Source organism: Natator depressus, chromosome 9 (genome assembly GCF_965152275.1).
Source record: "Natator depressus isolate rNatDep1 chromosome 9, rNatDep2.hap1, whole genome shotgun sequence".
NCBI classification, from domain to species: Eukaryota; Metazoa; Chordata; order Testudines; family Cheloniidae; genus Natator; species Natator depressus.
Genome location: NC_134242.1, coordinates 67,630,810 through 67,696,674, shown reverse-complemented (window position 1 = coordinate 67,696,674; position 65,865 = coordinate 67,630,810). Strand labels below are relative to the sequence as shown.

Sequence of the window (65,865 nt, the reverse complement as noted above, 5' to 3'; positions counted from 1 at the left end):
TGGAAAAATGAAAATGTTCACAAAAACATTTGTTTTCTTAAACAAAAAATCAGCTTTTCAACTAAATAATAAAAAATAAAGTAGAAAATGTTAACAAAAATGAACAAATTTTTTGGTCAACCTTTTTTGCAGGAAAAAAAAATCCTGAGCAAGTCTGCTTCGGAATCCTGTCAGGATAAGCGTCAGGTTACTATTATGGTAGCGACCCTGCAAATGAAATGTTGTACAGTTACTATGGGCATTGCTATATTCATTACCGCATCAAGGCCATGAAAATGTGCCCAGACTGAACTAACTGCAAAATATGGGACAAGCAGTCAACTCGCAATCCTTGAAGATACTGGAAATGGAGCCGTTTTGTCTATCAAAGTAGGTCAGGCTTCTCATCACTTGAGAAGACAACAATAAGGGTAAGAGATGTCAGAAGTAGGTATATTGTTGGATGTTTGTATCTTATATGTACAGTACTTAGCATGTAGAATCAGAAGTGGACCTAATATTAGATTTTGTTTTAGACCAAATGAATCATCCTTCTGCTTTCCCTGGAATATATATACACAGGAACCATATTGAACTAAACCCAAATAAAATGATTTGGATGAGAATGAAAACAACAACAAAAGGTTTCATCACCACGAAGGGGATCTTATCACTCCACAATGTCCACCCTAGCCCAGGTTCTCTGGTACTATTCCCATTTGGCCCCGATATACACAGTTGGTGAAGTTTCATTCAATGCAGAAGACCTACTACCTGATCATAAAACCAAAAATGGATCCTTAATCCTCAATATACAGACTGAACAAGCTTTCTTTTAGTACCAATGAAAAACTTCAATGATCCCAAAAAAGGATTGCATAATAGCAGAATGCGCTCTTATTCTGATTTGGGCTTTTGTGTGTTACCAAAGTACAAACAGCATCCCAAAAACTTGCTGGCTTTGTTTCCATGTTTGAAGCCCAAACGATGAGTGTTTCCTTCAGATTTCTGTGCAGAAGCCCATAAAGCAGTACCATTAACCTTGTAATGGTTGGAGAGAGGATCAACAAATTTCCTGAAACTTTTTATATGTAAAGTGTGTTGGATATTTGCTTCTTTTCCAAATTTACCAAACTGTGGAGTACTGAATATACCATCCAGCAATATTAATTCTCTTTGCTGACTTCCAGTTCTTAAACAATTATTCTCTTGGTGACCATAGCAGCTTTAAGTAGGAACACTTCATGTGCTTTATTGGCTGCCAGAAGGCTACACAAATCCCGAAGCAGAAAAATTCTAGGATCTAATAGGAGATGCGTGCGTAATATTTGATTGAAATGTCTGTTTATTTCCTCCCTTCTGTTTCATTACTAATGCAAAAAAATAATCTGTGTTTGTTGACTGCAGGCCAAAATTAGTAAGGAAGATTTATTTCAAACTTTTGAGAGGATATTCCAGATAAGAGAAGCTAATATGAGTTTTTAAACATTTAGTATCTTCCCTTCAAGACTAGGGATCACATTCTCATTTAATATTATGCACAGAGCTAGCATTAAATTCAGCATGTTCTGTTCTAACCCTTAAGGGACTGGGAATCTGGAGACTTATTAGGGCTTGTCTGCATAACATTAGTTTGAGGTAATCTGGGGTGTGAATCTGCACCATGCAAGGCTGCTGCGCTCTAACTCTCCATGTGGACCCTGCTGATGTGCATTAACAATTAAGTACTGCACTTTGATCTACTCCTGTTTCAAAAAGGGTTAGATGAAAGTGCATTAATGACTGTTAATGTGCATCAGCAGGCTCCACATGGACAATTAAAGCCCAGCAGGCTAGCATGGCCTAGATTCACACCCAGCTTGCTGTGAACAAAATGTTCATGTAGACAAGCCCTTAGAGGATCTATCCCTGACTGTCATATATATGCACTATAACTTTAGGCAAGCCGCTCAGTCTCCCTGTGCTTCATTTCCCTCACTTGTGAAGTGGTAAGTTATACACATTGATAAAGTGCTTTGAGATCCTCAGTTGAGAAATATTATTCAATGAAAGCTGTTTACATACATCCAAGTAAAGAATCAGATCACTAGTTCCCACTTTCCTTAAAAGTCTAGGGAAATTTAGCAATTTTATACAGATAAAACTACACAATGTCTTTGTTTTAGTTAAAGGAGGGGCAAAGTCTACAAGAGAGTTCTTGCAAATGTAAGATAAAAAAAGTTTTTGCCCCTGCTACTGATTTATATCTGTCTAACAATCATCCTGTGGTATATGTGATAAACAAGATACCCTTTTATGAGGTAATAGTACCACACAAATAAAGTTTGAAATCCTACTCTGGTGATCTGACCAAGCAATCAATGGAAGTCCATTGATTATGGACTTATGATGACATAATGAATATGGCAGCTTCATCAGTGATTATTTTATGTATGGGCAGCCTTCCTCAGGCCGTTGTTTTATAGTCCTGATGTTGATACATAGGAACTGGAGTCAGTCATAAAAGTACTGTCTGGTGCCTAAAAGAAATATACATTTGCAAGTTATATATCAGACAGAGGGAAATGCCTCGAACTAATGTTTGCCATGAAATAGTAAAGGATTTGATGTTATAAGGGAAGATTAGCATCAATGAGAGGGCATTATTTTTAAAATAAAGCTTTCCAATGTGTAAATGAGTTTGCTAAGATAAGAATTAGGATTAGCAAAAAAGAAGATTTAAACTAATAAAGGAAGCAATGGATCTATTACAAATGTAGTCTTTAGCAACCATTCCTTTACCATTGTGTAATGGGCATAAGCTTTCTGTCAAGTATTTGTGATAGGTTTAGGTGATGACCCCAGATCCCTTTGAACTTTAGTAGCACTTCTGAGATAAACAGAATTAATTTTCAGAGTACTCTCTTGTAACAGGTTTCAGAGTAACAGCTGTGTTAGTCTGTATTCGCAAAAAGAAAAGGAGTACTTGTGGCACCTTAGAGACTAACCAATTTATTTGAGCATGAGCTTTTGTGAGCTACAGCTCACTTCATCGGATGTAGCTCACGAAAGCTTATGCTCAGATAAATTGGTTAGTCTCTAAGGTGCCACAAGTACTCCTTTTCTCTTGTAACAAAAGTACTTTTCACACTTCACCCTCCAAAACACTTCATATGGATGATTTAGTGACTACATAGGCCAACTTGTCAATATAAAAGCTAACCCTCACACAAAGCTAACCTTCATCAAGGGAGAAAAAGATGGCCAGGATACAAAAGTGATACCCCTGTTTTAAACCAACACCTGCCAATGAGCAGGAGCATGTTGTAAGGTGGCTGTCGGGCAAGTTCACGGCTGGTGCAACAATGCAGCTATGTCTGAAGCAGAACTCCCTCAACCAAAGCACTAACACATAGGAATGTGCTTATGTCCACCTTTGTACAGCACAGGACATAATACATTGGACCATAATGGGGAGCATAGCACCTGCCGTTCTAAGCCTATTTTTCTGTATGTTCACTGATTTTTTTTTCATGACAGAGCAACATATCAGAACGGCACTCACGTAGGAGCAAGTCTTCCCCAAGGCCAAACAGCAAACATGTGAGACAGACACTCTTCACAGTCACTAACCTACCTGGTTTCACTTGCCTTGCCCACCCACATGCCTGACTGGCTCTCCTATTATGATTGTGGGGACAGTCTCTTTAAGAATAAGCTACCGGGGCACTGTGAAACTCCTGTTAGGAACATCCCATTTGAACTGGACACAGAATGAAGCAAATCTCTTTCAAGCACCTAACCACTGAGTCATCACTGAACACTTCATGGCTACACCATGGCAGGTAGACCCCTGAACTCACAGAAAAACTTCCTCATTCCAATGGAACTGCTACGCAACAGGAAATGTGGCACACAGAGCTTGAAATACTTGACAAGGATGCACATCGACATTGCCTAATGCCTTCCATGCAGAGAAGGAGTGGGCAACTTGAAGCTGTTTAAATCACCTGCAAACAAAAGCTGGCAGGTCAAAAGTTAATATGCAGAAGTAGAGTTATTCCAATGACCCAGACACATGTGACTGTGGTGAAACACTAACCATGGAAGTGATATTGTTATTAAGTTTTGGTTTGGGAAGAGAGATGTGGTATTGGAGACTGTGCTTTGAAGGGCTGAGCCCCCAGACAGAGAGAGAGAGAGAGAGTGTTGTGAAGCTCTTGTTCTTATGCACAGCTAGTTGGAACTAGACAGAGAATAAAACAGATCTCTTTTTAGCACAAAGGGTTCACTAAATGCAACACCTCTTCCACTCTACGCTACAGCTTTTCCTAACACACCTGCTGTCCTGAAATACCATCCCCACAGCTACTGAACATACCTCCCTTTTAGGTCTCAAGTAAAATTCAAGAATGAAGGATCAATACTTCTTTTTTAAAAAATGTAAATATGAAATGTGCACCCATATAACCCATTAGACTGTACACACTGTGAGAGAAGCACACACAGCCCCAGTCTTGAATATGCACACCAAGACTGCAAAAACTGGCATTTGTGATGTTACTGCAACCTATATATAGACATATATTTCTGTTCATCCAGAAAACAAAAAACTAAGGGATTGGTGTGATTTGGCTAACGAGTTAAGGAAGACACACTAATCATAAATAAGCATGTTTTGTGGAATTAGAAAAGAAGCATTGTGGTTTTTTGTTGGTTTATCTAGCTTCAAATAGAAAGACATCAGTGAATCAAAAGCTGCTACATCTCCTGTGTCCTTGATTTTATGTTACCTTTAGATGAGAAGAAAAAGTAGACTCTTGAGCATCTAATATTTTCTATAGGCAGACACCAGACTCCTACAAAAGTGAAACTGTTAAACTACTCTGTTCAGAGAACGGTTTTGCTGTTAGGAAATTACTGTTACATTACTACCAAATTACAGGCAAGAGACAGCATATAGTAACTAAGGCCCCCTTTCTGAAAGAACTTATGTCCATACTTAACTTGATAGACATGAATATACCCGTTGAAATCGATGAGATTACTCATCTGTTAAAATAAGCATATGCATAACCATTTATAAGATTGGGGCCTATTACTGCAGTATCTTTACGTGGAACCGATGAAAGGCATTTAATATTGAACACCATTTTTAACTTTCTCTACTGTAGCTTTCTTCTAAATCAAATTAGTACAGTTATACTGTACATCATTGGAACACTGACTCATGCACTTGAGAAGAATGTTCTCTTGTCCTCTCTGCTATTTACAGCAAGGAAAGCAACAAGAGACAACTTGTATATTAGTCCTGGGCACAGAGATTGCTATGAGCCCCAATTTGAAAAGCAACCTTAGGCTGTCCTGAGAGTACCATTAAAAGTGATAGGGCTGGAATCATAGAAATAAAGGCCTGGAAGGTAACTCAAGAGGCCATCAAGTCCAAACCTATGCACTGAGGCAGGACCAAGTACTGTAAACCTAGACCATCACTGACAGGTGTTTATCCAACCTGCTCTTAAAAACTTTCAGTGATCAGGATTCCACATCCTCCCTTGGAAGCCGATTCCAGAACTTAACTACTGCTATAGCTGGAAAGTTTTTCCTACCATTTAACCCAAATCTCCTATGCTTCAGATTAAGCCCATTACTTCTTGTCCTACTTTCTGCAGACATGGAGAACAATTGATCAGAGTCCTTTTATAACAGTCCTTAATATATTTGAAGACTTATCAGATTCCCCCCACTCATTAGTCTTTTCTCTAGACCAAACATGCCCAGTTTTGTGAACCTTTCCTCATAGGTCAGGTTTTCTAAAGCGCTTGTTTTTGTTCCTCTCCTCTGGACTCTCTCCAGTTTATCCACGTCTTTCCTAAAGTGGGGAACCCAGAACTGGACACAGTACTGTAGCTTAGACCTGAGTCCCAAGTCGGGTGGGACAGTTACCTCCCATATATCACATATGACACCTCAGTGTGATATTAGCCTTTTTCACAGCTGTAACACATGGTTGCTTCACATTCGGTTTTGATCCATTATCACCCCCAGAGTCTTTTCAGCAGTACTCCCACCTAATCAGTTAGTCCCCATTTTGTAGTAGTGCATTTGATTTTTCCTTCCTCAGTGTAGCACTTTGCACTCGCCTTTATTGAATTTCATCTTGCTAACTTCAGATGAATTCTCAAATTTGTCAGGTCATTTTGAATTCTAATCTGGTCCTCAAAGTGCTAGCCACTCTCCCAGCTTGGTGTCACCCATACATTTTATAAGCATACTCTTCACTCCATGATCCAAGTCATTAATGAAAATATCGAATAGCACCAGACCAAAGTCAGACCCCTGCAGAACGCCACTAGATGTGTCCACTCAGAATGGCAGTGAAACGTTGATAACTACTCTTTGAGTATAGTTTTTCAAACAGTTGTGAACCCACTTCAACCCAATTTCACCTAGACCGCATTTCCCTAGTTTGCTTATGAGAATCTCATGCATGACAGTGTTAAAAGCCTTACTAAAAATTAAGATATATCACATCTAATCCTTCCCCCCCCCATCCAGTAGGCCAATAATCCTCTGAAAAAAGGAAATGAGTTTGGTTTGTCATGATTTGTAACCTTATTATACTCTAGATTCTTACAAACTGATTGTTTAATAATTTGTTATAGTATCTTCCAGGTAGCCAAGTTAGGTTGATTGGTCTGTGATTCCCCAAGTATTCTTTTTTCACTTTTTCAAATATAGGTATTTTATGTTTGCCCTTCTCCAGTTCTCTGGGACCTAACCTGTCCTCCAGAAGTTCTTAAAGATAATTGCTAATGCTTCTGAGATTGCTTCAGTTAACTCCTTAAGTACCCTAGGATGAATTTAATCAGGCCCTGCCAACATGAATATACCTAACTTATCTAAGTAGTCTTTAACCTCTTCTTTCCCTATTTTGGCTTGCATTCCTTCCCCCTTGTTGTTAATACGAATTGTGTTGAGTATCTGGTCACCATTAACCTTTTTAGTGAAGACTGAAGCAAAACAGGCATTGAACACTTCTGCCTTCTTTTCGTCACCCATTATTAGCTCTCCTTCCCTGCTAAGTAGAGGACACATACTTTCCTTAGTCTTTTTCCTTGCTCCTTATATATTTAAAGAACCTCTTCTTATTGTCTTTTATCCCCCTTGTCAGGTGAAATTCATTTTGTATCTTAGCCTTTCTAATTTTGTCCTTACATGCTTGTGCTATTCTTTTGGCCAAATTGCTAAGGAGGAGTATGTTTCCACTTTTTGTAGGATTCCTTTTTGATTTTTAGATCATTAAAGAGCTCTAGATGGAGCCTCATATTGGCTTCATACCACTCTTCCCATCTTTCTCTTGTATTAGGATTGTTGGCTGTTGTGCCTTTAATATAGTCTCCCTGGGAAACTGTCAGGTCACCTGAACTCTTTTATCCCTTAAGATTTTCTTCCTGTGGGACCTTACCTACCAGTTCTCTGAGTTTGTTAAAAAAGCTGTTTTTTTTAAAGTCCATTGTCGATAGTGGAGTCCTACTGTGACATCACCCCTATTTTTCCCCTTTTATCTTTGCCCAGAGACTTTCAACTGGTATGCCTCTCAGCTCTTTCTGGACCTCAGAACAAGTATGTATGTTCTTCATGTATAATGCAACACCATCTTCCTTTTTTTCACTGCCTGTCCTTTCTAAACAAGCCATATCCCTCTATATTAATATTCCAGTCATGAGATTTATCCCACCAAGTCTCTGGGATACCAATTACATAATAATTTAGTGTATGTACTAATACTTACGGTTCTTCCTGTTCATTTCCTATACTTCTTGCATGTGTGTATAGAGATCTAAAATGTTGATTATATTCCCCCACTGATTTTCCTCTTGTTGCTCCTATGACCCTATTGCAATTTTCCATGTACGCCTCCACACCTAACCTTTTGTTAAGGTTCCCTTTTTTATGTTTACCTGTGGGCTTTTAGAACCTGCCCCCTTTGAACTTAAAGCCTATTCACCCAATTGGCAAGTCAGTGTGCAAATAAGCTGTCCCCCTCCTTGGTCAGGTGAACCTCAACTCTTCCCAGCACTCCTCCTTCCCAGAACAGCATCCCATGGTTAAGGAAGCCGAAGCCCTTCAGTCAACACAATCTGCACAGCCATACATTCATCTCCAGGATTCATGTGTCCCTGCCTGGGCCCTTACACTTAACCAAGAGGACAGATGAGAACACAACATGCATTCCCGACTCCTTCACCCTCACTCCCAGAGCCCTGTGATCATTTCAGACCTGCTAAGGGCCAGGCCTAACAGTATCATTGTTGCCCATGTGGATGAGCAGCATGGGGTATTGATCAGAGAAACAGATATGCCTTGGCAACCCTTCCATAATGTCTCAGGTATGGGTTCCAGGCAGCACACCACCCAGGACATCATGTCAAGTCAGCAGGTGGATGCCTCCGTTCCCCTCAGAAGGGATTCCCTGACCACTAGCACCCCTGTACTTCCTTCTCTTGGGTACGGCAGCTGTGAGCCATCTGCCCTCAAGGCTGGGAGGGCAGTCATCTTCCTCAGTCATTGGGGTCTTGTTCCTTATTTCCTATTGCCAGTACAGCATACTGATTCTTGATCACAATGGACAGGGGACCTGAGTGAGGAGGTAGAACACTGTTTGTTGCCTGAGGTGGCCAGGAGCCAATCTGCTCCTTGTGAGCAGCTGGTTCTCCTTCCCCCTCTGGTGCTGCTCATGTCAGAGAGCATTGAACAAGATGAAAATAAAGGACAATGTTATGTTTAATAATAAAGGAGATCAAAAATGAAAATTTATCTTCTGGTTAGACAAATCAAGGACCACTAGTCAACTTAAGACCATCTGATTCTCCCAGAATTTGTGTCAACCCATTGCATAATTTTGGTAATCTTCTCCATCTATTCCTCCTCAAAACTGCCTCTAACTATAAAAATTCTTTTATAAAGACTGTTTCCTTTTTAATGTTTCCCCCTCTCACCTCCTTTGGATATTACTTAGCTTCCAGGTTTTACTGTTTGCACCCTCCCTAAAATAGAATTAAGTGCTGCGTGCTCAGGTAGTAAAATGTGCTTTAAAAATGTTGGTAAAGTTAAAGAAACAGTCACCTTAGTCTTTTCTTTTTTAAAGCTTGACAGTCATGACTAATTTGTTTTTCTGCTTTATTGGGGCAATTAGAGGACAATGGAAACTTTCCAGAAAGTCATCAGTTTTTGATAATTCCCAATGAGCAAGCAATATTTCCTCTCACCTGCCATTGGATACAGCCTTGCAATGATATTAAGTACTTCCAGTTCCCCAAAGCTACACAAATCCCAAACTACCCTTTTTATTACCCCTCTTTTATTGACGATGTTTGTCATTTTATGGTATGTGGTATAATAGAGTGCAATTTAGTCACTGATGCACACAAATGTTACCTTATTGCAGCGTGTCAGCAGCAATAATCCTCTCTCAAATAGGTTGAGCAGCAGCCATAAACCTTCCCCAGCCAGAGGCAAGTTCTAGTGAGTGAAATCATCAGCTATGTGACGAGATCTTCACAGGTTGGATTTTTTAATACACATATTCATCAAAAATAGTAATAATTAAAGTGCAGAAGTGGATACGTTCTTAGTATGGCCCAAAGAAAAGAGACATTAGAGTATCTCTGTTTTCAAACACTTTGATCTCTTTTTAATAGTCCCATGTGCCAAACTGTGAAGGAAGACTTGAAGACCAGATGTTGTTTGCATTTCTCCATCATCTCCGGGAATGAGTGATTAGACCAGAAGCCCCGGAGTAAGTAAAGCTGCGGTGAAATCCTAACACTACTGAAGCTGATGGCAAAACTCTCACTGCCTTCAACAGTTCCAGAATTTCACTCCTGGGTTTTGTGGACCAGAACCCACTCCCAGTAAAATCAATGAGAGTTTGCCATTGACTTCAACAGAAGCAGACCCTATTGAGCCTCTGATTCACTTTGTGAGCTGGACAAGTCAGCTGGATAAAAGGTGCTAGAGCAAGCAAGTGCACAAAGTAGCAGCTTTCGTTTGAAACTGACAGTGCTTTATTTTTCTCCCTCATTAGAAAAAAATCTCCATACTTCTGAAAACTGGAGTTATCATTTCATGACACAAGTTACAAACTGGCATTTTCCCTTAGAAGGATCTGAATTAGTTCACTGGGTTGTAATTTATGTCTGGAAGTACTAGGGGTAAGTAGAAAGGGAAAAGGCAATTTGCCCACAAAACCTGCCTCTGCACAGGCCAACACCATAAACTATCATCTTTGTTTGCAGAAGAAATATCTCCAAGAGCCAGTAGTTCTAGGAGTGGCAGAAAAACACAGGAGTCCCTGTGACTAGTGTTATGGACTGAGCACAGAACTAGGAACCAGGCATTAGTGAGTTATAATTTTGACTCTCTCCATAAATTGCTTTGTGGCCTGGGACAAATAACTTCATTTCTGTGTCAGTTTTGCCATTTGTAAAATCAGGGTAACTTTCTAAAAAGCTCCCAGGAGCATTTTCAAGATTCCCTAATGTTTGTAAAGCTCTTTTAAGGAAATGAGAGATTTGCAACTTCAATGTTGTATTCAAAATAAACTTGCTATTTTCACAAAATCATTGGCTGGTTCTAAAAATCTCATTGCACAGGAAACATGACCCAAAAATCTAACTATTCTACATGATGAAAACAGCTGATCCAAGAAGGCTGAAATCAGATATTTCAGTGTCAAAAAGGGCAGCCTGTCCCCAAGGGAATTTTCTGAGCCAATAAGTTGCTGTTGCCATCTATCCTCACTTAGCCCTCCTCTCAGTTTAGCAGCAATAAAATCTCTTCACCTGGTACATTTTCCAACAGGAGAGTTCATGGTTGTGGAAGCCATTGTACTTTTTTGGTTGTTCGTGTATTAGTTGTCAGTGACTAAACTTTTTTCTTTTGCTACATACCTCTATTCCTAAAGCATCGCCTTGCTTTGCATTATATGATGAATAATAATAGTAGTTTATATTTACATCGTGCCTGTCATTCTTCTTTTCAAACTGCCTATACATATCTGAATAATGAAGTTTATCTAGGATGGAGGGACATAGCCAGGCAGACAAAATGGGAGGCTTCCTGAGAGTGGAGGATGAGATTCTGGCCAAGCATGCAGGGACATTGATTTTGACTTTATCTTGGCTCATCTTACATGGATTGCTCCCCCCTAAAAATGAGTTTTTCTGGTGCTTGAGCACTTACCGTGAAGGTGATGATGAAAATAAAATGCAAGAAGATGATAAAAACACATTTAATATATTAGACATATTCTGATGCTTGTTAGTCTCCCTCTGTGCATAATGACCATTTCTGGCAGGCTACTCTAGCCAGCAGTGCTTGGCCCAAGAAACTGAAAAGCACTTAGTCTTTCCCCTGGGACTGGAAACTTCAACTCCCTACTTTCTACTGGCTCTAGGCCTTGAGACATGATTCCATGCTCTTAAATTGCAGCACTGCTTAAATTCCACTGGGTCATTCTTTATTTAAATTCTCATTAAGGGAGGCATGGGTAACATTACATTTACAGTACACTTTCCCCAGAAACTGTACTTTGAAATCCACCTATAAAGTTAAGCAGTTCTTTCATTAGCTCACAAATGCCAGACAGAGCACTCGCTTGACTACCACATAGTTTTGGATTATTTACACAGAAAAAACCTCACTCTTTTCCAAAAATATAATAGGAATTACACTTGCAGTTGGTGTCTGAAGATTATAACATATTACAGAAGGAGAAGACAGTTGGATGTTAAGTCATCTTGTCTAATCCAGCTTCATGTGATATTCCAATCCCAATGATTCACAGTTCGACCTTTTGAGGGTAATGTGACAACAGTTGTTAATTCAAGTTGTGGAAATCTCAAGAGAGAAAATTGTGGTGCTTAATATTTTGAATTATATATAGCAGTTAGAAGGCAGGGTAAAGAACAGAGTGCTTGAAAAAATGGTGCTGAAAAATACATCTTGAAACAATATCTGGTTTAAAGAACTATCTACAAAGAGGCATTACTCCTCAGGCATTGTCCAGACTGGCTTGATATTGATCAGGCTATGACACTGTGATCCCAAATCTGCACCGAATTAGTTTCCTTGAAAGTTAACTATTGCTACACTATGTGGGGCTGATTAAAACAATGTATTCTTTTTAAATTGATGCAATATAAAGAAAGATTAAAATGTGAATAGCTTTTTTAAGATTTGAAAGGTTTCTTTCTAATTAGGTGAGAGATCTACACAAGAAGAAATTTGATTAATCTTGATTCAGTATATTTTACCTACCATTTTCTTAGCACATAAAAGCCTTTCGGGTACTCTGCCCAGAAAAAATATACAACAAAAGTAGGCCATCAACCCTATTTAGTCTGGTGCTGCAGCAAATGGGACACAGGAATCCCTATACCCATTATTTTGAGAGAGTTCTTTTTCAGTAATTAAAAGTTTAATGTTTCTTACCACTGACTGTGTTCTGTTTTAGGGGCCTACTATAAATGAGTTGGATGTAGGGGTAGAACATTAATTCCATATGTTATGTGTAAAGAGGAAGCTCTTTGGGCTGAAAGTACAACTCAACCTACACACCAACCAGGCATGCTCCAAGGCTCTACAGCATCCAGAAGTATTCTTCCTCCATTCATTAAACCAAGTAGGGATCTGGAAATCTGGGTTCTCTTTCTTGGTGACCTTTGGGCAGGTCTCTGAGGCCTTGTCTACACCACGAGGGGAGATCGATCTAAGTTACGCAAGTTCAGCTACGTGAATAACATAGCTGAAGTCGACGTACATAGATCTACTTACCGCAGGGTCCACACTACACTTTGTCGACTGGAGACATTCTCCCATCAACTCCCCTTGCGCTTCTCATTCGGGTGGAGTACAGGAGTTGATGGGAGAGCGAGAGGCGGATGATTTAGTGGATGTTCACGAGACCCGCTAAATTGACCGCCAATGCATCGATTGCCACGTTTCGAACCCCTGGTAAGTGTAGACAAGCCCTTAGGCTATTTTCAAAGCTACTTAGGAATTTCTGTGCCAATTCCCACTGAAATTCAATAGGATTTGGGTACCTAAATCAGTTAGAATCCTACCTTTAATCTCCAATTCAGCAACACTCTTAAACATATGGTTAATTTTAAGTATTGTAAACTTCCTCTTTACACATTAAATGTGGAATTAAATTCTGCACCTACACCAAACTCTTCTATATCATTAGTTAACTATATACTTAAAGTTAACCACATGCTTCAGTTTTCTCACTTCCCTTCCCTTTTTTGTTGGGGTCATTGCTACCTATTATTATTGTCACTATTATTATTCCTATTGTTATGCTACTGTGCTTCCCACACACATTGCCATGCCAGGAACATATTGCTCCAGCTCCACCAATTCCCAAGGCTCAGCCAGGTTACACCTTCAAAAAGGTGCCCAACAGACCTGCCTTCCCAATAGCATTTGGTGACTCTGACAACTCAGATCATCCCGTACCACAGTTCAGTTCTTCACCTATCTCAGTCCAAATTAGGAAGAACTGCCCTAGGAAACAGCAAAGCAGACATAAGAAACCAGTTTTGAGACATCTAACACTGCACAAGACCATTCTGACATAGGCTGAAAACAGAGCCCAAAGCAACACAAACTAAAATTGATGCTGATTAAAACAAGATCTGCTGCCAACAAACAATATATGACTTCATCAGTGATGAAGGATTGAGATCTGACTGGATGACAGTGCAATCTATGCGCTAGTCTATTGTGTCCCTCCAGGGTGCCTGGTACATCACAGACCAAGATGGGAAAAGGCGGCAGACGGTACCACATTCACCTTCTCATCAAACATCAAATCCAAAAGAAGTGCCTCAGGTAAGACAAATTCATTTGAATTCATCTACCTAACAATAGAAACCTGAACCAAAGATAACAGATTTCATGCTCATTTACAGACCGTCACTGGGAGATTTCTACGTGCACGTCAACAAGACCACAGATGCAAAAGCGCAAGAAATGATCTCCTCATCTGATTCCCTTGGACTTTCCCAGGTCAACTTTGGTCTAATCCATACAGCCAGTCATACCTAACACTGAATCTTCAGCCTAGATGTCAATAGCTAGGACATCACAGCCCAGCCACTATCTGGGACTGACCACCACCTCCTCAAGGCAGTTGTCAAGGCTCTTCCAGCTCCCAGACTACAAGAAAGATCGATGATCCTGATTCGACCACACAAAGTCATGGACTTCACCAAATTGCAAGGCATGCTGAAAGACAGCAGCCATCCACCCACAAGAAAGGAGTCAAAAATTTGGGGAATCATAATTGTATGCTAGCCTTGATCATCAACAGAGCCTTGCTCCCAAACAGCTCCTTGCTCCCAATCATCCACCCAGATTTCCTTGGTATTCTGACACCCTATGCCAGATGATAATATCGGGGCAGAAACTCAAGCACCAATGGCGTGAAATGAAGTCTGATACAGTCAAGATGAAACATTTAATCCCACCCCAAGCCTATTATGAGGATGTATTGTGGCCAAGAGAACCTTCCTGTCTGCCTCTGCTGAAGTTGCCAAATCTTGCCCCTTAGAGATGTGTATGGTTGTAAAATGCTTTATCAATTTGGAGTGTGTACAGCCTATATCAGAAACAATCACCAAGTACCCTGAACAGCAATCATCCTACTTCAAGATAATGCATATCTGGGAAAGTTTCTCCAACAACCTGGACCAGCCCACCTGTACTCACCAACCCATAGCCCTTCGGCATTCCCAGAGTTCAGTAAATTCAATCATCAAGAAGTTCTGGACACCATGAAGGAGTCACAACCCATGATTTGTGACTTTGAGTCATGTTCTTCCTGGCTTGTGAAAGAGTCATGAGCAACTGTTGCCTCTCATAACCAAAACAGCCAGCACCTCATTCATGGAAGGAATCTTCCCTTCCTCCTTCAAACGCCCAGAAGTCCAATCACTGAAAAAATCCACCCTAGATAAATCAGTTTTAGCCAACTAACACGGTCTCAAACCTCCTTCTCAGGAGCAATCTTAGAGAAGTTACGCAAAGGCCAACTACAAGTTCATGTAATTGAACCTAAAGCCCTAGACCCAGCATGATCTGGATTCAGGTCAGAGTATGTGAATAAACACACTTTAGTGGCACTGATGGATGATCTCCTCCTGTCAATGGATAGAGAACAGACATCCATTATCATCCTCCTGTCTCTCCTGATAGAGGGTCCAGGGTTATGTGCTAAAATGAATCCACCAAATAAGTAATGATGAGAAACTGCACCTCCACCACTGGACACCTTGCTTGTGGAGTCCCACAAGCATCAACCATTTACCCTAGTCCTATCTACATGCAGCCAGCAGGTGAGCTGATCAGATGACACAGACTCAAGTGCCAGCAATACGCAGATGGATACAGCTCTAATTATCCTTCCGCACATGCAACGATACTACTACCAACAAAGTGGCCCTCAGCTAGGATGAGATTAGCCCATGGAGCAGGAACTGCTGGCTGAATCTGAATCCAAGCAAGATATAGATCATATTGGTGCGCACAGGAAGGCATTTTGAAGAGTTAACAACTATGGTGCAGTCTCCTTTGGGTGAAGGCACACATCCACAATTGGTCAATTCAGTCCGTAGTCATGGGGAACTCTTGGATTCCTCACTGATGTTATGCTCTCACATAGCTGCATTCATGAATAATAATTTCTACTATCTCTGCTTGGCTTGGAGACTACACCACATCCTGTAAGATGATGACCTGGCCTTAGTTGTACATGCCTTTTTCACCACTCAGCTGGACTACAGCAATGTAATATATTGGGCCTCATAAAACTCCAACTAGTACAGAATGCTGCAGTGTCTCCTCAGTAACATGGGCTACTGTGAGCATATCAAACATGCCATCCACTCCCTTTGCTATATTCCCATAGAAAATCAAATCAAGTTCAAAGTCTCAGTCCTTACCTTCAAGGCACTCAATGGCCTAGGCCCAAGATATCTTAAAGACTGCCTAAGACTCTGGAATGAGGACTGTGGTTGACAGCTACACTCCTCTGACACAGTGGAGCTTTCTACAGCCAGGGTAAAGCTCATCTGTGCAGGAGACAGAGCCTTCTCAGGTCAGGCCCAAGACTGTGGAATGAACTTCCTCAAGAACTGAGGCCATCACAAACCTCAACATCTTCTGCTCTTGCAAGAGCATTTCTTTAACCTTGCCTCTTCTAACATAAGCACATAGCAAACATTGTGTGTGTGTAAATATATATATATATATATATATATATATATATATATATATATATATATACATATATAATCTCCACAAGACATGCCACTGCACACATTTCTCCCCGAGGAGAGAGCGTGAAGGAAAAAACATCACAAAGCAGATGTTAGTCATGTTGCTTAATGTACTGCTGGAAGAAACTTAGATTCAACGATGATAAGCATGGTATGAGAGCCTCTATAAAATAGGAGAATGGGGATAATTATACTTCTCTCAGAGTTATTCAGAGGTTACTTTCTTTAATGTTCATAAAAATACTTTGAAATGCTCACATGGCAGACACTATAGCAGAGCGAAGTTTTATTTTGCTAAGAGTCTCAGTCTTTGCTTTAATGAGTTCTAATTGGCCAGGTACGGAAAGTTACTACTCAGTTGCAATATTTCATTATACAGTAATGTTCAGTCTTTAAAATGTACTTTGTGGGGGTAACTTGAACAACATTTATACTATGTAGTACATAGTATACACGGTGTATTTGGGAATATGAGAGATGGCTTTCAGCAGTAAAACCAATGAAAATAGATATCATTTCTGCAATTCTATGTCAATAAATGATCAATAAGCCAACTAAATCATGAGAGTTGAAAAAATGCTGAAGAGTAGTAAGTTTTCCATTCATAAAGGTACTGAATTCATATTTAATGATGAATTTAGATATATATTCTCTGATCTCATCGCTATTCATAGAAAAATTCTATTGATAGGCACCCTGGACACAAAGAAAAAGGCAAAATACCATTTGCAGCTGCACTTTCAAATAAGACTGATTGAGTGAGACTCCTCAAGGCAAACAGGTTGAAACAAAGCGTTCATGGTATTAAACCAGAGATGACTTTGACTTACTGCCTGCAAGTGCAATAAAAATTCCCCTTCACTTACCCTCTTCCTGATTTCAGCCCGGACGCTACTCAGGCCCAACAAAAGGGACTGAATTTGTTTTTTAAAAGTATTTGCCATGAAGTGTTGAAATATACAGTACTTTACCCAATAAACAGACATCTTACAAAAATAAACCTTGTCTGGGATACTGACTCAGACTCCCAGTTGCTGAAAAAAAGTATTTCCACAGAGACAACCTGTTGCTGACATGGGTAACAGATCTCTACATGGATTTTTGAAGTATGTTGAAGAATATTCTAAAATCTTAAAGAATTTTGAGTTCCCTTTTTTCAGATTTTACCAAACATTAACAGGAGTTACATTTAAACAAGAGGCGGGGGGGGGGGGGGGGTAGGGGGAAGGTAGGGGTAGGGGCAGGGGCAGGAATCACCCAGACTTATCTCACCAGTGCTTTCAGCTAAACAGACTCAGACTCTCACACAACAAAATATCATCAGATATGCTCAGATCAAGAGTGATGGGAGGCTATAGTTTCAGACTGGAATTGAGTGGTTGCAGTAAACAAAGGATTTGGTTTGGTTCTGGTGGGTCAGTGCTAAACAACTCTATACAACTCTACTTTACACTGGCTTCTTCAAGAACGGCATCAGTGGGTGTTCTAATGTCAATTTTAGGGACAAGTGCTTGTGAGAGCCAACTTGAAAGTGGCAGAATTCCAACAGCTGGAGCTTTCCCCAGGTTGCTCTGCAGCAGGGTAAGGCAGTTGCACTTGGCACTTCAACAATCAGTTTGAGCAGCATTGATATATTTATTCGTGTTTTGCTTATTTAAATTTTTCCATTGATAACTTCAGATTTGGGAAGATTTTTTTTTTCTGCAGAAGAAATATATCATTCATATTTGTTGCATTCTAAATGGACAACAACTTGGTTATGCTCGAGGAAGTGTAGATTCATTTTATGTTTGCCCTAACAATATATTAGTTCTAATAACAATAGTTCAGTTAGGTTAAGTTTATGAAAAAAGCCACACAGTTTCCCCTGGGGCTGAAAATCAAACAAATGCAAACATGCGTAATAAAATGTTTACATGAAAACATTTTATCTTTTAAGGTGACGGTTTAGTCTTTTATATATGCTTAAGAAGCAATCTCTTTGTGAAAGAGCCAATATCTTTTGGTGCTTTGCTGCCAATATTGTCATGCATATTACAACAAAATTTCTTTTCCTTGTTTTCAGAAAATCATCAAAAGCTCACCCCAGAGTTATAATACACAATAAAACACAGTAAGTTTATTTAGTGCAGCATACCAACAAATGGATTTTGAACTGTATTCCTCAGGAAAATGGCAGAAAGCCACATCAGATTCTCTCCCACGATACTTCCCTTTCCACAGTCACCATCTCTCCTTTGATAAGTCATTAGAAGGGATGACATGTGTATCCTGGTACAACTAGATACCAGGGAAAAGTTGACAGATGTTAGAGTATAAATCAGTCCTGATGCACAATGTATTGCCTCCAGAGGCATCTCCTAGTCCTCTACTAAAGGTTACTGAGCCATGTATAATACAAAAATGCAGATACAATTGTAAGAAATAAATGTAAAGTCCTGTTCTACCCCACTTAGAAAGTCTAATGTATGAATAATGTTCCATCTGCACAATGGTCAAATGTGAATGAAATTGATTTTAGATGTACAGCTTTGAGCAGTGCGGACTAACAGGCTTAGTGACATGAGGGACCTTGTCAGGAATCTGTACAAAATTCATGATACAAGATATTTGTATAAAAGAGAAACTGGGACAGTAGAAGAGTGGGGTTATATTGTGAGAAACTTTTGTATCTAGTAATCCAAACGGATCATACATTGAAGGCATTCTTGGGAAGAATCTAACAAAGTTAGTCAGATGAAATTTATTGTAAGCATGTGAAACATGTCAAATGTTGCTGTGCAACTACATACTCTGGCCATTAATGTTTCTGGATGCATAAATAACATGAAAGCAATGGGGACAAAGCAGCCGTGTCCTCACTAACAAGTTTAGCTGGATACATTTTCTGCCTGCAGCCTCAACCTTTCAGCAACCCACTTTTGTCTGCAGCCTCAAGTAGCATACCCCACCTGCACCTGTGATATTCTGCAGTTGCTGTAGGCTTCCTCATATCATTCCTAAGATGCTAGACACTCATCCAATGACATCTGGCAATTCTGTAGAGGGAAGAAAGGAGAGTTAGAGTAATAATATTCCACACTTTCCCTTTCTAATTACAAATGCTCCATGACACATCTATGCTGGAGGAAATTGACGTGTAGAGAATTGCTTTAGCCTCATAGCTCTTGATCACACTCTTGCTTGTACAGTTCAGTAATCATTCAGAACAGCCATATTAGCAGAACAACAGGAAGAACCTGTGCTTGATCTTTATTTGACGGGAAGGAGCCCATGTTACTGCAGCCCTTTACTGCAGTAGCTCTTTACAACATAATGGGACATACCATTCCATATCTTGTTAACTTGATTCCTATTTGATTTCATTAAGATTTTTTATTCTCATCCAATTAAAATCACTGTGGTTAATTAAGAAATCATGACTGGGTTTATTTGGCTCTGAAGACAAAATGCACTTAAAAAAAAACAACCTGGTAACACAATCAAGCTACTTAACCAAGCTACTTACCCATATGTTACTGGAATAAAAGTTAATCAAAAGGAATTCTAAATTAGATTATTCCCCAATATATGGTATTTACTTAAAATGGCTTCTTTTTTAAAAATGACCGATTTTAATATGTTTAGTACAAAAAAATAGAAAACAATGTTATATTTCATTTTAAAACTGAGTCACTATTAAAAGCATTTTTCTATCAAATTGTTGAGGTGGCAAGACCTATGTTGGAATCCTATCTACCTTGTTTATATTTCTAGCAACTGATATACTTTACCTTTCCCCGCAAAAACCATTATTTTATAAACCTGCACCACTGTGTAATGAATGTGACTACTAATCTCTCATTAGTCTCTGTATTTATTATAGATAAAAACCTACATTAAAACACTAAAAATATTGCCAAGTCAAACACCAAAGAGTTGGGAAATCCCAGAATGCACATACCCTCTTAATTAAACCCTCATGTGTTTATGAATCTGATGCAGTCTTTAATAACATGATCACACACTGCCACAAGACCTCTGTCTCATTCAGTCCCCAGGATTGACAGTGCTTACTGACTGAGAACCTATTCAACATTCCTTTTATCCTCTTCATCCAATGTGTGAACTTGTGCCTTATTCACTGAACACTAGTCAAATGTTGCTCTGAATCCAGAATTTCCTCAAGCACTTTTCTAAGTCGCTCATAACTATAGTATCCAGATGCTTCACAAACATTAGTGAATTTATCATCACAACACTTCCGTGAGATGGTATTATTATCCCCATTTTTACAAGTAAGGAGCTCAGGCACAGAGAGATTAAGGTCAGAAATGTCCACTAATTTTGGGTGTCCATCTTGAGATACCTAGGGCCTGATTTTTCTGATTGCTTACCATTATATAGCACTTTGTATGTTCAAAGCACAGCTCACATTGACTTCAGTTGCAAATGTGAACTGAACATTTCAACACTTCTGCAAATCAGACCACAAGATCTCACACTGGGCACCCAAAAATGAGAAAACATAATTAGTAGCCAGCCTTAAAATGTTTGATTTAAGCAGCTTGCCCAGTATCACATAGGAACGCAGCAGCAGAGGTAGGGAGAGAATCCGAGGGCTTATCTACACACTATGACAAAGTGCACTATGGGGGTGTGATTTCTAAAACAAACTAATGTGTTTCATACTAATTGGTCTGTGTGGACCCTGCTGGTGTGTACTAAAAGTTCTCTAGTGCTCTTTAAGGTAGTACTGTTTAAGTTCCACGTTAAAGTGCATTAGGGAACTTTTAGCATGAACCAGCAGCATTTATTTGAAACCTATTCAATATGTAAATCTGTCAGCTAGACCTAATTATATACCTATTGTAATATCTGAAATGTGCATACATGCACACACTTGGAACACTGATTTGTATTTACAAGCCTATATACTTGCCTTGGGAATCACCTAGGTGGGTCTTTGTCTGTGAATCGTCTGAATCCAGATTGAATGGCATGGGGTCGATCACAAAACCCACAGATAATTATCTCTGACTACTCATCACTCCGTCTGGCTCAGGGATAACTCTGGCTCAGGGATGACTCATCAGGCTTAAGCAAGCTCAGAGGCATCACAAACACTGACAGGGACCTCAGTCTTCAATGTCATATTGCTGTTGATTTTTCTTTATATATATTTAATGATCCTATTGTAAGCTATGTACAGAAGCCAAATGGCAAGGCCATTTTTTCAAATCAAGGGTCAGATTAATTGTATATATATTGATTGCACATCATTAGACTCCTCTTTTTATTACATGCTTCCAAATTTAGGTTTCAGAGTAGCAGCCGTGTTAGTCTGTATTCACAAAAAGAAAAGGAGTACGTGTGGCACCTTAGAGACTAACCAATTTATTTGAGCATAAAGGTGCATCTAAGGTGCCACAAGTACTCCTTTTCCAAATTTAGGTTACCGAGCCATGGATCTTACAGACCCAGAACTTAAAATAGATGTTCGCAAAGCCAAAAAATGTAGTGTATCTTAAATGTCTAAAAATAATTAATACTTAGAACAATCACTTCAATTTTCACTAGAAAATAGTGAAGAAATGTGTCCCAAGGTGATTTACTCCCTTTATTTTCCCCCATCTTGACATACTGGATGTTATTTTGCTTTGTTTTCCATTAAATGTTTCACATTTTCACACAAGGAGTTTAGGGATAGTATTCCCCGACATATATAAATCTCTATTTAAATTTGTTTTCCAATGGGGACTGCAGCAGCTTGGAAGATGGAGGCTAATAACTTCAGCACAGTATGAGCATCATTTCATGCACAGAAACTTGGCAAGAGTAAGAGTGTTTTTAGTGAAGTGTAGATATGCTAATACTCCCTCCTGTGAATAACTCCCTTGCATGGTATAATCAAGATCTCCATGCAGTGCTCTGAGATGCCTTTTTCACAGAAGTTGCTTTCTAAAATCAAATTATCATCACTAATATTAATTTTACTATTATGAAAGATTTTGAAGTTTATTGCTAATTACTGTCACTGTCGTATAGCCCGGCTGGGGGAGTTGAATATCTTTGGTGCAGTAGGAGCTGAAAGGTAATAGTTATGAGCATTCATGCAACCTTATGAAATAACAACATATATAGGAATTTGATAAACAAAAGTGCACCATAGAATGGAAAATCTGTCATGAGAATAAAGTATCCACTAACTATACCAATACATTATATTTTCCCTCTAGTGTTTTATACCATACAGTAGGGTTTTTGTGAATAAATTAGTGTTACATCTAAACATCCACTGTATTTCCTTTACATTTAGAGTTGATATAAATCGGCGCTCGTCTAGGGACTTTGCAGATAAGACTCTGGCCCTTTGTCTTTCACAGATAAGATTTTCCTTGGAATATCAATTTTTGAACTATTATCGGACATCCAACATATATTGTTGATTCTGGAGATCGCTACATTGATTTTAGTTACAGAATAAGAGCACCTAACCTCTGCTGAGTGCAAAACCTCCTGATTTCAATAGCAGTTCTGTGCGCAGAGCATTTCTTGTTATCATAAATGCTCTATTGCTCAATTCAGGAATACATTTAAGCACATGCATAAGTCTCTCCCTATCTGACAAAGTACTTAAGCACAGGCTTACATTATGTTGAAGTCAGCAGTATGGTTTACATGCCATCTCCTTGCATCTTGGCATAAACAATGTAAGAACTGGGAAGTCTGAGACAGTTACTCAGTTCCCTATGCTTAGAATGGCTTCCTTCATGATATTCACTGTACAAGAAAGAATTAGTCCCATGATTCTTCAAGACCTTTTAATCTGACTAGAGAGCAGCCCAGAAAGATCTCCTTGAAGAAACAGGAAACCACACAAAGGCATAGGGAAAGCTACTATACTAATAAGAGCTTAGCTCCTCCAAAACTAGCAAGGTTTTGAAATAACAAATTTTGTTCTTTGGCCTTAAAACTCCAAAGAGAAAGAGTAAATGGCATTTAGGAAAAAATGCTGCATCAGTTTGTGATTATTTCATTGGAAGAGCAGATTCCAAAAGTTGCCTGCACAAAAAGGGAGACATTGCCTACTGGTCTTAGGGGCTGGGTAGGCTATACAGCCAGCCAAGCTTTAAATGATGTAAAACTGACTATATAATAATAATGGTAATGGTTAAGGAAAATAATGAAATTAAAGGAAGGAGAATTAAATATTTTCTCCCCACCTCCATCCCATTCATTTCATCACTGTATTAAATGAAGCTGTACAATATTTGTGGGGAAAGAATAGCTCAGTGGTTTGAGCATTGGCCTTCTAAACCCAGGGTTGTGAGTTCAACCCTTGAGGGGGCCATTTAGGGATCTGGGGCAAAAATTGGATATTGGTCCTGCTTTGAGCAGGGGGTTGGACTAGATGACCTCCTGAGGTCCAGATATTCTAATATCTGAGGGCTTGTTTTAGTCAGGAGATCATGTCAACATACCCTTCCACTATTGATGTGTTTGAGTTTTCAGCCTGAAGTTTCATTTTGATTTGAATGAAAAGCAAATTCAGTAGAAACCCTGGAGTTTTGTGAAAACCACAAAAAAGTGCAAAACATTCATGGTTTTGACACAAGTATATATTGGCGCAGTTGCATCCAGTCTTGATGAACCTTGGAATACACTATTCTACACTAAAAAGGTTAATAGTGTTACAGTTCTCTTATAAATCGGTCTCTGGGTTAGAGACAGACTCACTGACACGTAGTCTAGACTAAGAGCAGACAAACATAAAAAAAGGGGAAAATCCTTTAGTTTATTTCTCCTTTTCTGCTTTTATTCCAATCCAAATTATATTGCAAATAAGATTTTCTAGTCAATAGCAAATATCAGGAGTGGCAAATTGTTAATTATCCAGGAACTGTACTTTAGCAAACCATGACTCCACTTGTGAACCCACCAAAGCTTAAGATGCTCCCATAGAGAAAGTAACTACCTCCTTCATCCTACTTAGGATGGGAGAACCCATGTCCAACCCTCAAAACACTTAAGCAGGTGCTTAGCTTTACCACTTGAAGTCAATGAGACTATAACTAATGTGCTTTACTTTGAGTCAGTGTCAAGGGGAATAAAGTTAATCACATGTGTTTGCAAGATTGAGTCCCTAGTGGTTTGGGGATTTCCTGAAGACTATGCAATTTAAATTATTGGATTTACAAAAAGTCTTGAGTTTTACAGAATAATTTCTCACTTATTTTAAGCTGTTAGCGGGCTTTCTCTTCATCCCTCCCCTGGTTCTTGTCATGCAGACAGAAAGAAGTCCAAAGTGCAGGCAATGCAATGTTTATTGGGGTTAGTTCCAAGCAAGCATATCCATAGCTCTACACACCGGCAGAGTCTGTTTCCCAGTGTTCCGTTCCCAACTCTGGTACCTCAGAGAGTTTTCCTTGTGTTCCCCTTCCCAGATCTGATGCCACAGAGTCTTGCCTGTGTCCCATTCCCTATTCTCCATTGCCTCCTCCTCCTCCTTCTTAGCAGGCCCAAATATACCTGCAGTGCACACCCCTAGTCGACACCCCTTATAACTTACGTTCATGTTCCATTTTGGAGGGTCATGAGTCTAGGGTCTTCGTCCCACCTCTTTTGTATCCCATGGGAGGGGTAAGGAGTGAGGTTGTGTTCTGGCCAAGGCCAGGCTTTTCTTTGGCTTTTAGTTTGTCTTATGCTTCCCCCTCACACAATCCCCCATTGCCCCTCCTAACTGGTTGCTTGACGTTGACTTGAGAAGAGCCAGGCAGCCTTCCAGTGTATGCTCATATAATACTCCCACCATACCCTGTAACACTTTAGCTCTATCCCTGATCTTTTCTCATTGTGCTAAAAGCCCTATCTGGTTGTGGGAAATGAAATACACAGTGTCTTTGTTCATTGTTTTTCACACATATTAGTATAAGATATAAGAATATCAAACAGTCAAACTCAAAATTCTCTCTCAGGCTGAAAAACAAGCCTATATACTAACATAAGCCACTGTATTTTCTAGAGTTGTGTAACTAGATTGCCTATTTCAATTTGGGTTGTTGGTTATGAGAACAAATGTGTAACATGGGTAGAAGTTAAACATCAGGCAAAACGACGAACAATGCATCTGCCACAATCCAGTACTGTTAATTAAAACTCAGAGGCACAACTGAAGAATTTTAATTAGTGGCACTGGTGCACAGGTTTTCATGGTGCCTGAAGATAGGAGATTTGTGTCACTGATCTTCCTGTCTTTGAAGTTTGAAGCTTACTTGACTATTTGGTTATGTATAGTTACTTTATGATTTTTTTCCACGAAAGATTGTTATTACAGATTGTTCATGATTAGCAGGTGACTAATTGGTTGTTAGCAAGTGTTGATTGGGGCACAACAATAAAAAAATTGAATACAACAGAGGCTTAATAAATGTCAAGAAAGATACTTTAATTACGTTAAATCCATACTGATTAAAAATTACAACTATTCCTTTACTTTAAGGTGTGTAATACAATTTTCCACTATATGCAAAACGTTAATGAGATTATTAAAACAATGTGTTTTATCAGGGTATTGATTGGATTAGTTTTTTTATATTATACATACCCTACATATATAAATATGTATAATATAAAAAACTAACTAAATATTTTATATATAGTTAGTAATAGCTGTTAACAGTACTTTCTGCAAAGTAGTGTTAAGTGTTGCTGCATTAAATTGGCTGCATGAGAGCTCAACCTGAAATCACCATGTTTCCATTTTTTCCCCTTCAACATCTGTGAAGTACAGTTAAGCATGTTTTGAATATTAATTGTTATAATGTCATTGACATAAAGTCCTAGGATACAGTGAATCATTACTGTTTCAAAGTACTGTTTTATTTAAGAGCTTTGCCAGATGTTCTAATAATTTCACGTAGACTTTTCCACCAGGAAAACAGTTGCTGAGACTTGTGAATTTCTTGCCTTTGCCAACTGTCAAGGAAATAGTTTAATCTCCAAACAGTAGGTGAAATCTCAAAGAATCACTTTTTTATTCTTGATGTTTCAGAAACATTTGTATTGATGCTGGCTCATAACAAAAGATTTTGCTGAGAACAATGCAGTTAGTTTTCAGAGTAGCAGCCGTGTTAGTCTGTATTAGCAAAAAGAAAAGGAGTACTTGTGGCACCTTAGCAACTAACAAATTTATTTGAGCATAAGCTTTCGTGAGCTACAGCTCACTTCATCAGGTGCATTCAGTGGAAAATACAGTGGGCAGATTTATATACATAGAGAACATGAAACAATGGGTGTTACCATACACACTGTAACCAGAGTGATCACTTAAGGTGAGCTATTACCAACAGGAGAGCGGGGGGGGGACTCATTGGAGTCTGTTTTTGAAGTTTTTTTGTTGAAGTATTGCCACTTTTAGGTCTGTAATCGAGTGACCAGAGAGATTGAAGTGTTCTCTGACTGGTTTTTGAATGTTACAATTCTTGACGTCTGATTTGTGTCCATTTATTCTTTTACGTAGAGACTGTCCAGTTTGACCAATGTACATGGCAGAGGGGCATTGCTGGCACATGATGGCATATATTGCATTGGTGGATGTGCAGGTGAATGAGCCTCTGATAGCGTGGCTGATGTGATTAGGCCCTATGATGGCATCCCCTGAATAGATATGTGGACACAGTTGGCAACGGGCTTTGTTGCAAGGATAGGTTCCTGGGTTAGTGGTTCTGTTGTGTGGTTGCTGGTGAGTATTTGCTTCAGGTTGGGGGGTTGTCTGTAAGCAAGGACTGGCCTGTCTTCCAAGATCTGTGAAAGTGATGGGTCATCCTTCAGGATAGGTTGTAGATCCTTGATGATGCGTTGGAGGGGTTTTAGTTGGGGGCTGAAGGTGATGGCTAGTGGCATTCTGTTATTTACTTTGTTGGGCCTGTCCTGTAGTAGGTGACTTCTGGGTACTCTTCTGGCTCTGTCAATCTGTTTCTTTACTTCAGCAGGTGGGTAGTGTAGTTATAAGAAAGCTTGATAGAGATCTTGTAGGTGTTTGTCTCTGTCTGAGGGGTTGGAGCAAATGTGGTTGTATCATAGAGCTTGGCTGTAGACAATGGATCGTGTGGTATGGTCTGGATGAAAGCTGGAGGCATGTAGGTTGACAGATTGACAGGGTCTAGGTCCTGTGGCAAGATGGCCGATTTTAGTTTGGTGGGTCCTGCACTTTTCTTGGCGGGGAGCTAAGATGTCACCCTTTGCCCCTGCTCTTGGGGGCCGAGGGCCCCGCTACTAGCCCAGGAAGGTGGTAGAGGAGGGAAGCGGGGGAGAGGTCTGGGTTTGCTCCTTGCTCTGAGTCCCAGCCCCTCTCAATCCCTGAGGGTTTCTTACCCTTGTCCCCCTTAGGTGGGGTTACCCTCAGTCCTTAGATGCTGGGGGGAAGGTAGTCTCCCTGTCCTGCTGGGTAGGGCCTCCCTTACTCCAATTCTCAGGTCTTCCAAATCTCTCAACATCCCTCCAAGCTCCAGTCCTTTCTCCTTTCTCCTTCCTCCTCCTCCGCCTCTGTCTGCCTGACGCAGGGGGTTTTATTAGGTTCCTAACAGGAACTTAATTGACTGCAGGTGCTCCAATTAAGCTGCAGCCACCTTCCCTAGTCTACAGGGAACCACTCATTAATTAGCCTTGAGCTTATGTATCTAGCACTCTCCCACTGCTCCCTGGCACTCCTGTATCACAGTCTGCAGTGCTTTGGACCGTTATCGAGCAGAACCCATCATCCGCATGGATGCATGTCCTGTGGCATGGTGGTTGGTGCATGAAGGGATATATTTTTGCACATCTGGCATATACATATCTCGCAACGCTGGCTACAACAGTGCCAGGTGAACACCTGTTCTCACTTTTAGGTGACATTGTAAAGGAGAAGTGGGCAGCGTTATCTCCTGAAAATGTAAACAAACTTGTTTGTCTGAGTGATTGGCTGAACAACAAGTAAGACTGAGTGGACTTGTAGGCTCTAAAGTTTTACATTGTTTTATTTTTGAATGCAGTTATCTTTTTGCACATAATTCAACATTTGTAAGTTCAACTTTCATGATAGAGTTTGCACTTGTACTAGGTGAATTCAAATACTATTTCTTTTATCATTTTTACAGTGCAAATATTTGTAATAAAAAATAATAATATAGAGTGAGCACTGTACACTTTGTATTCTGTGTTGTAACAAATCATAAATTTGAAAATGTAGAAAACATTCAAAATATTTAAATAAATGGTATTCTGTTATTGTTTAACAGTGCAATTAATTGCATGATTAATCACGATTAATTTTTTAATTGTGTGATTAATCTTGATATTTTTTAAAATCATTTGACAGCCTTAATCACAACTTCTCATAATGAACTTGTTTTAGCTTGTTATTCAGCCATTCATAATCTCTGCTTACACAATGGAGAAAAAGAGTTATAGCGCCCTCTGCATTTAATGCTCTTTCCCATCACTTGTATTAAAAGCCAGTGGTCCTAATATTTGTGGCAAAATGGCCGATATTGGTTTGGTGGGTCCCACACTCTTCTTGTTGGGGGTGCTAGGATGCCCCATCTTGCCCCTGCTCTTGGGGCACCAAGGGCCCCAGTAGAGGTAAGCAGGAAAGGGATCTGGGTTTGCTCCTCACTCTGAGCCCCAGCCCCTCTCAACCTCTTTGGGTTTCTTACCCTCTTCCCCCTTGGATAGGGTTACCCTCAGTCCTTGACGCTGCGGGAGGGTGTCTCCCTGCCATGCTGGGGCAGGGTCTCGCTTCCTCCAGTTCTCTGGTCTTTCAATTCTCAGCAACACACTCCAAAACTACAGTCCTCTCTCCTTCCTCACACCACCCTGTCTGCCTGAAACAAGGGGAGTTTATTAGGTTCCTGACCGGGCCTTAATTGACTACAGGTATTCCAATTAACCTGTAGTAACCTTCCCTAATCTACAGGGAACCACATCTTAATTAGCTTATGGCTTATATATCTCCCCTCTCCCACTCCCCTCTGGCCCTGCTGTACCATGTATCTCCCCCCACACACACCACTCAAAACCATGGGGTTGGGTTACTTGTGACGAGAGACAGTGTTGTCATGACAGGCCATCCGCGTTGTCGTGTTGGCTTCCATCTCTCTGCCATATCCAGAAGTGGAAATGTTGTAGAGATAGGAACCATCTAGTCACTCATGCATTCCTCTCCTTGTTTGTGTGCATCCATTGGAGTAGGGTGTAGTCCGTCACAAAGGTGAACCACCACCCAGGTAGGTAATACTGTAGCATCTCTATGGCCCATTTAACCGCTAGGCATTCCTCTTCTACTATGGTGTACCATTGCTCCCTGGGCAGGAGTTTCCAGGTGAGGTAAAGGATCGGGTGCTCCTCATCCTGCACCATCTGTGGATGGACGTCCTCAAGTCCTACCACTGAGGCATCTGTTTGTAGAATGAATTCCTTCTTGAAATCTGGTGCTATGAGCTCTGGATGATTGCAGAGGGCAGTCCTCAGGTCTGTGAAAGCTTCTGCTGCTGCCTTGGTCCAGTTAGCTATCTCCAGGCTCCAGGCTCTTATCTGGTCCATCAAAGGCGTTGCCCTCATGGCGAAGTGAGGGATGAACCGGTGATAGTACCCCACTATCCCTAAGAACGCTCTGACTTGCTTCTTGTGGATCGGTCAGGGGCCATTTCTGTATTGCCTCCACTTTGTTCCATTGTTGTTTCACCTGGCCCCTTCCGACTACATACCCGAGGTATCTGGACTCGGCTAGCCCTATTACACATTTGGATGGGTTACCGGTGAGGCTGGCCTGTCTAAGAGCATCTAGTACCACTTCCACTTTCCCATGGTGCATCTCCCAGTCAGGGCTATGGATTACTACATCATCTAAATAGGCAGGAGCATACTTGGCATGGGGTCGAAGTAATCTGTCCATCAACCATTGGAAAGTCACGGGGGCCCCATGGAGCCTGAAAGGAAGGACGATATATTGGAAGAGGCTGTCGGTTGTAGAGAAAGCAGTTTTTTCATTGGCATCCTCAGCCAGGGGATCTGCTAGTAGTCTTTTGCCAAGTCCAAGGTGGTGAAGTATCGGGCTTTGCCTAACTGATGCACCTGCTCACTGATACATGGTATCAGGTACGCATCAAATTGGGATACCTCGTTTAACTTCCGGAAGTCATGACAAAACCTCAGGGTGCCATCAGGCTTGGGGACCAAGACAATAGGGCTGGACCACTGGTTATGGGATTCCTCAGTCACCCTGAGTTCCAGCATCTTCCTTACTTCCACCCTACTTTCTTCTCTTTTGCCTCTGGTATGTGATATGGTTTCATCATCACCCTTGCTCTGGGACAGGTGATGATGTGGTGCTGGATCAGTGTCATACGGCCTGGTTGTCTGGAGGACACATCTTGGTTCCGCTGGATCATCTCAATGACCTCTGTTCATTGTTCTGGGGCAAATTTGGGGATATCCTTACTTGCCTTTGTGGGATATCTGCCTGGGGTGGCAACAGCAGGACAGCCAGACATGTCTCCCAATCAAGCCAGGGTTTCAGTAAGTTGACAGTAAGTAAGATCTGCTCTGGCCTTTGGCAGTCTGGCTGCTTCACCTTATAATTCACCTCCACAACAGCTTCCCTGATCTCATAGCATCCACGCCAGCTGGCCAGGAGCTTGCTTTCAGTTGTTAGTACCAGCACCCATTCTCCTGGTTGCAGGGCCGGTGCAACCACTACACAAACTAGGCGGCCGCCTAGGGCGCCAAGCGGTTGGGGGCGGCCAAAAGTGCGCTCTGGGGAGGCGATGGAGCGGAGGTGAGCTGGGGAAGTGGGGCGTGGGGAGGGCTGCCTGCAGCAAGTAATGGGGAGGGAGGGGGCAGTGTGCAGGGGAACCGCTTCCTGCCCCAGCTCACCTCTGCTCCACCTCCTCCCCTGAGCATGCTGCCTCACTCTGCTTCTCTCCCTCCCAGGCTTGCGGCGCCAAACAGCTGATTGGTGCCACAAGCCTGGGAGGCAGGCGAAGTGGAGCGGTGGCAGTGTGCTTGGGGAGGAGGCGGAGCAGACGTGAGCTGGGGCGGGGAGCTGCCACATGGCTCCCCAGGCCGAGGGAGGGGAGGAGCTGCCACACGGCTCCCCAGGCCGAGAAGGGAGCTGCCGCAGGGGAGGCGCCTCAGGGCGGCGGGGGTTGGGGGGGAACTGCCGCAGGGCTCCCAGGGGTGGGGGCATGCAAGGTGGAAGTTTCGCCTAGGGCATGAAACATCCTTGCACTGGCCCTGCCTCATTGAAATGTCCATGTTTTTTCCCAAAGTTTTCCTTTGGCTTCTTATACTTTCTCTAAATGCTTTTGTACTATGGGGGTCACTTGGGCTATTTGTTCTCTCATCTGGGCCACGTGTGTGATGACATTCTTCCCCAGGTTGGGTTGATCCTCCCATTCCTCCTTCATGATGTCCAATCTGCCACGTGGGTGAGGTCTGAGACAGTAGCTCAAAGGGGGAGAATCCACTAGATGCCTGAGGAACTTCTCGAATCGCAGACATCAGGTATGGAAGGAGGGTATCCCAGTCTTTTCTGTCTCGGGCCTCCACCTTTTGGATCATGCTCTTAAGAGTGTGATTAAATTCCTCAACCAGACCACCTGTTTGGGAATGATGGAACGAGGTCCGCAAGGCTTGAATGCGGAGCGGGGTACATAAGTCTTCCATTACTCTTGACATGAAGGGAGACCATTGGTCTGTCAGGCTCTCCTTAGGGATACCTACCCTAGCAAAAACCTGGACCAGTTCTTTTGTGATCACCTTGGACGTGGGGTTTCTTAGAGGAATGGCTTCAGGGTACTGTGTAGCGTAGTCCAGGATGACAAGTATGCTCATCCCAGGCCAATCTTTCTAGTAGGCCCACTAGATTCATGGCTATCCTTTCAAAAGGGATTTCAATTACAGGCAAGGGTACCAACAGGGCCCTTAACTGAGACTGGGGGCTATGCAGCTGGCACTCTGGGCAGGAGGTGCAATAGCGGTGGACTTCCACCCATACCCCCGGCCAGTAGAACCTCCTTAGAACTCTAGGGTCTTATCTGCTCCTAAATGTCCCCCAAAGAGACGACTGTGAGCTAACGCTAACACGGCCCTTGTGTGCTTCCGTGGCACCAAGAGCTGTTCAATTACTTCCCCCTGTATTGGCACTACCCAGTACAACAGATCACATTTGATTATATAGTGTGGCCCTGGGCCTTTGGTTTTCCCTTCTACTGGCATGCCGTTTACCTCTGCTACCTCCTCCCTCATGTTCACATACAGTGGGTCATAGGCTTGGTCCTGCCAAAAACACTCGCGTGCGGGACCGATCTGGCCTGATTCTACTGGATCAGTCTCCCCTTCTTCGCTTGGGGTGCTTCCACTCATGCTGGGGGCTGTCTCTGGGTCTCCACTCGTCCTTGCTAGCTTGCAGTTTCCCTGATGTGGCCACCTCCCAACCAGGGAAGCTCTCTGGTTTTCCACCAAAATCCTGGTTCCTAACCTTTTATCTACCCGCCTTTCCCATCTAGATTTCTGGGACTTCCTGGGGGGTGTGAAAATAACTCTGGGGAAAACCCAGCAAAAATTGGGGCAGGGCCATCCATGGGCACCTTGATCTCTGTCCGGTGTTTACTGCCCTCCCCTAACTCGGTCAGGAGTAGGCTCTGAAACCCGGGAAAGTCCCTGCCAATTAAGACCAGGTAGGGGAGCTTGGGACCACCCAGCAGTCACCTTTCATATTGGGATTGTGGGGTAGACATTTTCTGTGCTGTGGACACATGTCACTCCAGTGCTCTTGGCCTGGCTCAGTTGGTCTTGCCCCACTAATTTCCCTGAGACTAGTTTGACAGCACTCCCAGAGTTCACCAAAGGTATGTCTGGATGCCGTTCATCTTTACCGGTCTGGTGTACTCATGTGGGGCCATTGTGATCCTAACCAGGCTAATTAGGCCACATTGGTCCCCACGATTCCTCAGATTGCATTGCACAGACTCCTTCCTGTTGGGGAATTGGGCTGCTATATGCCACCAACTCCCCACACTCATAACAATGATATCTCATCCCGGAGGTTGCCCTCTCTCTTGAGTTCTCTGACCTGCTTCCCCAGCCCTCTCCCCCCAAGTCCCTTCGGAGCTTCAGGCCATTCATTGGTGCCTGTTCTTCCAGCTATGGATTTCCTGGAGTTCTTGATGATCCGGAGCCTCAGGGTCAGGACTGGCTTTCTGGAACTCCGTGTTTCACCTCCTTGGGTTTCAAACAGTTCACGGGCTGCCAGTTGTCTCTCTCAGAGGGTGACCAGTTCTTCATAGGTGGAGGGGTCACTCTAGCCTACCCAGGCTCAGAGGCCCAAGCATAGTCCCCTCGTATACTGGTCCAGCATCAGGAGCTTCATCATTTTCTCAGAGCTGAGGGTCTCCGGGCATAACCACATCCGGGCTACGTGGATTAGATAGGTGCTCCTCACTCTGAGCCCCAGCCCCTCTCAACCCATTCAGGTTTCTTACCCTCTTCCCCCTTGGGTAGGGTTACCCTTGGTCCTTGACACTGTAGTAACCTTTCCTAGTCTACAGGGAACCATATCTTAATTAGCCTAGGGATTATATATCTCCCCTGTATCACTCTCCCAGTACTCCCTTCCCCTGCTGTATCACACAGTCTTAGGCCATTGTGTAAATCACTAACATTTTTAAAATTATACTGTTAAGAAGGACTATAAGCTGTACTGATTTTCCAGTAAAAGAAAAGAAAAATACAGAATGACTTTGGGTCAGGGAAGCACAACCAGTGCTAATATGTACAGCAGTTTAGTGGTGCCTTAAATTGAGGTCTCAATAGGATTATTTGTTTGGCATAGCTCTTATAAAAATACTACTTTATAAAACCTCTATTTAGCACCATGCTATTTCAGTGCTTACTCCTGCAAGGATTAAGTGCGTATCAAGAGGCAATGAGCTCCCTCAACTCTCATAGACTTCAATGGGTGTTTAGATACCATGGAGATGAGTGCAATTTAAATGCATAGATACCTTAAAAGACATTTTACAGGATTAGGCCATAAGTGGTTAGTCTTCAATTTATGAGAAAGTGGTATGTGGAAAGAGAGAGAGGTGGGTTGTAGTTGCCATCATGATATTCTTTACGAAGAATAAGACAAACACAAGACATAGGCTGCCATCTGCTTGGGATTTGGTTGGATAAGTTTTTGTGGTAGGCACGTTTCAAGTGCATCCATAGGTAAGCACTGTTTTTTGACTACACAAGGTAGCAGCCTGTGTCTTTGCTTGCCAAGTTCACTTCACACAGTATTTATCTACACAGAAATAGCTTTAATTAGCACACAGTAGCCAAGATGAGTTTGGCTAGTTGCATAGAAAACCTGCCTCAGTTGACTTTGCTCTTACTGTGCTAACTGCAAAAAGAAAATTAGCTATGCCAACATCTCACTGTGTCTGCCATATTCACCTGACTAAAAAATTCAGTACAAGCCCTAAGTGTACCTGATAGTAGAAGAGGTATTGTGCCCATAGGGACATTCCATTTCCACAGAGCTCCATTTATACAGTCAACTCCATTTCTAGCCCCTGTCTACACAAAGAACTTCACTGCATTTAAATAAAAGCAGTGTCTATTTGGAAGGTGGAAAATAATGAAAAAATTATGAGAATTTTGAAAATAATGAGAAAACGATCAAAATTATTAATGAGCAGTGAACCATATAAACACAGGAGGATAGAACCTTATGAGAATTTGTTTAGCTAACTCATAAGCCTGGTAACAGAGATTCTTCCCTTCCTGTGGTGAAAGCCACAGAAATAGATTAGAGGGCTAAAAAGGAAGGTGTACAAAGTGCTCCTCACAGAGTTTCCTCCACATTGTTCCAGTAAGGGTATGCAAGTAACACCATGATTCTTTACCCCCTTCAAATTGTAGGGATCTACAAGGGACTAGTTTCACCCATCCAAATGAACTGTATCTTCACACTGGCTGTGGGGCTGGGTATCCCCTCGGATCCATTGCAAGGCAACTCCATTAAAATCACGATACCAAGTCTTCTCCTACCACAGCTCCCTCTAGGACTCTTAAGGAATGGAAGGGCATGGAAAATTTAACCCTGCTCCAGGGTCATACTGTCATTGCTTGAGACAGAGGTCCCCATGCAACCCCAAATCTAGTTTGCCCATTCTGCCTCTCCATGCTGAATAGTGAAGTTTCTTTGAAGGATTTACAAGGAGGATTGGGGAACTAATGAAGCAGTGGATAACCCTTCTCCCATTCAGCACAGGGGAAATTTGTGAGTATATATTCCAAATAGCGTGTATGACCTGGTTACTAAAACATTGTTTTGCCAATGTGAAAACCCAAATTCTCTTTCACTAATGCATATAATCATTTCAGTCCGTAAAGGTTTGTTGACTTCATTATATTGTTATTTTAATGTCTGAACCAAGGTATTTTACAGAAGTTTTAACAGACGATGAAATTAATAATTAAAAAACATATATTCCATTCAAAAATCTATCTTGTACCCTGCTTAAATATCTTGATTAACATTTCATATTAGACTGATAAAATTAATAAAGGAACGAGTTCTGAAAAGAATCTTCAAAGCAGACTGTGATAGGAAGAGAAAAAAAAAACAGTTTCACACCAGACTCAAATTAGCAGATGGTATTATTCTGTGCATCATATAAACAAAAAGAGAAAAACTGATGAAGCAGCCTTAGCTTGGAACATCAGAACATGGATTTTTAAAGCAATCAGAATTCTAAATATTAATTTTCATGTTAAAAGATAAAAGTGGAAGAGAAAGATCTGCAGTAGCAAGAACATGATTGAACAAGTAGAAGAAGGAAGATATTCTTCTGGTATTACTGAAAAAAGTCCTAAGTCCTCAAAGTTTTATCTAAGTTTTTTCCAGATGTTTTAATCATATCTCCTTGAGTTTTACAACAGAAAAATAGTTGGTAAGAGTAGTAAATCTGGTATTTGGCCAATTATCAAAGAAATAACTCAATACAAAATAAAATAAAAAAACCCTCCACCATCACCACTTAAATGTTTTCATCCATATAACTTAAAGTGCTTTAGAAAAGTAGAAAAAGCTTTACAAGCTTCATTTATAGGTTGGGAAGTTTCAATACTAAAATATTAAGTGATTTGCCCAAGATCACAGCAACTCAAAAGCCGGTGAATAGGATTCAAGGCTCTCAAATCGCAGTTGGATCAGTTGGATGCTCTACCTGCAGGCTCCCACTAAAGAGTCGATAGATTTCCTTTTGTTTCTGGAATTTTTAGAAATATTTGTATTACTGCATCAGACAGAGAAAGCTGTCATGGAGAAAAAAGAAGGAGCGTCAAAAAGATATGTCCATGTGTTTTAAAAAGCTAAAACTGATTGAAGATGGAACGATGAGACTGCCCATTTTCCCCAGTGTTACCTTACTTTTCTTTTACAAAAGGCAAGCAGCTCATTTCTCTTTCAGAAAGATTGACATATCAGATGCAACAAAACAACCTGCAAAAGAAAAATGTGAGAAAAGAATCCTGCCTACTAATTTCCTTCTAGTAGGACATGCTGGGAAAGGAGGAGTCCTATATCATACAGGCTGTTCAACTTCCCATTCATTTCTATCTTAAAGGACATCAGAGATGTTTATTTTCAAAGAACCAGTAGTACTTTGATTACTAAACACCTTTGCAGCATTGAAATCTATGTAATGTATGTCTGCTGGTATAATTAACACCCCGTGTGTAACAGATTGGTCAAATGGTGAACTCCATTTTGTTTTGTGAATGCCATTCTATAATTCAATCTCCATTTTGATTGCAGCCTTCACTTAATTCTATATCCTCCATTTTGGATTAGAATATCCCTTTTGTGGTAGGGACTGGGCTCCTACATGAATGACTATGAATGAGTGAAATAGCAAGGCCCATTAATGTTGATTAATTCTCCCCTACTGGAACAATGTTTTCGCCATTGGTAGGGACCAATGACTTTGAACAGAATATATCAGTAACCTGTTTGGGAGCAGGAGGTTGGAATTTCAGAGTCTAAGCACATGGCTGGGAGAGCTGCAACTTCTCCTCCTGACTAAAGAGCAGAGAATATATTGAAGAAGGGGTCTTTCTATGAGGGGGAAGGCAGTCTAAGTACAATGTAAGTGTAAATACAATCTACTGGGGAGAGTGAAGTTAAGAGGGAGACTACCTACCTCATAGGGATGCTTACCAGAGCCAGGACTCACAGACAGGGTGCGATCAGATCCAGGATATTGATATTTTCCAAAGATCTGTAACTCCAGTGTTTCCAAGAGTATGTACCTGTGATTAAGAGATTCCTTTGCTAAGCCTGCCAATCTTGTTTGCCTGCCACCTTGTCCTTAAAGGGGTTCATTGAGAAGCAAGAACTCCCCCAGTGAGTTGGAGCTCTGGAGAAATAAGCCTAAGCAATTGCCATGGCACTGGAACTGGGATCTCGACAGCTGGATTGCAGGGTCTCACTGCCCAAGAAGCATCTCAGACGGAGGGTCTGCACCTGGGATTGTTCAGCGTTTGGAACACTGGCCAACCACTACCCAGACCCAGGGGGCATAGAAGCAAGTGGGCCCAGTATTAAGTTTTGTTTACAACAGACTGGACCTGTCCAAAGAGAAGAGGACTGGTCAGGTTATAACAGAATGTTTAAATAATTACACTGTTGTCCTCTGTACACCACTTCTGTGATGGGGGAGAGTGTTCTCACTCCTTGATGTGGTCTGAAAGCAGTGTGGTATTATCATCAGACTATAATTATGGGGTAACGTACCCTTTGTGATAACTACATATACTTGAAATCAGTTGAATTATTGCTATTGGATTCTAGACTGTAGAAATCACAAAGAACAGGGACAAGCTATATTTTGTTTAAAATATATGCTGAGCATCTCAAGAGAGAAGTGAAACAATGTCCTGCCCAGGCTGAAAAAAACGTTATTTAGACACATCAAGTACTTTTAGCTCGGAGACAGCCGGGAGGCGTTTTAAATCACTAGCGATAGTTACATTGTGCTGACTGAACTAGAGACTACCTAACTACTGGCAGAAATGTTTCTTGGGTGTCACTGACAAATGGGATTCAAAGAAACACACTGTATATCAATAATAAATGCTTAATTATTTAACAGTGAAATTATTTAATGGATCATTAGAAAAGGTTAATAAAAATCTCCCTTGACATAAAAATTAAAATTAGGTGACTTTGTAGATTGTGCCAGAATTCAATCACAAGCAGAACAGCAGAATAAGTATCACATTTTGATAGTCATTTTATAGCATGCATCTGCTAAAGTTAATGCAAAAATATCTGATAAAAGTTTTGAAGATGGTAACTATTTAAGGAAAAGGGTGTTCTCACTGAACCAGAGCAGTAACATTTAATATACCTTAAGTGGTTATTTTCTCTTTCTTGATCAACTAATTTTGATCTGGCTGGCTGTTGAGGAAGTGTTGGATATAAGCCAATTGCAACTTCTCCCCCTTCCATCTTGTTACCAGAAGCTTTTAATTAACATTTGAGTACTTGGCACAAGTGCACAAACTGCAACATCCTCTTGACAGCTGATGCAGAAAGCAGAGGAACCCAACTTCATTTTGTGGATCATGGTTTAGCTGCTTACAAATTTAAGGTCCTAACTAATTCTTGCATATGCTTGTTTATCTGGAATTACTGTTTCACTAAACAAGAAACTGGCATAATGGATCTTTTGGAGTTAATTTATAATAATTAACACTTGTACATACCACTTTTCCTTCCAAGATTTCAAGAGCTTTTCCAATAGGTCACTCCAGGAAGGTTGATTTCCAAACTTGATTTTTCAGAAGGCTAAATGATTTGCACAAGTCACACATCAAATCAGTGGCAAAGCTAGATATAAAACCTACAAATCTGACTTCCCTCCCTCTCTCTGCCCCACAATTCTCTCTACAAGTCTGTTGAGCACACTGGAAGACTTTTCATTTTGAGAGTCATGTTGAAAGTGTGGAATGTATATGATTGTTTCATAAAGTTTCCCTCTTTAATGGGCTCAGTTCAATGTGCTTCTCCATAGTTAACTTTGCTAATCAGGAGGCTAACGTCTATTCTCCCATCCCATTTTTAAATCAAAACTGCAGTCTGATATATATGAGGCCCTCTCTTTAATTAAGGTTGATAAGCCCACAACTCAAGAACAGCATCATTACCAATAGCACTTCCATGAGGAGGTCTGGTTTCATCCCAAGATTGGATAGGAAAAGGGTATGCTCCAAGGATGAAATGAAATGTTCCAGAGGCCCTAACACTAATACTACCCGGTCATCAAATAGCAGTACTGTGAAATGTGGTAATTCTGGCCACCAATACTTACTAGTTTGACCTTTTTTAAGAAAAATATATTTTAAAATAAAAAAGTCTCTCCCATTAGTCACAAACCCACAGAGAGAGCTTCAATTATTTTTATTGCTGAAAATTACACAGTCGGAAGGGGCAAGAGATTATTTTGATTTAATTATGTTTTATTTAAAACCCTTTTCCTCAAATTGTGAGAAGAAGAATGTACACATGTGCAGATATTTAAATCCTTCTGATCATCTCATCCCCTAATGATAAGAGACCTGGACAGAAGATGTCTGAAGTTATGTTACTCTTTGCCATTGGCAAAGTGCTTATGAGAGACAAAGTAGGGTGAACAAAAATTTCATCTTTGTTAATTAGTAGAGCTACCTGAAAAGCAGCACATGCATGCATACACGCACTTGCACTCACTCCCTTCCCTTCGTTCTTTCAATTGTTGCAGATTTTGCTTTCCCCGCAAGGAAATTTCTATGCCTGACACTGCTTTAATACATTTTATATGAATATGACATAACCCTAGATAATGTTGCATTGTACCCATCCTTCAGGGTTGGTATTTTATGCGCACCCTACTCCTAGAAGGAGGCAACTCTCCTTTTTCCCCTGTGTATTAAAGTATTCTTGAGATGCAAAACTTTTAAAGGGAATTCACTGACAAAAGACATTCCTCATAAAAGAGGGGTAATCGCTTAGATATGGAATGTACTGAAAAAATGTAATGCAGTGTATAAATCATGCCATCCCTATTTTACATATAAGATCACTTTTTTTTAACTCAACAGCTGTAGAATTTTTTAATTGTAATGTGTATTATCCAAATTTGCTCAAGTATTACTGTATTCTGTACCACAAACATTTATAAACTATGTTTATTCTCAGGGCTACATGACCTAGTAATTTTCACTTTCCAACACAATTATCTTAAGGAGCTTTATTTAAGTTTTCACAATAGGTGATCTACCATTTTGGAGAGCAAGGGATTCTGGGTTTGGAACTTTCCCTGAGTTGTGTATACTTTGTTCAATAGTGAACATTAAGCCAAATGATTTTCATGTCTTATTTTTTTCTAGTGCTATATTTCTATTAATTATTACAAGGTAAATGGGTTGCATTTATCTTTCTGCAATATTTTAATGAAATGCAAGAGAGCATGAATAAAGAAGTGTAAGTAAGGAAATGTCAACTAGCAAATTGTCTATGAGTGAAGTTCAAAATTAATTCTCATTGCTTTCAAATTTGTCAAGGTCTGACCAACACAAAATCTGACTCTCCTGCCTCTTGGTTTCATTGCCGACTGTGCTTGGCTGAATGACAGACTTTTGACTTACTTCTTGTCTTGGGGGATGGGAGCTTGGAGGTATAGTAGCAGCCACCACTTTGTTTCTCGTGAAGCTTTTTGTTAAACGCAAAGTTGCAATAAAACGTTAACATACTACATAGTACAATACTTTTTCTGGCTCAGATTAATATTCAAAGAAACTGGCTAAAGATTCTGGCTCACTGGCTGAGGAGCCTGCTCCTTTGAGGATGCTCAAAAGGGTGGCCAAATTTCTAAATACCAATCCTCTTTCTGACACTTCTCTTGTGTATGAACGTGGTATGAAAACTTTTCCATCACAAGGACTACCTATATTTTACCATAGGGAACAGGGGTCACATTATTTGCTAATGATAAGGAAATCAGTCTTTCTTTTTAAAACATAGGTCCTTTACTGAAGCATTAAGTGAAGCATTAAGGGGATCTCTAGGAAGCAGCATTTTGTCGTTAGATGAATCTCTCTGATAATTTCCTCCCCAAACCATTTAATTCCTGGACACAACCACCACACATTTATGTTCCCCTTTCTCTGCACTGTCTCCAACAGAGTGCCTCCCTAGTAATAAAAATATGATAGAGTCAAATGCAATCTATATACAGTAGTTTATAAAAAAACTTCTTTCTGAGCTACACAAGTTGAAGACGTATATCCCCTTTCCCACAGAGAGATCCAATGACCCTGATCAATTTCTTTGTCCAAATCCCTCTTCCATCAAGATCTTTCTCAACCAAAATTATGTGTGTGTTTATTATCTTTATATCTATATCTATATATATCTTAAAAACTAGACCTTTTGTTCCAGCTTGCCCCTGAGTCAACTCCTCAAACATCGTTAAAGGTCTAGGTAGAGCCACATCACATCCAGACTTCACAATAAAATATTTGACTTGTAAATATTGAAACTATGGGATCTTTATATTATTTACAATATTACACATCTCTTGGTATGATTTCACATCAGGACCCAGGAACAAGTGTCCAAATTAAGAAATCTCAGCTCTTACCCAGAACAAATGGGCACTTCGATATGTCCTTCCATAGTTTTTAATGCTGACCGATTTAAGATATCAATGGGTACTCATTAGATAATTCCTGTTTCTAAACTAAACGTTGTTACAATTGTTTTAAGGTAGATTTAAATCAACACTTTACAATTTTTACTTTTCTTCTGTAAGCAAAGTCTCAGGTGAAGATAGTACTGACACAAAGCGGTTAATGTTTAATAAGTATATTCCACTCTACCCAACTAATGTGCCTAAATGCTGACCTGAAGGAATGACCTCAAAAGGGGAAAAGTTAACTCCCTCTGCATTTGGTCCTCAGCTATCTGCCAATACTTCCAGCAAAGCTGCCAATTAGTGCCAGTAGCGATGTCTGTGGTGTAGACTATTCTCCAGTAACACATTGAACAACAGTCAAATAATATCAAACATGGTCAGATTTGAACTGTGTACTTCCCATGACTAATATATACTCAGTCTACAATCTCCATTACCTGCCAAGTACCCCATAGCTTCTCCCCAGACCCATAAGTTGTGGAGTGACAAGATTTTTATATGATTTTAGTGGTATAATTATGTGCTTCAAATAATAATGACTTCAGTATGTAAAGTTCCACATTTGGTATTGTGATATCGAGTAAAAAGGTAAGAAAGACACAGGCAATAATGATGTGTGAGGTTGAATAAGCAACAATAGCATGTATATTAACTGCACGATGCATTTGTGTGGTATTCCATCTTATTTATGTCTGAGACATTTTTGCTAAGCAGGATCTTAGCATTGTTAGTATTCATGGCACGAATGTGAAGGTTCATGGAATTATATCCATAGCACATTTGTGCCCTTTATTTTTCAGTAGAAAATCAAGCCATTCTTGACAGTACATTTTGGCACATGAAAGCTAAAACAAGAGATTTAGCAATACACTGGTTTTATATTGCCTATGACACAGGACAGAGTAACAAAGTCAGATAATTGATAAGATAATTGTTGATGCCTGTCTAATGATAAAGAGGCCAAAGAAAATAGATCTATAGGGTAGACAATTATGATAGTTTTCTTATTTATTAAACTAAATAAAAACCATCTATAACCTGTAGAAATAAGCATTTTTCTTCACATGAGACCAGACTAGAAAATTACTCATGTTTAACCAACAAATGTGAAAAAAATACATATATTTATTCTTGTCAAAGCAAGAAAAAACTGTTGGTAGAAAAAGAGGTTTAAATAAAGACAAAAATATTGGAATCAAATGTTTAAAAAGATTGATAAATGGTTTGAATCCCAACACATAATCTGAGCAGTGTGAACAAAGACCTCATGACTCAACGTTAAGGGGTAGGTCTTGAATAAAAAGTGATAAATACCTGTGATAGTAGGTCTGACAGCCTGATAGCACATACATCACAATAATCCAAAATGAAAACAGTATCATTCCATCTTCTAGTACCTAACAGACCCAAGCTATTAGTTGCTAGGAAGTCTCTCTGCAAGTTACTCAAAAGAGAGTTTCACTGGTTCTCCCACTGTACCCCACCCAAAACGAAAATAAAACTCCCACAAACAACCTTGATAATTCAATCAGTTTCATTTGGCATGAAGCCACTAGAAACCTCATTCTACCTCTGACTTTAGTGTGTGACCTTCAGCAAGTCACTTACGTCCCCATTGTACCTCTCAGATTTCTTTCCCGTGTGTATTACAGGCACTACCTGTCCCATAAAACTGCCTGAGGATTAAATTAATTCAGGCTGATAGTGCCCTGAATACAGGAAGTGCTATATAAAACACTAATGATTATGTTATGCTTTTGTCTCAAGGTTTCAGTTTACAGAGCGTTAGTTCAATTGTGCTATTTTAAGATTCAGAAAGGATTATTATTTGGTTAATTTTTGTAAGAGTTGTTGGCAATAGGACATTTTTTCTTACATAACTAGCAAGAGCAGATGTCAGAAATCATGTGACGTCGGAGATCAGGGCTAAGGCTATTTCTGTTAGCAAGCTACCTTGACTACAAAGCAATTAGTTGCATCTTGTGCTTCAAGTCCACAACTAGTAGGGTGACAAATAGCTTGATGGAGCCTCACAACAGCATGGACCTAATTATCCTCAAAAATCTGTGTGCTTAACACTAATAAAAGAGGCAAAGAGAGTAGGGGAAGACAGATGTATGTGAGATCCACTGTCCAAGACTTTAGGAAAGGAACAAAGTGCAATTCAAGTAGTAGTTCTTCATATGCCTCCCAGAAAAATGCTAGGATTTGCTAAGGTGGTATGCCTGGGCCTAATGATCGTTGATTTCTACATGGATCTGGGGCTCACAAGGCAGAGGAAGATATTCACCAGTGGAGTCAAGACAGCACAGCTCTTGGCTAGGAAAAACTGTTCCTTTGGCACTAGAATGTAACATGACACTAATTCCAGTTCAGTTTGGATTCCATCTGAATCATGCGTGAATGGTGGAATCAGGTTGAACACATTCTGGGCTGTCAAACACAGGTAACTACTTGCATGATGTGATGTGAATATTGAATCTTGTCCTTCCAGTAATGCATCTTGAACTTACATTTTAACCCAGTGTAATGTTCTGTCTCAGAACATATGTAACATTACCTTTTACTAGGATACAATCTCCTTCTCTCCCTTGGAGAACATAATAAATACTTTGCTGCTACGAAAATAAACTCTCCAGCCTACTGTATGATAAGTCACATGTCCCTCCTTCAGCATTATTTTAATATTATATTCTTAGAACAAGACATTTGGCTCAGCTCTGCTATTTAAAGAGCAGTAGGAATAAAATGTATTACTTTCCAATGCACTTTTAAGCCTTTATGTTGTTGTTTACATCATTAGCAATGACCACGGATAACACTTGCAAAAGATAGAGGGAATGCAGTACTTTAGAAGGAAGTGTTCCATTTGGGGTTAAATGCTACAGTTTGGTCTCATTTTCTTTGACACTTTTATCCACCATTGTGTGAGTTTTTCATATGGTGAAAGAAAAGTTTGCCTCTTTGAGACTGCCAGCATGTTCTTCGCTGTCCAAAAGAAAACTATGGGGATTTTTTTCCTTCCTTCTTCTCTTTTTCAGTTTATGAATTTAATGCTTACAAAGTTTGAGACCTGAATTTGGAAACCTCTTTAATCCCCAAAATACTCAGTCTGTGCATTTTGTAGTTTATCTACTCAGGATAAACCCAATAGGCATGAGCTTGAAATACAGTACCTGTTTATCCATGGAAGCATCTCCAAAACATCCATGGAGAACAAGTCTAATAACAAAACAAAACAGAAAAGTTTGCTTGTTCAATGTCAGAACTGATTAACAGAAATTAAGTACCTGTGGTTAGAAAGTCTTCTTACCTTCCAGTTCCTCTGCCATACAATAAGGGGAAAAAACCACAAACCTGGAGATAAGAGATGAGTGAAGAGCAGTGAGAAGGATACATCTTAATTGTACTGTTTTTTGTGATTTTAATTCTACTGAAGTGTGTGTGGGTTTTGCAGTCCTAAGACCGTTTTGTCCATTGACGGGATGAAGTATGCTTATAAGAGTACAAACTTTTTAATGCTGTTTAAACCAATGTGCTTCAAACATGACCAGGAAACTGCACCCCCAGAGAATGATTCATTCCTCAGGCTGAGGCTGTCAACCTGGGTACTATTTGTAATGCTGCTTCTCACCTGGATAACTGTCAACTAGGAACTCCTTTAGGTTTATTTTATAAACAGAAGAGATCAGACAACTGATGGCTATCCTTGTGTGGCACTGGAACTACTACTGAAAAAAAAATTACTTTCCTTAGAACAAAGTATAACACAGGTTATAGGTTCTAGCCAGTGATTTCTGAGCTACTACTACTGGCTGAAAAGAGTCTGAGAATTTAATTTGAAGACTTCAGGTGCTTGAGACCCTACCACAACCCTTAATATTTATATGTACACTCTTACAAGTCTTACTTTAAAATTAATTCAAATTTATTGAATGTAAACACTGTAATATGCATTGAAAACATGCTACAAGACTAAGTTTAATAATAAGTGAGGCCCTACTTGATTTGCAATATTGCAGATCCAGCAATATTAGGCTTCCAACGTAATTTTGTCAGCTGCCTGGGGCTGGAAGCGGGCACTCTGGACATCACCGGCTATCAGCCCCCTGCATTAACAACTGTAATATAGTCACAGCAAAATGATCCAAAAAATTAGCAGGTATAACCTAATATTTGAGTGTTTATATTGTTCCAACAAATTTTTCTTAAACAAATAGGTCTTTTCTGGCTTTCCTAATTACTGCAATTAATAAAGGTCCATTATTACTTGTCTGCCATTTTCCATGTCTTGTCCACAACTCAGCCACAATTATTTGACAATCATTCTGCAATCCAAATTATGCCTTAATAGTAAGTAATTACCATGTTGAGGTAAGTATTTAGTGTCTACTGCAAGGGCAGATAAAATTTAGAATCTTCAGTTATGATCTGGAAGATGGAGTGACCAGCATATTATTTAGTTGTTCATAGAAGACAAATAGACCAAGAAAGATGGGCAGACCAGGAGGCTATGCAGCACTGCTATTTGCTAGCATGGTGTCCCCCCTGCCAGCTGGTGCAGGAGTGCAAGAGAAAAGCTAGCTAGATGGGCAATCCCAAGAGAGATGTATTGCCTTGAAAAGTGCCTGACAAAACAAAGCATTATCTTTGCCCTACTTTTTCTTTTGAGACATCTACAGATCAGCATAAAGTGCCCTGCCAAATAAACAGAATTCTGCAGTAATTGTTCTGAACCCCCTGGGTGCAGATAGTCATGAATGCGCTATAATGCCTTAAAATCTCTGTGCTTTTAGAAATGTCTCTGTAGCCTGATCTAGGCTATTTACCTCAAAGTCTCAAGTTAGATAAAAACTGAGAGAATTAATGAAACTGTGAGCCAAACTACTTTTTCTATTGCTTTTTCTTGTTCTGCATCTGCTATTACAATAAACTTGCCATACAATGCATTTTATTTTTCTAACTGAACCCCTGTGGGGTCAATATTTTGAGCAGGGGAGGATTGGGGGGAGACAGCAAATGAGGAAGAAGCTTGTGAAGGTGGGTGTGATGATGGCAAGTGTAGTCGGTGGTTGCAGGATTTGATACTGCAGAGAAATAAACTTTTATAGCTTTAAGTCTCCAGCATGGACACCATTTTGAGCATACTAAAGTGTGGAGGGGTAAAAAGTAGAGTAGGCAGAGAGAGGCTTCTAGCGCTGCCTAAAATGGTAGTAATTAGCTGGTACCCAGAAAAAATTGTTTAATCCCCCTATACAGTTGTATTGTAATACAGATCCTTGCTTTGACTCAGCACTGATCCAGGCATCCCCACTTGCCTTCATTTGCTCTGACAGTGCCTTGTCTATATCTGCATTCTGGTGACATCTCCAAATACAACTGTACATGCAGCTCCTCAGAGAGAGCACTCAAGTCCAAGAGATATGAAGGGGCACGAGGGAGTATAGCTGATAAAATGCATATGAGACTCCACCATCCGGTATCAAAAAGAGACAGACCTGGCTAAGGTGACATACAGCCAAGGTGACCCCAGACTAGTGGAGGGCATGCCAGTGTGCAAACAGGCCAACCCAGGTATGAAGCAATGCAGTATGGGAAGACTGCCAAAAGTGGAGTAGTTAGAAATTCACCCACACAAACCTAAGAGCAAATAAACTCACTGTGAAATGGAGTTACTCCTCTTCCCAGGAGAATTACTTACCACAACCTAAGACACCAAATAATGACTTTTAAATTTTAAAAATAGTTGCATGTAGATACAAAGCACTTTATGGTGAACAAACTGAAGTTAATCCCTGGGTAGACAAGCCTTAAGCTACTAAAGCCTTGATCCTGCATTTAAAGCATGTGAAGAGCCCCATTAGAACTCTGCACTGAATTAACTGTTCCTATTGACTTCAACAGAAGAAGAATTAGCTCAATGCAGAATTCTTCTGAAAAATCCCATCCTTGGTTTCCAGAGAAAAAGTTAAATTGAGTGTTGGTTGCGGAGTCCACACTGTATGTTGAAAAATAGATGATAACAACATTAAGCACTCATGAGAACAGGAAAGGTGTATCACAAGTATGATGTATCTTACACCACACATACTTGTATGGATTCACTGAATATTTAAGAAATTATAGTTTTGCATGCGCTTTTCAAAACTATGGCTGATCAATATAGGTCAGGTCAGGCAAACAAGTGGCAGGACTGTGAATTGTTTGGAATTCTGCATGTTTATACAAAAATATTGTGTAGCCATCAAAGGCAAAAACAAACCTACTTTTTATGGCAAAAAGTTAGTAATATGAATACAATGGCTCAGACTGAATGCAAATGTGAAGGTTACTTTGAATCACAACAATAAGTGAAAATCCCTTACTGTGAGATTGGGGTCTCAGATTACAAACAGCACCTTGTATCTGATCCTTGAATAGGGTGACCAGATGTCCCGATTTTATAGGGACAGTCCAGATATTTGGGGCTTTGTGTTATATAGGTGCTTATTACCCCCGTCCCGATTTTTCATATTTGCTTTCTTGAATTAGAATAAAAGTAAAGCTGAACTCAAGCGTCACATAGAAGAATGAACAAATTTCCATGTGCTTCAGTACTTCATTTTTAGTAAGAGAACACTGCCAGGGTACTTATAACGTGCAATGCTAGATTTTCCTGTGTTGTTTCTCCTTTGAGTGAAATCTTTTTTCCTTGTACATTTGAGCTGTGCTTTTTTTCATTCTTTACTTCATTTAACATGAAGATGCCTGGCAGCAGTAAAATCTTTTCTCTTCCTCATTTCATTGTCAGCAGCATCACTATGACCTTATCAAACAAATTTATGTTGACAATTTTCTCAAATTGTATATTCTCCTGTGAGCTACAATAACATTCATCTTTAAATACAGTAATTGGATGTAATTTAGATGTGTGAGGATTTTTTTTTATTAACTTTGTCTTGTTTTTAAATGTATATATAAAAAAGACAGCAATCCTCGGGTGAATAAAATCTATGTTATTTTTTATGAATAAAATTGACCAATGCATATTAATGTCCCTGTTTTATTGGCTTGAGAATTTTTTTAAATGTAAAGCTTGAGATTTCTTGTAATGAAGTGAAGTTTGTCATCTTTAAATGTTTCCATTAAAATTCTACAGCACTTTTTAAATTTGGAGGCAGGGGAGCTGCTAGTTATATTATAAGCGTGCAATAAGAATGGAACAAGGACCCAGGTGACTTGGTGAATCGTCAAAAAATTATAGAATTCCTTTCAGAAAGAGCTTTTAGTGACACTTGGGATGCATGCAGCTATCAGTTGACTGACATTTTCTAATTATTTCAACAGTGTTTTATTAAACTGCACTAAAATGTGGATGCTGAAGAAAATATTGGATGTATTATGAGCCTGTTGCACAAACCCTTTCAAACTTTTTAAAACTTTTGCAAAAAGAGAACTGTCATGGTTTAGCTGAAGCTGGAAAAAGTGTGTTTGAACCAATCTGCTTTTGGTCAAAATCCAAAGAGAAGGTTTAGGGTCACTGGGTTTACATCCCCTCGCACTTCCATTGGAAGTGAGAGATTTTGTTTGAATGGCAAAACTTGACTCTTTTCTCTGGGAAACAAAATTTCCTTGATCCATAATTATCAATCAAAATATATGAGTTCTCACAGTGGCCTTGATCAAGAAAGCACATAAGTGTATGCTTATTTTTGAGCACAGGAGCAGTTCAACAGATGTCAGTGAGACTAAAATACTTAAACTTAAGCATCTGCGTAAATGTTTCCCTGGGAGCGGACCTAACTGGGAAAGTTCCAAAAAGAAGAATATAGGAATATTTAGCTGTGGCCTCACTTCTGATACAACAGGGAAATGCAGATTGACAAAATTTTCCTTGCAAAACTGAGCCACAGTAAACTGGACAAATTATAAGACAATGATGTACTTGATCCATTGCCTGCCACAGTCACAGGCGTTAGGATCATTTTGTAAACCACTTTCCCAGCTAAATCATAGAGATCAAGTGAAATGCAGGCCCTCTTCCATTAAACCAACTTCAGATTATTTTAGTGAGGGGGCACCAAGTGAAGACATTGAAAATGCTCAGCCTCAGAGATAAATTCTGAGTCTTCCATCTTGTGATTCATTCCAAATCATGAATTTGGGATGTTCCTCTATTAGGGTGGAACATATGTATACAAGAAGGTATAGATGATATGAAACATATCATCTGTACAAGAAGGTATCAACCCCATAGCAAGACTTCTTTCTCAGCAAAGCTGAGTTAATGATAAATAGTTACTATCCCATCTATGATTTAAACCGTCCTCTAGGGTAAAGACTGATTTTGCTGGGTCAATAGGTATATGTTATACAGTCTGTTATACAGTTGGACATTCAGAATATTAAGGATACCCTATACTGAGAACATAAGAATGGCCATACTGGGTCAGACCACTGGTCCATGCAACCCAGTATCTTGTCTTCCAACAGTGGTGGGTGCCAGACTCTTCAGAAGGAATGCAGAGAACAGGGCAATTATTGAATGATCTAGCCCTGTCATCCAGGTCTAGCTTCTGGCAGGTGGAGTTTTAGGGATATCCAGAGCATGGGGTTGTGTTCCTGACCATCTTGGCTAATAGCCATTGATGGACTTATCTCCCACTATCTTAGGAAACAGTGTCATCTCCCTACATAATCTATTTCCAATTGAGAATTACACATTATGGAATTAGAAATAGTCAACAAGAAACACCTCTATCCAGCAATTAATACTCTTGCATGATTTCACTGTCACTGAGAAACTACCACAATAAAAGAAGCTGCATTAGGAATAATACATGAGAAAAACCTATTCCTACAGAGCCTGCAAAACCCAAATCCATGTGAGGGACATTTGTCTGAGAAGCTAAAACAATGATTAAAGTGTTTTGCTTTGTTTTTAAATAAATATATTGTCCATGAGAAATGTAAGTTTTTAATTGAAAACTGTAGGGGGCAACATTTTCCAGGGGCTTATTTACATTTACATTCTGGCCTCACTGTAGTTAATGGCAGAACTCCTACATGCTTCAACTGGGCCAGGATTTCACCCTCCATTTCCATTTTTTCCTTGCCTTTTCTCTTCATTGTATGTTTTCCCTTGCAGCCTTTTCACCATCAAGGAGTAGGCTTGATTTGTTTGTTTTTGGTGTTCACAGTTTAATATTGCACTTTTATGGTCAGACAAACATCATGAAAAAATCATTACTAAGAGATTTCATATGTATATTGAACTACAGGGGAGATAGAAATGCCCTGTTCCAAAACCCAGTGTCAACATTTGAGTGCCTATCAGCCTTAATTGCACCTGAGTCACACATAAGAGTGATTTAAAAAATGTTTTAGGACAGTTTGTAGAAAAAGGCACCAGACTAAAGATGTCAGCCCAGTATTTCTTACTCTTAGGACAATGGATAGGAAAGAATAAGTGGATATAGATATGCACAGAGAGATCATCATTTCAAATGGACTTTCTAGCACATCTACCAGGTGAGATCTCTACCTTGTGAAATCTCTGTTGCATATGAATCAGGAATCTTATTCTGTACAGATTTGAGAGTAATGAATTTAACATCTTTTGGTTTCTAGACCAAAGTCATTCCAAATAATTGTAGCTCTTTCATCTAGCTTGATATTCAATCTTTCCCTCTCCCCCCTCAATTTGGCTGGTGGTAAGTAAGTTAAATCTATAAAGATTTGAACCTGGAGTTCTTCCTGACACTTGATTTTTAGGAACATGCTGTGGGGTAGTGGAGTGACTGGAGTATGAAATTCCAAGAGCAATGATTTATCTTATATTTTATACAGTTCTTCATAGGAGGACAGATGTGAAGGAGACAGACAGGGAAAGTTGTCTTACCTGTGAACTGTTATTCTAGGACTCTCCATCACAACCCTCAGAGTGGGCCACTACTCCACCCCATAGCAATTGGAGGCAAACCAGATCTTTGCTCTGAGCATGATCTTAGGACCGCCCCTCATGAAGAATTCTCCTGAGTTAAGGCTTACAATGTTGACAAAAATACTAACTGTATAAAATTTTAAAAGTGTTATTTGACTCAAACTATTTCCAGAACCTTGACATGAATTGTCTCCAGGATTTTCTGGAGGAATACTTATTTCTCTTTCAAGATACTTAACAAGTGAGCAATATCCAGGAAAAGACAAAAACATCACAACCAGAACAGCCACATTCTGTACAAAATTCAATATTCTGAGGGAGGGTCGGACTGTATGACATGGACAGACCTAGAATGAAAATTCACTTTACTCAGTCCCATCCACATCAGACAGACTTCACAGTGGGCTGTAGAAAGCAGTAAATCTACCTTAAGGAGGGAGAAGGGTTCAATTCACCCATATAGAATTGAAAATGAAGTAAAGGGTCACTGGGGTATCCTGCTCTGTAACACCTTTCTTCCAAAACACTACATCAGCAAGGGAGGGGAAGTCAACTGAACAGTGTTTGAGAAAGCATGCACTGCATGGTCCTGTAGTAGCTGTACAGATGTGTGATTTCTCTGCCCATAAAATATCTGCTCTTTCAGCATGCATAGTAAGAGGAGGATTGTGCCTGAGAGTTCGGACACCTTGGTTATATACACTCATTTAATTGTAGACTGTGTTCAAATCTAACTTAGGTATACCTACTTCCTTTGGATGTTTGAATTCAACCAGAGAAACAATAAAACCATTTCTTATGAGAAAAATTGGGATGACCTGGGGGATGGAGGCCTGTTAGTCACAAAACCATCATGTTTGATAGTGGAACCTCAGTTACATAATCTGAGTACATGCCAAGTTCCGAAACCCCTTGGACAAGGGGGTGGCAAGTAGGCATGATACTGTCAGAAGAGGAAGAGACCTATCAACTGAGAAACCAAAAGGTGGTTTTATTAGGACTTCAGAGATCAAGATCATGACAGGAATCACATATTGCCAGAGGACTGATAAGAATGGTGGTACACATGAACCTCTTATAGACAGTGATGAGAGTGTAATGGATTTCTTCCAGTGCAATATATGTGTCTTAGTCATTCCCAAAATTGTTGGGGGAACAAAATCAGATCTGAGATCACCCCTAGAATCATAGAATCATATCACAGAATATCAGGGTTTGAAGGGACCTCAGGAGGTCATCTAGTCCAACCCCCTGCTCAAAGCAGGACCAATCCCCAACTAAATCCCCTGCCCATTTGTGCTAATTCTGGCAAGGTTACTTGATAGTCTGAGGTATTTTGCTCAAAGCTTCAGCTTTAGAAATCTCTCTTTAGAGGATTTAGAAGAGAGACTTTCATGGGAAGTTATTACAAAGGATATTATGAGCAATATCTTTCACCAGTCCCTGGTGAAACAAAGAGGATGGAGCCCAATAAAGGGGAGAGCACATTCCCAGAAGATCAAAAGGGGCTGCAGGCATGTAGCCTCAGACTTTCCCTAAGAAAAACAGTAGCTGCTTTCTGACCTCCTTTGAGACCCCTGAAGTGTGCCAAGGGCAAAGGAAATAGGTCCATGTCCTAAAGAAGGAGGTCTGAATCACTTCACCCCAAGTATCCTTCTGCTGGGCCTGGCCTGAGAAGGTCCAAGCACACACAATGATAAGAGAGCTGGAGGTATTGGTGACAAGTGGCTGATTGGTATCAAAGTCAGGAGCTGGCCCCTTTCATGCTGAAGCTCTGTAGGTAAAATGGCTTGTGTGAAGGGGAGAGACTCTGAAGCCTTTTCAACCATCTCAGCACAGACCTTGCCTACTTGCTGGCTAGAAGCAGAATTCCACCCCACCCTGCCTCATGGTTGCTACAAAGGGACCTTTGTTTTTCCAAGAGATTTAGGACACTCCAGTTAAACTTTCCTGCTTGCACTGAAAAGTGTGGGAATAGGGGTCCCATGCCTAGGGGAGAGACAGCAGGACTTTGAAAAAAGCCATACCATACCCCCTGTTCCAGGCCACTGATTCTTGCCTGGTCTCAGTGAAGGGAGTTTCCCTGCAGCCTGCTCAACTGTTTCAGTGTGGACCTCACTCCCATGTCAGCTGGAGGCCACATTTCACTGTGGTTTGCTCAACTGTCTCAACACAGACCTTACCCACACACCAACTGTCTTCCATGTATGAGGAGGAGAAGTGCTGATTGTTTTGAGTTTAGCAAATTTGATGAGAAAAACTGCAAAGCCAAGGAAGAAAGTGAGAGACAGCTGAAAACCTTTTTAAAATCCTGTGAAAACTCTGCTACAGAGGGAGATGGGGGTGCTGCTGTATGGAGACAGAATTCTGGAAAGTTCCTCCTGAGGTGCAGGCAGAGCAAAGATATGGTCTACCTCCAATTGCCCTGCAGATGGGGAACACCCAAACATGAAGGCTGTCTGACACAGAGGGGACTGAACAAAGCAATATTTATTATGCAGACAGTTGTAACTTGATATTTTCTTTGCTAGTAGCTGGAACACAAGAGGCAACAGGTTTCCTCTCTCATGCTTTGGATTAATTTACTGAGTTATGCCATCTTTTATTGTCCAATGTGACAAAGTTCCTCCTTTGGTGGGTCTTGCGCTTATTGACGGATTTGCTTGCCTTGGAGCTTCACGGCAGTCCTCAGTTTGGCCGTTTTCATGAACCCACAGTCCAGGTCAATTCCTCCTGTGTCTGACCAGGAGTTGGGAGGTTTGCGGGGAACCTGGGCCTCTCTCTACTCTGGGTTCCAGCCCAGGGCCCTGTGGAATGCAGCTGTTTAGAGTGCCTCCTGGAACAGCTGTGTGACAGCTACTGGGCTACTTCCCCATGGCCTCCTCCCAACACCTTCTTTATCCTCACCATAGGACCTTCCTCCTGGTGTCTGATAATGCTTGTACTCCTCAGTCTTCCAACAGTATGCGTTCTCACTCTCAGCTCCTAGCGCCTCTTGCTCCCAGCTCCTCACACACACACCACAAATTGAAGTGAGCTCCTTTTTAAACCCAGGTGCCCTGATTACCCTGCCTTAATTGATTCTAGCAGCTTCTTGATTGGCTGCAGGTGTTCTAATCCGCCTGTCTTAATTGTCTCTAGAAGGTTCCTGATTGTTCTGGAACCTTCCCTGTCACCTTACCCAGGGAAAAGGGACCTACTTAACCTGGGGCTAATATATCTGCCTTCTATTACTCTCCTGTAGTTGGCGGCTCCTTCACGGAGCTGTGAGCATGGGCACGTACTTGGCACGGTTCACCCCTATCCCAGACACCTGCCCCTTTTGCGGCATGAGGGAAACCCTAGCACACATATATTTGGAGCGTGCCAGGCTGCAGCCCCTATTCCAGCTCTTCACCAATATTTTATTACATTTTTGGTTGCACTTTTCCCCTCACCTTCTTATTTATGCACTCCCTATCCGTGGCCCCACAAAGTCACGGGATCTCCTGGTCAACCTCCTCCTGGCCCTAGCTAAAATGGCCATTTATAAAACCAGAGTGAGGAGGTTGGCCGATGGAGTCTCCTGTGACTGTGGGGCCTATCTCCGATCCTCCATCCGTTCACGTATCCGGGCAGAGTTCCTCTGGGCGGCATCCACTGACTCCCTTGATGCCTTTGAGGAGCAGTGGGCGCTGTCTGGGGTTCTCTCCTCAGTGTCCCCGTCTGGTTCCCTTTGTTTGACCCTTTGACCACACTCCTGTCCCTGTTATTTCATAAGTTGTCCCAAGTATTTATTTGGTGTCCAGGTCCTGTGGATCCCCCACTTCCTGGATCCCAATAGGATTACTCTCCTGTAGCCATCCAGCCCGACCCTGTCACACCAAGTATTACTGTTTCCAGTGCCCCTTAATGATTTAAGTGCCGATACTTAAATTAATCAGCATCTTCAAATTATGCCCATGAGCACAATCTAAGGGCAGAAATAGCATTTAAATTTTAAAGTAGAATCATGCTAAAATTTCTTTCAATAAGATGTCATCAGAATGAAGATGGCAGAAATCTATGACTTACCAGAGCAAAAATACAAAACAATCACCACCTCACAGTATCATTTCCAGAATAAATCTGCAGTTCCACAGTTTGGCAGTGCTGCAGCTTTCCCATTGAATCTAATTATTATTTAATGGGAAAGTTGCCAGATGCTTGTGGCACACACTACAAGACTGTGGTGCTATTCTGTGAAAGTGACTCTAACATGACTTGAGGGTAATACAGTCACTTCATCCGCAGTACAGGATATGACAATGGACTAAAGCCAACACTGGAAAGAGATTCATAACTGTAGAAAAAAACAAAGTGAATCTATGAGAGTGACTTGACACCATTTGGCTGCAGCCCTGGAAAGTTACATGGGTATTTCAGCCCACAGGTAAGTATTTCTGTATTGGAGTACTGGGATGAATGCATAAAATGAACAGTACAAAACATCTTTAATGCAACTAATGAACTTCTCAATTTCCATTTTTTATTTTTTGTATCTGACTATGACTAGTCTGAACCTGGTTTGGCGTTGATATGCCTTAATCCTTGCAATAGAGAGGCTGAAGCAAACCTGTCCACCAAACTGGGGGAGCTGTGACCTATTGGGCTGAGCACAAGACTAAGAGGCAGGAGACCTGAGCTCTGCACTGCCTCACTGTACTGTAACCTTGGGCAAGATACTTAGACCTCTGCGTGCATCCATTAGCCCATTCGTTAATTGGGTTAGTACCCACTGTTGTTGTTGTTTTTTTGTAAGCGCTTCACAATCTATGGTTTCAAAACACAAAAACACTCTGAAAGTGGAGAATATTTTGGGAAAAATATAAAACTCCCAATGTTTTCTGAGCCCATCTAGGAGCAGGTCCTGAAACACTCAAACTTTGGATCTGCTGATTTAAACAAGGCAAGGAGCACACAATAGAGGCGTCTAGATGTACGGGTTGGGTGATCAAAAGACCAGAGAGCTTGAGGTGAGAGGAGAAAGATTTGAGGATAAGAATAGGTGCCACATGTACTTTAAATCAGTCACTTTGAAGAAGTGGGCACTCATCTGAAAGGATGCAGGATAGGTAGGAGCAAGGGCCCTGCAACTTTGTGGGAGCCTCAAAGCTTTGTAAAATCTGGACTATTGTTCATCCATGCCTGCCCTAAATACTTTCCAAAGAACAAGACAAACAAGTGTTTGGGGGAAGATGAAAGAATCTGGCTAACCTTTTCATTCGTCTTACTTAACTTTTCTAGGTTTGTAACCACCAAATGTCAAAGTATCTTAGGAAAGCTGTCGAGGACAGTCTGACCAGAAGCAGGAAATAACTACCAGACTCCCTGTTTCTACTGCTTGTCAAATCTGAAGAGCTAAACACGTTGCACTTTTGGATCCTGATACAAACAGAACCTGAACTACAGACTTTTTGAGGTCACTACTATTTAATCATCTTAGGTCCCCAGGATTGTCTGTTTTACTTTTCGCTTTTCCCATGAATTTATAAACAATAAAAATCAATGATATAATCTACATTAATGCTTGTTATGCACTTGGAGAGTCTTGAATGAAAGGGAATAGAGTAGTGGAGAGTACCTCATTACAATAAATGTACAGGAAAAAACACAGTAAGTACTAAAGAAACAGTCACATACAGATGATGTATTGGACCTGGCAGATTTAGTATGTCAAACCTGAAGCCTACACATACATACTAGCTACATAAGAGTCTGCCACTGAACACAGTGGTCAGTCTAACTACACATATATGCCTTTGTAAAGCAGAAAGAATCCACAGAACAAATTCACAATTCTACAGAATCAAATGGCTTTTTATATTGAATCTTTCAAGAACTGAACACACTACTGATAGCAGGCCATTCCCCTGCAGTAATAGAAGATTATAATGTCTGTGATAATGTCAGGGGTCTAGATGTGCAGCATTAACCAACACAGCAGCAAGCAGTAATGTATGATGCTGTTCTACTCATTTTCTGGGCTTAGTCACTTCACAAACAACCTTCGATAAACCGCAAATCCAGTTTAACAGCTGCTCTGAGCAATCAATCATTCGGAAACAAGATTCAGAGCATTCCTAGTGAGCATGCGGAAGGCAATTAGATGCCACATTTGTGAAATAATATTGATGGGAATTCTTCTCCCTCATCTGATTTATTTTGATCAATCTGTAGTTTATATTCTGTGTCATGATTAACTCCTTTATCCTGGGATGCTATATAAATGTAAGAAAGCCATTATTAAATGATTCTGAACCTTACAATTACTAAAGAAATTGATTAAAAAGACTGAGTTAGCATCGCTAATTTGCTATTTCTAATGGCAGACTGATAAAGTAAAATGCGAAGCTTGAGCATAAAACTCAGTTTATGTAATACATTAACTTGTACAGCACACATTTGCAATACCATTTGGTAGGATAAAATGAATCTTTGGGTAGTTTAGAATATTCAGATTGGTGAATTTCGTACAGGGGCTATACAAAAAGTTGGTGACTGTAGTACAAAAACATAGTACAACATCATTCATAAAAAGTTTCATTGAGCTTGATGAATCTTTAGACAGAGATGGGGAAAGGTCAGACAAACATGTACCAAGCTTTCACTGGACCTCTCCTTTCTGCTTGGTTTGTAAAACTCAAGCAAACTCAGATGTGTTCCAGACTGAAAGTAGTAAATTTTGCATCTCTATTTAAAAAAATAATATGATTTATCATTCATACCTGTAGAAAATATTTATTCAAAAAGTGTATGCCGTGTTCCTAGATGTAATGGGCTACATTTTTAAACAAACTGTGTACTTATTTGATGCAGTAAAAGGTAGTCCATACAGACACTGGCAGTTATTTTATTTTTATTCCACATTGGAACAAACATTTTCGTGAAAATGGAATTGTGTTGAAAGTTCCATTTTTGTACTTTAACCTGAGCAGTTTGATTCATGAAGAGAGATGGGTGTGTGTTAGGTCACTAGTCTGAGCTGCGGGAGATCTTGGTTCAAGTCCCTGCTCTGACTGCGTCAAAGCAAAGACAAGTCTGAATCAGGCAGACCTGGGTCTCTCACATATCAGCCCAATGGACTAGGGTACAGAGAATGAGAATCTCTCTGTGGCCCCCCATAAAAGTTGTCAAAACCAATACATCTCCACATAATGTTTCAACTTCAACAAAATTTCAGTTAGTTGAAAATGTTCCAACCTCCTTTACACTTTACGTATTTTTTTTCTTTTTTAAATTGAAGTTGACATAAATACACACTGAACTTAAATACCAACTTTGGCCATCTGACACAATGAACTGAAAAAAGAAATGTATTATAGAGTAATGTATGTGTGCATGCTTAAACACAAACGATCCTGGGATACAGTGCCCAAAATATTTTGGAATAAGAGACCAGAAATGGAGGGGGGAGTTGAGTATCCTTTTTTCTTTATAATATGTTCACAGTTAGTTTATGTTCAAGATGTTGGGCTCTTGTCTGTTCCTTTACCCAGCAAGCATATTTACACATTCACCCAATGAGCATATTTACCTCCCCTTCCCACACCCCACCACCACACCACACCACATACACACAATGTTTTAGCTCCATAGTCCTGACTCCTAAATATTCAAAACTGCTCCTCCTAAATATTCAAAATCTTAGTGACAGGAAACAAGGAGAAGCAGACAGCCTAAGTATCAATATAAAATATGCAATCATGAACTAGTTAAGGAACACTTAATACTTGCATTATGCAAACAAATCTATAATTTGTGTTGCTCTTCTGGCTCTTCACACAATATCAAGTTCCCCTATTGCTATTTTTTGTTGTCCATCTTTCAGGTTCTCTAAACTAAATATTTCAGACCACTTTATGTGTGTGACTAATTCTGACAAATATAGAAATATGAAATACAGAAGCCAGATATGGGGCCAGAGTCAGGTCTCAGTTACACCTGTGTATACATCAACTCTATACACAAAGTTAATGTATTCTGGATATATACTAGTGAAACCAAAGATCAGGATCTAGCCCATTGTACTTGAGTAGCCTGATTCTGTTTTCTCATACACTATTTACATAGCTATAACTCTATTAAGTTCATTTCAGCTACTCATGATTAACATTGGTGTGAGTAAAACAGAATTTTAAGATTTTTCATCTTCAATTCTGAATTTCTTCTGAAAACAAGTCCTCAGATGTCATGCTCTCACCTTCAATCATGGTCACTGGAGGTGAGGACTGATGCTTGTGAGTGGGGCAGCTTAGGAAGTCTTGCATTGCTTCTTTCTATGCCACACCTGTTTTATAGATAAACAGGTTGCTTAAGTCTTCAGTGCTGTTGGATGCCATTTACCAGTCCTAAATTCTCTTCCTGCCAAATCTTGGACCCACTCAAGTTAATGGAAGTTTGCTACTCCATTGGGAGCAGGAGTTCGTTTTCTTCTAGCCATCCAGGAATTAAATTCTTAGTAGAGCTAGATAAAAAGATGGGATTTCATTAAAAAAAATCCAAATTTTCATGAGAAAATATTTTAATACAAATGTTCAATGAGAAATTTTGAAACAAAATGAATACATTGTTTCAAATTTAAATTTTTGGTTTGGTTTTCAAAAACATTTTCAAAGTTTCAGATTTTTTCCCCTTCTTTTCTTCTGTATGCAATAGAATGAATAATGTCTAGAGTTATTTTCTCCATTTCCCCTCCTTTTAACTTCTCAAAAGTTCTCCATTTTGGAAAAATGAGTGGCAAAAGGGAAGATGAAACACTAACTTTGCCACTCTGTAATGCTCCCAAAATTGAAGAAGTTTTGAGAAGTCAGAGTAGTAGAAGAATTTCATTTTCCCTCAGTTACAAAACTACACTGTGAGATTTCACAGCTACCCTTTTACTAGATCTTGGGTCAACCATGAAATTTGTGTGAATCTGATGGATATTGGTAGCATATGAGTGCAGATGACCTCTTGAGGTCCCTTCCAGTTCTTTGATTCTATGATTCATATGACCTCATTGTGCAAGGCTCATACATTTGGAATTCCCATAGAATTGTATGGACATTTTGTGGGTTAGGGATTAGCAGCGTCAGAGCTATACAAGTTCCATTTTATTTTGTGTACAGAAAACTTATAATCAGTACAAAATAAATCTCCTTAAGTTCCGAAATTATGTGTAAAACTGTAAAGAATAAATGCTTTTTTAAAACCTCCATGTTTGAAAATTATTTGCTTCTTTACTTGCCTGCTGAGATCAGAATCCCATGCCACGCAACTTCCAAATGACAGAAAACCTACAACAGTTCAGGGAGTATGGGATTTTACTGTCTGCATGGAAGTAGCCATTAGTGGTGTCCCTGACTGATGCAGGAGAAACACAGAATTCTGAATATTAATCTTTAAAGATGAAATAAAAAAAATATTTTGCTTTAAGGTATGGAAGTCATCTTCAGATCTAGATATGTAATGTGATACAGCATGGCCAGAGGGCAGCAGCAGGAGAGTGTTTTTTGTTTTTTTTTTAAAGCAGAAAAGAATGTTATTTGTGTAACACTTACAAAGAATCACCAAAAAGAATAAAGCAAAACTATGCAACAAAACAAAAGCAAACACAAGATATTACACAGCAGCCTTCAGGAGGGAGAAGTGTTCAGGCTAGCCTGGGCCCAGAGCAGGGGGGCTTCCTCGACACATGTGGTCTTCCACCCTCCTGAGTTACCTGGTGGCCTAGAGCAGGGGGGCTTCCTCGACACTCATGGTCTTCCACCCCCTCGAGTTACCTAGTGCCACGCCCAGTGTCACTGATTATTCCTCTCCTGAGAGTGCCCGACAAGATGGGCACGGCTGCAGGGTGGGCGGTTTGGGGGTGGAGGGGGGCGCACACCCACGTGTGATAGGACCCCTCCTAGGTGACAATGATGATGGTATCCACAGCGGCAACGGCTGGGGCTGGGGTCTCTCGCTCTTCCCCTCAATCAAAGGGTCAGATGGAGGGAACCGGACGGGGTCACTGAGCAGAGTTCCTCTGACAGCGCCCACCGCTCCTCGAAGGCGTCAAGGGAGTCGGTGGATGCCGCACAGAGGAACTCTGCCCGGATACGTGAATGTACTGAGGATCAGAAAACGGCCCTACAATCACAGGACGCTTCATTAGCCAACCTCCCCTCTCTGGTTTTATAAATGGCTGTTTTAGCTAGGGCTAGGAGGAGGTTAACCAGGAGATCTCGCGATTTTGTGGGGCCACAGATGGGGAGTGTGTAGATAAAAAGGTGAGGGGAAAAGTGTAGCCAAAAGCGTAACAAAATATTCGTGAAGAGCCGGAAAAGGGGCTGCAGCCTGGCACACTCTAAATATATGTGCGCCAGGGTTTCCCTCACGTTGCAAAAAGGGCAAGTATCCGGGATGGGGGTGAACCATGTCAAAAACACGCCCGTGCTCACAGCTCCGTGAAGGAGCCGCCAACTAATGTCCCCGACGGGCCTCAGGACCAAGGTGGAATACAGGCTGGCCCATCGGGGTTGCTCACCCTCTAAAGGTGGCAGGAGGTCCCGCCACTTTGTATCGGGGTGGGACACCAGGGTGTGGGCGTGAAGGGTGTGAAGCATGAGTGTGTATAGATATTTCCGTGGCGCGATTTGGAAGCTGACCTGCTGCAGTTCATGCAGCCGGCTCGCAGTGAAAGGGTGAGGGATTTGTTGGGATCTACGGGGTAGGGGCCCAATTGAAAGGTCCGGCGGGCCTGGGGTAGAGGGTGGGCGGGGTGCGCCCTCGCGCAGGGCTCGGTTGAGATAAGCCTGAGCAGTGGGCTTCAAGGCGGCCTTCACCTCCTGAAGTACACGCCGGGGGGTACAAGGTCTGGAGAGCCCCATGCGCCGAGTGAGCATCAGGGGATCCAGCCAGTCTCCCTGGTCGTAGTCCAGGAGGTCTCCGACTCTTGTGACTTCCGCCAGGACCAAACTCTGGTGCACCGAGCGGGACTCCACCGCCAGCACACGGAGCTGGGGGTTGTGTAGCAGGGGCTCCGTGAGGAGATCTGCTCCCACGGTGGCCGCCATGGACCTGGCCATTGAAAACAGTTTCCAGGTCCGGAGGAGGTCCTGGTAGAAGACCGGCAGCCTGGAGAGGTCTCGCGGAAAACCTCTCGGACAAAGATAAAAGAGCTGCCAGTCGTATCGGAGCCCTTGGAAACGGCGCAGGAAGGCGTGCGCCAATATGCTCCACGTCGAACTACCTGCACTATAAAGGAGCCTCTACAAGGCCTGGAGGTGGAAGACACGGACCTGAGTGTGCAGACACTTCAGGCCCTGCCCTCTTTCCTTCAGGGGTAGATGAAGAACCCCAACAGGGGCCCAGTGCATTCCTGAACAAAAGAACTCTAGAATCGATGTCCGGAGGTCGGTCAGTAAACCCGGGGCCGGGACCAGGGTGTTGAGCCAGTACCAGAGCATGGACAGGACTAGTTGGTTAAGCACCAGTGCTCTCCCTCGGAGGGAGAGACATCGGAGTAGCCCCGTCCATTTCCGGAGCCGCTCTATCACCCCGCCTTCTAAATTTTGCCAGTTCTCCGGCGGAGAAGGGTGCGTGGCAGAAAGGTAAACGCCTAGGTAAAGCAGTGGGCCCGCGCTCCACTGGATGGTCTGAAGAGCGGGTGGGAGGGAGCTCACCCACCGCCAGTCCGCCACCGCCACGCCAGAGCTCTTGACCCAGTTGACTCAGGCAGAAGAGGCTGCCGAATAGATGGCCTGGCAAGCCAACACCCGCACCAAGTCCCCCGGGTCCTGGACCACGAGGAGCACGTCATCGGCGTACACCGACAGGACCAGCCGCAGCTCTGGCTCCCACAGCACCAACCCTGTCAACCTCCTGCGGAGGAGACAGAGGAAGGGCTCGATCGCCAGAGTGTACAGCTGGCCCGAGAGGGGGCACCCCGGCCGTACTCCTCGCCCGAAGCTGACCGGTTCGGTCAGGGTCCAGTTGAGCCTAACCAGACACTCCGCGGAAGCGTACAGCACCTGGAGAAAACTCAAACTGAGGTCCGAATCCAAACGCCTGCAGAGTGCCCAGGATGTACCCATGGTCCACTCTATCGAACGCCTTCTCCTGATCAAGAGACAGGAGGGCGAACGACAGACCGTCTCTATGCCCGAGTTCCAAAAGATCTCTGACTAGAAATAGGTTGTCAAAAATGCTGCGACCCGGGACAGTATAGGTCTGGTCTGGGTGGATCACGTCCGCCATCACGGACCCTAGCCGCAGCGAGATTGCTTTCGCTACGATTTTGTAGTCCGTGCTAAGGAGCGAGACGGGACGCCCTTAGTTTCGTAAATCGCAGAGGTCCCCCCTCTTCGGCAACAAGGCGAGCACTGCTCGCCTGCACGAAAGAGGGAGGACCCCGCCCTGCAAAGACTCAGCCCAGACAGTGGCTAGGTCTGGGCCAAGGATGTCCCAGAATGTGCGGTAGAATTCCACTGTCAGCCTGTCCATGCCCGGAGATTTATTGGTGGGCATGCGACGGAGGGCTTCCGAGAACTCGGCCAGGGTGAGAGGCAGCTCTAGTCGGTCTCGGTCCCCCACGCTGACCGTGGGGAGTTCCTCCCAGAGCACCCTGCAAGCACCAGGAGCGGTCGGATCTGGGGAGAAAAGGCTTGTGTAGAAGTCACGGGCCCTCTCACACATCTCCACCGGATCCGTGAGGGGGGCGCCGTCTTCTGCTAGAAGGCAGGTGATGTGTTTCTTGGCCCCCCTTATTTTCTCCAGGGCGTAGAAGAAACGGGAGCCGCGATCCATCTCCTGAAGGAGGCGGATGCGGGATCGAACAAAGGCATCTCGAGGGCCCGGAGCTCCTCCCGCTTCTCCCGGCACGCTCCGCAGAGGAACGGATCCTCGGGGCTGGCGGGCAGACACCTCTCCATCTCTAAGACCTCCCGTTCCAACTGCTCTATCGCTGCATTTCTCCATCGGCTGGTGCCCCGGGTCTAGTCATGGCAGAAGAGCTTGGCGCGCACCTTCCTTAGATCGCACCATCGCCGTGCCGAGGGAAAGGCACGCCGCTGCTCTCGCCAGGCCAGCCAAAACTCCCGGAAGGACGTCATGAAGCCCTCATCCTCCAACAGGCTGTTATTAAAGTGCCAATAGGCCGGCCCCGGCCTCTCTGCACGGAGGGAGGCTGTTATGGTGGCTAGATAATGGTCATAAAATGGGGCCGGCTGAATGTTGGAGGAGTGGGCCTATGAAAGATGGAAACGGGATAAATAAATACGGTCCAACCTAGAGTGGTGTGACCGATGGGCCTCCACCCGGACAAAGGTGAACGTGGAAGTGTCACCTGGGTGGTGGTCACGACAGATGTCTTCTAGGGAGTTATGTTCAACTATTTCTCGGAGAATGTTCGCAGCGGCTGGGCTCAGCTCAGCCCCTGAGCGGTCCTGTTCCTCGAGGGTGGTGTTAAAGTCCCCTCCCAGGACTAAGCACTCGTGAGAATCTAGGGTGCTGAGGAAGTCGGACACCCGCTGATAGAATTGCAGCCGCTTTGGGCTCATTGTCGGGGCATATATGTTAACGAGGTTGACCATGAGCCCCTCCATACGGACTCGGAGATGCAGCAGGTGGCCCGGCACGGCCTCAGTGACCCCTAGCACCTCGGGCCGTAGGTTGAGGGAGAACAGGGATGCCACTCCAGCTTGTTGGATCGTGAAGTGGCTGAAGTAGACCCCGTCCCCCCACTCCAGCCACCAGCTGTCCTCGGCGGTCGGATCCGTATGGGTCTCCTGCAGGAAAACCACAGAGTACCCCCCTTCCCAAAGGTAAGACAGCACCTGGAACCTGCGGAGAGCCATCCTACAACCCCTGGTGTTCAAAGTTGCAATAATGAGGGGCATCATGC

General features: G+C 41.4%; 1 long non-coding RNA gene across 1 annotated transcript; it reads right to left on the bottom strand.

The window, feature by feature from the left end:
* Positions 1-19,292: 19,292 nt before the first annotated feature.
* Positions 19,293-45,416, bottom strand: LOC141993560 (uncharacterized). Its single transcript, XR_012640887.1, has 3 exons — positions 45,372-45,416; positions 45,235-45,280; positions 19,293-19,345 (listed from the first exon to the last, which is right to left on the bottom strand). It is a non-coding gene; the product is annotated as an uncharacterized LOC141993560 (long non-coding RNA).
* Between the last annotated feature and the right edge of the window lie 20,449 nt (positions 45,417-65,865).